The sequence below is a fragment of the Copidosoma floridanum genome, unplaced genomic scaffold, assembly GCF_036245765.1.
Source record: "Copidosoma floridanum isolate Cflo_tuat_1 unplaced genomic scaffold, Cflo_Japanese_pri ptg000012l, whole genome shotgun sequence".
NCBI lineage: Eukaryota > Metazoa > Arthropoda > Insecta > Hymenoptera > Encyrtidae > Copidosoma > Copidosoma floridanum.
In genome coordinates, this window is record NW_028321889.1 from 8,689,767 (window position 1) to 8,761,855 (window position 72,089).

At 45.1% G+C, this 72,089-nt stretch overlaps 1 protein-coding gene across 2 annotated transcripts; it reads right to left on the reverse strand.

Annotated features, from left to right (window-relative positions):
• Window positions 1-13,982: 13,982 nt before the first annotated feature.
• LOC106644441 (Wnt oncogene analog 6) lies at window positions 13,983-44,767 on the reverse strand. Of its 2 annotated transcripts, none has more exons than XM_014359941.2 (5): window positions 43,988-44,767; window positions 30,490-30,710; window positions 15,395-15,514; window positions 14,708-14,907; window positions 13,983-14,502 (listed from the first exon to the last, which is right to left on the reverse strand). In XM_014359941.2, exons 1-5 carry the CDS (start codon window positions 44,053-44,055, stop codon window positions 14,041-14,043), a joined length of 1,071 nt encoding a protein of 356 aa, XP_014215427.2. In that variant the 5' UTR covers window positions 44,056-44,767; the 3' UTR covers window positions 13,983-14,040. The 2 variants fall into 2 exon arrangements, with proteins under 2 accessions (XP_014215427.2, XP_089446456.1); XM_089590330.1 differs by lacking the exon at window positions 43,988-44,767 and adding an exon at window positions 42,993-43,051.
• Window positions 44,768-72,089: the final 27,322 nt, after the last annotated feature.

The window sequence follows — 72,089 nt, forward strand, 5'->3', positions numbered from 1 at the left end:
GGACAAGTCAATTAGCGACGCATGATAATGTTGCCGGGGCTCTTAACTGCGAGACGGAGTGTAGTGGCGGCGGCCGGTCTCGCTACGGTCACCCGATACACCCCATTATGTCCCCCTCGTTAGAGTTACAACGGCACGGTATACGTATACAGATAGCAGTGGCAGCAGCACGAGACACGGAAGACGAATGTCTCGAATCAATAAAACAAAGAGGAGACACGTTTCTCAAGGCCGAGTTGAAGCCGCTACTTTCATTGGATCGCCGAGCGGGAGTCGGTGTTAAACGCCAACATGGGTTTCTATCGCGTGTCGTTCTCTGGATTTGCATCAAAATGGCATCCGACTCTTATTAATCACTCGACGATATATTTATGTTATGTAGTCGTCGAGTTTTTTATGTGGATAGATTTCCATCTCCATCTCTCGTGTGGATTATATCATTATGTGTCCATGGCGCTATTCCTTGAAATTTTTTACATACTCTTTCTCGATACTCGCAACATTTTATCATTCTTTTTTTTTTTTTTTTTTTTTTTCCTTTTTCTAAATTGAAATAAATTTATTTCTCATTGTAAATATCCTGGTGATTATCAATTTTGTGCTCCCGCAGTAAAACCAACTAATTGATACTCAATATTGCAAATGATGAATTCATGCAAATCATCAGGAACATATTGTAATTTATTTTATCCAAATAGCAAAATACTCACCTTTTTTATTATCTTTAGTGTTTACATCAAAGAAAGTTCTTTCCTGCATCCCCAAGCTTCCGTAATAACAGTTCCTCGAATCTGCGACACTGATGCAGCTATAGTTATTTTATTAAGACATCTTAGTGAAACATCAACAACTTAAGGTTTTATCAGTAGGTAAGTATCGATTCAACTACAAAAGTCAAGAAATTAATTGTTTTTTCTTTTTTTTAGCAAACTTATCCATTAGTGGGTTTCATCAGTCAAATTGCGAGTCATAATTATTCACTAGTTCACTAAAGAATAAATATTAGTGTTGCTCGGCGTATACTTGAACAAACAGTGCTTAATGAAATTAAAAAAAAAATACTAGAAATTTTTTTCAGATTCGTATATGTATTCATATTTCAAAGCGTTTCAAGTGAAAAAAAAAAGAAAAAAAAGTTCTGTGTCACAAAAAAATGCTTACTGGCAAACCTCAGTGATTAATAGCATGTCTCCCGACTGAAGACAAAACCATATCGTTTGTCGAGTATGATCTACTAGTGTGAATTTTTCAACCGGAAAAAAAGCGACTACTTATAAAAGTACTCGTGGAGAAAAGGAGAGCGCGAGGTAACCAAGCGAGGTGAAACACTAAATCCCCTTCACCTTTCCGCGAGAGCAATAAGAGAAAACGAGCCCCACCGCGTAAACGCGCACTCATACGTTTACGTATAAATTCATACACACCCGTTCAAATATTACTCATTCTGCTGTCCAGCAGCGGCGAGAGGAAGAGCGATTCCTCACCGAAATTAGCATACGCGATGCTCCTTCTTTGCCCACCGCGTACAACAGGTTATATATATATATATATATACTTATACCCGAACAAAGAGCATAGCCCGAATGGCACACACACGCAAAATTTTGAAATTTTTTTTTTCTTTTTCTTTTTTTTTTTACAAAATTCAACAAGTATGGGTTATAATGGATTATGTGCGAGGTTAATTTTGTTAATGAAAACAGACGCCGAGTCGGTTCACTAATTGCCAATTCATAAATTTGAAAAAGCACATACAGGAGGGGAGCGCGTATCGTATTAATATAATAAATGGCTGTAATTGGCCGCATATGCGCGAGCGATTATCGTGATTTCGATTATAACGCCCCGGTAGAGGAGGAGAAAAAGGAAGAAACGGGAGGTGGAAGAATATACGTACACACAGACGAGAGGAAGAAAAAGAGAGGGTAGGTATACATATATATAAGGTACACTTTCGAGACATTACATCGGCAGACGGGAAACAGCGGCGGAGTGTGTGTGTGGGGGGAGGGGTGAAACGAGATTACGTGGCATGAGTAGCGAGTCTCTCTGCGCGGCTGAGAAAGCCCCTGGAACACCCATATCGCCGAGAGTAGAGAGCGAGCGAGCGAGTGAGTGAGTGAGTCTCTGCTTCCACTCTTTGGAGAGATTACGCGGCTAATTAATGCACGCGGATCGGCCGACGGTGTTCCTCGTGTCCCTTTCCCTGTGCACCTCCTTTTCTCTCAGAATTCCTTCCTTTGGGAAGAAGTAGCTACATCAGCAGGACCAAAAGGAACGGGGAAAGAGATTAGCTTTGCGCGCATTTGAGGGAGAAAGACGGAGAAGGAAGGAAGGATCGGGGACGTGGGAATCGCTCGCCGATTCTCGTAAATCAATCTCTCATTGCGAGTATATCGAGACAAATCGCTCTCCTTCCCTCCCACTCTCTCTGCCTCTTCTTTCTGTCTTTTCTCGATACGCGTACCTTCGGTCCTCGCATCAGCATCGCCCTCTTTTCTCTCTCTCTCTCTCTCTCTCCTCCACTTTTTTTTTTCTTTTCTTCGTTTTTAAAATGCTACCGATCCATGGTCCCGCAGAGATGAGTAATAACACTTTTGAGGCGACTCGAGTGACCAAACTCGTTTCATCATTATTTTGCTCGACGAATGCATACATACGGGTGCACAATGAAAAAGTCCGTCTCGAGCAAAATAAAGTATACACGGCATCCACGTCTTGGTCGACGTGAGGACGGAATTTTGATTTTGATATTTTAGCTTAGCAACGAAAAATTTGGTAATTTGATAGAGTAATAGACATAATCTGAAAATTAATACATCTGTCGACGTCTATAGTCACCACCAAATGGAATTCCTCGAGAGCAAAGTAGGTATTGGCCGGAGCTCATTCACCGACGGTAAGTATACAATAATACCCGCTGGCTCTGTACTTGTACACACGCAGTACGAGCACTTAGCGTAGCAAGTAAATTATCACAGAGCGAGAAACCCGCGAGATGGTGCTTGTATGTACATATAATATACATGTATGTACGCGCGAGCTCCTTTCGTGTGTGTAGTTTCGCGAGAGAAGCAGTACCTAAGTGATGCCTATTATACGTGTACGAGAGAGCGCGAAGACAAAGGGGAAAAAATAAGGAGGAAAGAGAGGACTGTGCATGTGCGAAGTGCGGAACGAGAAAACGCGTGCATGCAGGAGAAATGAAAGGAGGTACGAGCATCGGCGTATATACATTATGCATTTGTACAAGCGCATGCACACGAGCGTATGTACGGTGGTATACGTGTACACGTATATCCCTACTGGCTATATATGGGTGAGAAAGAAGCACGAGTGCCGAAAGAAAGAAAGGAAGAAGAAAAAGGGAAGTTTAAAGCTTGTACGCGAGTGGGACCCACCGCCGTGTTCCCGGTGAGCTTCGTGTATAATTACATATATATATATATAAGCGCGGGCAAGGCCGAGAGCCAACTTCGGCGGGAGAGCGGCGAGAAAGGCGTCAAAAATCGCCCCCAGCGAGCCCCCCCGACCCCGGCCATTATCGGAATTGATATTTTATTGGCCACCACCGCGATCCTCTCATCCGCAATCTCTCCCCTACTCTTGTACGCCGTACTCTTTGGCCTCGGCTATTGAGTTATTTCTCGATAATTACGAATCAATAACGATAATTCAACAGCCGAGCCCCCCCCCCCCTCCACGTGTACCCGTACAACTAACACGCTCGTACGTGTATATATTGTAATGGGAGGGGGGGGGGTGCAGACTCGGCGCGGATCGCAATTATCCAAAGTATTTTTCACACTTCTCGTTAATCCCCCACACACGCGCTCGCGAGGGCCCTCTACTCGGGCTATCTCGGAGGTGGAGCGTCGTATTTGGCCGTCCCTCTCCCCTGTACAATATAATGGTCACTCGAGGGAAAGAGAGTTGGTATTGCCGTAAGCGCGTACTTACATGTGCACGGGTTATTTTAATACTCTCGAGCCTAAACTTCGGTTCGAAAGTTAATTATCAATCGCGTTTTTTTCTCTCTCCAATAACAAAGTTGTCAAACATCAGCGCATTTGCAATATCGATAAACCCTATGCCGACGAAGAGGATCAAACAATGCAGCCGAGCAAATTGGAGGAAGAGCCGCTGTTGTGTATACGGGTGGCGTGAAAAAATGTCACGCAATTATCGAGGTAGGTGTTCCTCGGACTCCCTTAAACTTTTTTTTTTTTTTTTTCTTCGTCCCGCATAGCGAGACAAAAAAACGGAGAGGGACGCCGTAGCCACGAGTCGATGATCGTAAAGCGGCGCCTAGAGAGAGAAAAAGGATGCGGCCGCGCTAATACGTCGTATCCGCGCGAGCCGTAAAAGCCGAAAACCCATACACATGCCCGATGCCGGTCTTCCTACTGGTCTACCTCCGCGGTAGCACGGAAATCGTTTCGCGTCACTCCTCTTTCCCCTTCGGAGCTCGAGATCGACTCATCAGGGGTGCACGGGACGATGCCTGCCAATTTTGTCAACGCGGCGTAAACTGTTGGTTTTGCGGGATCGTAAAAAGCATCGCTTCTAATTACGGGGTGAGCATCGAGTGCAGGGGGGGGGAAGAAGGTAGCCTTGGCGCTGTGCAATTACCGATATGCGGACGCGAGCGCGTGAACCGTGTGTGTATATACGCGTCACATAAAATTCAAATCGACGAGTATCGGTTTATGAGATGCTTGGACGCTAATTCAAGGATCCGCGTTTTCCCATCTGCGAGCACAGATGCTAATTGTCCCTTCCTTTTTTTTTCGCCCGTCGAGGCTTTGCATCAGGCGCGTACATGTGCCTACACGATGTTTCGAAAGTACAACTTTTGACACGAGAAATCTCTTTGGGTATTATGACGTTCCTCGCGGACGGGGACTAAACGTCGAAAACATTTTTAGTGCCTGCATCGAGGATTGAGACTTGATAGAAGGCATCGACCACCGGTGGGATCTGTTGGTATATCCGGCGATGATGCGGCTGCTAACGTGTCGAGTATTAGCAAGTGCACGAGCTGAGACGAGGATAAACAAGACCCCGAGTGCAGCGGTAGCCCAAACGAAAGCTATGCTAATTGACGCCGCTAACTAACGGCTCACTTAGCGCGAGAGTATAATTATATATATGTATATGTATATATATGTATGTATGTATGTATGTATGTATGGAACAAACGAACGACTCTGCCTCCTCGCGCTCATGCCGCTATCGATAATTTTCAAAATATCTCAATGGGTAATAAAACATCACTCGGTGTACATTTTTACCTATAAATTTACGTATGATGTATATGTGTGTGTCCTGTCGTAGGAAATCGTATGGACAATTATAAAAGTCCTGCGAGGCCATGTTATTTCATCTCTGTAATGTTTAAGGCAGCACACAAAGAGAGAGAGAGAGAGTATCTACATGTTATCGGGCTTGATCATCGGCAGGAATCGATAATCGGGTAATTTTCGAGGCATCTCGTTTTAGGAAACATCCGCTTCGCACGTAAATTATAAAAAAAAAAAAAAAAAAAAAAAATACCGGTGCACAATGGCGCGTGACCGTGCACCATCGGTTGATATGCTGCTGGAGGAAGAGGAACGACAAAAGAATGTAACTATATATTTTTGGAGTGCCTCTACTGTAATTTACGTTTGTATGGTAAAACGCAGAAGTATACAACTCTTTCTCTCTCTCTCTCTCTCTAGGTATATATATATATGTATATGCACCTCATCTTATCCGTCGTCGGCCCGTCTTAATTCACAGCCGTGGCTCCTCGGCGGGCCATATATAACTCGCGGCCTCTCTCTATACCTATACTCTTCTCTCCGGCGCTGAGCTGCTCGGTGTTTAATAATCCCTGATATCTTGCGGCGCGAGTCGAGAGAGCCCGCTCGCACACCCCGGGTGTCCCGCTGGGCCTGAATGTGTGGTCGTATTGCATATACCTATACACGCGCACACTCCTCTTCTCTCGCTGTATCTCTTTTTCTTTCCTCCCCCGTCATATCCTTCCTTCCTCTTACTCTCTCTCTCTCTCCTCCTTTTTTACTTTCTCATTCGTTTCCAGAGCCCCCATCTTCGCTCTCTCTCTCTCTCTATTAGCGCAGCTCTGTGTGAATCAGCGCTTTTGTTAGTTGTAACGATCAGTGCCGATGTACACATTGACGGCTGATGTGGCCGATCGAGTGGCCCCCGTTCGATCGATTACACGTGCATTTAGCTGGATACGGCACACAAAGGTACGCGTGATCGAGTCGTACACGTACACACGCTGAATAGGTGGAATACAATGCGGGGACGGGCCGATGGTCATCAAGATATAAATTAAGAAATCGGTCGTGCTCGTTATTGTGAATCGTTGGTCCTATAACAGAGCAAATAATGACATATTCACCATGTTTTCGGATTTTTTTTTTTTTTTTTTTTTTTCCACATCTCGACCTATATACTTAATTACCAAATGATCCCAAAAAATACGTTTAAATGGTCAAACAACTTTCACCTATATAATATACGGTTTGAAGAAAAGTTTCCGTGCCAAGATCCGATGACAGCAGCAGCAGGTAATTCCGTGTCCTCGCTTGTGTACAAGCTGCGAGGAGGAACTCTAAAGGGGGAGGGGGGTCCACCACTTCAAGAAGGAGCAGAACAGAGTCGGGAGGACAGCCACGTATAGTGTGTAATCGAGGCCTCTCGCGGCGCACGAGCCCATGTCCACACATGCAAAGTTACCAACGCATCCACACACACACACACACACACACCCATGTAAACAGAACTTTTAAACTTTTATTAATAAGGATAAATCAGAGGCGCCCCGTGGATGAAGTTGTCGGCGGAGAGGAGAGAACACGGGCCCAGAATCACATCCTCGGGTCCCCCTCCTCTCCACCTTGTCGTTCCTCGCATGCGCATGCACGCGCGGGTATATAATACAACACACGCGACTACTCACGCTGCACCTCATCGCTTTACGACCCCGACTCTCGGTGATGTCGTCCTCCTCCTCCTCCTCCTCCATCTCTTACTTCCCTCGATACGTGCTGATGTGTCTATATATCCATGCACACACGCGTGCAGCACATGAGCACGTTGTACGCGTACACATGATAATATAATACACATAGAGTCGTGCCGCGAGATATTTATCGACTTGCATCTCCGGCGTATAGGTAGGTAGATATATATATATATACGTGTGTCCCAGCCAAACAGCCCATGCAAGAGAGAGAGAGAGAGAGAGCACCTAACGCGCTGTAATATCATTTATGAAAATTTTTCCAGATAGCCGGCAATCGTTGTCTTCGCGTGTCGTGGGGAACGGTAGAGAAAAAAAGGAAAAAGTCGCGTTTAACGACCTTCGCGTTCCATCAATTTAACCCCGCGTCCGTGTCGGTCACGACTTTTTGTTACCGTGCCCTGTCCACTCCGTGCAATCCCGCTCTCTTGGAATCCACCTCGTTTCATAAACAATACTGTCGCGGCCGATTTCAGTGGTACGAGTCAACGTATGTGCTGCTGCCGCTGCCGATGGTCTTTTTTTTTCTCTCTCATCCGTACAACAGAAAAGATCGACAATCACCGTTTGTATACCTATATCTGCCCACCTATTCAGCACGTATGTAAGCAACATTGACAACCCACACAACCTAATTAATGATAATCCGAAAGCAGGGCAGTTTTCACCGTTTGCCATTCGAGTGCTCGCAAACTCCACCCGTTTATTTCATAATAACTCGTTGTACTTAATTGCGGAAAAGGTGCACAGAATCGAGCGTAAAAAAAAACAATCGGTACGTGTGACACGATGCGAGGCTGAAACCTATCCCGAGCACGTGGCTACATTCCCTCGTAATCGATTGTCGCCGATATATATATATTGGAGCCACATGATGGCTCTGTCGGTAGCGTGTCTGCCTACAGATCTTGATGGCCGGGGTTCAAATCCCAGTCTGGACAAAAATTTCATCAATGAATGAGGTTTTTTTCTGGATGGGATTTGTACTTCAATAAACCTGCCGATCTATCTACCGTTTCCCCCTACTGTTATTCAACCCAACGTATGGCTAAATACACTTTATAGTGTCAAAATAGCCATGTCTGAGCCCTTAAGGGGCGATGATGAATATAAAAATATATATATATATATATATTGAGCGCGCGGTGGCTCAGTCGACTAGGTCGTGGATTGGCACACGGGAGACCGTGGTTCGATTCCCGGCCATAGTGCGACTTTTTCGGGCAAAAGTACCTCTGTGATTTTTCACATGTGCTTTTTCACCACGCAATGATCCTCGAGGAGGGTTTAGGCGACCTCCTCGCAGCTTAATTGCCTAATTTCCCCCTACCCCCCCTACCAGTAATGGGAGGCCTCCCACATCCCTCTTCCCTTCCTTCTCCCAAGTGCTAAGTGCCCATATAAGTGCCCTTATCAAAGGAGCAGGACGTAAAGCACTCTAATATAATATATATATATTCGACGCGTGTTCTTCTTGTTCTCCGCTGATGGTATAAAGTACACTTGCACTGAATTGCCGGTTGATGGGTGATCGTTAATTAATGAAGTGAGACAGCGATGTATCGATTTACGAGCACCGATGCCCGTTAACAGCCCCATTTTTTCCAACGCAAACGTTGCCCTTTTTCTCACCGTACGAGTTATTCCGCGCGTGTTTTCTCCTTTGCGAATGCGTTAGCCGAAGGAGCAAACTAACGAGGCCCGCAAGCTGACGCGAGACAAAGGAGCTTTCACGCGAGGCAGTTTCTAATGCGTCAAAGGGGGGAGGGGACGGGGGTGGGAAATGCGGAAGGTCAGCCGTGGCGCGTTAAGTGTCTCTAAATACCTGCCTAACGAAAGATTCAATTGCTGTGTTTGCGCATCCACGGAATAGAGGAGCTGTCGCTGGTGAAATGCTCGTCATTACGACATACCAGGGGAGGAGGAGGAGGAGCTAGTCTCTACGGTAAACCGGCAGTCGGGAATTTCAGAAATGAGCGCCGTTACTTATGAATCGGGAGGGGACAAAAAATGGAAAATACCTACATCTCGACGCGTTTCTCACTTTTTTTTTCTTTTCTTTTCTTTTACGCCGATCTCGCATCAGCACTTTGGGACGCACACAGCAGCTTTCTTGCTCGAGTAGAATGTCACGCTGGAATCCGGCGATTTTTACGACCGAGTGAAAATCGTCGCGATGACGGTTCGAGGGTTTTTTTGTCACGCACAGCCGGCCCGCTATGTTCGCGTAATTTTTATCGCCGCTCTCGGCAAGAACTCGAATTCCGCACTACCGAGTGTCCGATGGAAAATAATTGTCGACGGGGAAACTTACTTGCACCCGCTTTTGAAATGATAAATAAACAAATAGATAGTTACAAGCCCCGTAAAGTTGTAAGCATCGCCAAACTTTTCTCAATGCGCTTAAACAACGTTTAAAAACATTTAAATAAACTTTACATCAATTAGTAATTGTACAACTGTTTTTTTTGCCTCCCACACGAGTGTAGGTTTCTGTGGGAATTGTGTGCATACTTTTTTGAGGAGAAGCTACTCAAACTTTATTATTTTTACATTTTCTAAAGAAAAAAAAAAAAACGCACCTTTTGGTCTGGCAGTTTTTGAGTCTCGTGTAATTTACTTATCGCTAAATTTTATCATCGCTAGCAAGAAAAGATCGACAGTCTCATACTCAAAGTTTTTAATAACTTATTTCTCATACGAGTGCAACTGATGCGTATGCGCGCGCGCGCGCGTGTGTGTGTATAAAACACAAGTTAGTTTATTGATCGAGGGAGCGCTTTTGACAACTCAAATCCGTGAGTTTTCCATTTTTCGACAAAATTTTACAAGTAGATACACACCCCCTCCCTGCCTTTCGATAAAAATTACATTAACACTTCAATGAGATAATTAACAACTATCGCCGAAGTAACTGTTAAAATTGCGAGAAGCTCTAAAGAACCAGCCAAACATACCCCGGATAATTTTCACAGTCTTCGGATGCACTGTAAAATTAAAAGATCGACCGATCCCGTGAACCTCTTCGCGAGTACACTTGCTCTCTAAAAGTAGCTTTGGCAATTTGTTCACAAAAATGAACTATACCCACTAAAATTTTGAACGATTGCTGACATGCTGCTAAAAAGAAAAAAGCCTTTTAACTATTAATAATATAAAAATCCACAGGTTCACCCGTTGAAAGTCGACCAATATTTGTACTTTTCACGCGTAGGTATAGGTATTTTGCTGCCAAAGGAAAGTTCTCGTACAAATTGCCTTGGGGGACTCTCTCTGCCTCGCGACTCTTATAATGAAAGCTCATATTATCCATAAACCGTTGACGCACAGAAAATGTATTCGACATCACCGTGGGTAAACACCTACCTAATTAAGTTTTGAACGTTTCAAAGTCCCATATGACCGAGTGAACGGTAACACCCTAATAAAGTGCCTGAGGTACGAGCCGTCGAGCCCTCAACTTCCTCTACACTTACATACTTCTCGCTCGTCTTGCACACACAAACACGAGCTCGTTTAATTAATATCCACGCGCCTTTTTTCACATGCGTATATATATATAGGTACTATAATATGTGCTAGTGTCTGTGGTATAGCAGGAAAAATATCTCGAGACCACCTCGGGCGTCTTCACCGTATGCTGTCACCGCTGCACGTAGGTATGTGCACGTCGGCTCATTACCTTACAGTCATCAGCTGCTCTTTCGTGTTTAATGTATATATATATATAATACTTAGAGAGGCAATATACGCATTCCAAGCTGTCGGACGCAATAGATGTTACATTATACCTAAGATGTTTTATAGCCATATAGACATGAATCGTAAGTACAGCTGTATTGCTACTGAAGTTTGTCGTCTATAAAGCTAAACGCGTGGCAGTTTTTTTCCCCATAAATGCTCATAATACTCGTGCTGTACAATTTAAACCATCAATCACGCAAAACATTCGCAACTATTTCTATGTATTATCTCAAGATTATTAAGTAACGCGCATCTAAAATCAGCCTGCCAATAAATACATACTGTGTGTTAACAATGGCCCCTCCGTCGAAGAGCGTCGGTTCAACAGTCGCCAGCGTCCCCGAAGCGACAAAGCCAACAGGCCGTCAGGAGCAAATGTAGCCGCGACCGCCCTGATAGTCTCCCACGCCCCCCGAGGTACACTAACATGAACAATCGGGCACAAGGTTCCGAGAACAATTAAACGCGAAATAATGTGCGACTGGGCGGGTATGTGCGGTCACACTGCTTAAGAAAGAGCAGAAGAGAGAGTGCGTCGGCAATAATATGCGCGAAACTGTAAATGCAAGCGTGATTAATTGCTCGGCCGACCCGCGAACGAGAATAATGTGGGCGCAGCGTGTGTTTAGCCTCGTAAGTGCAGGGCACGTTTTTCTCCTCTGCATGTACACCCATACGGAAGGTCCCCCCGAGCGCGTGACGATTTTCCTCGACTCGGGCCTACATACGAGTAGGTATCGGGACTGTTGTACCGTGTAACATTATATTATGCGGCACGACAACGCACGACTCCGCAGCAACAACGGGCTCGTGCGCGGGGAAGGGGGCGTGCCCCGCTCGACTTTTCCGTCTACTACACCACTCCGAGATTGATTCGACTCGACCGACATCGTCATTTCGCTGTCCGAGTCGTACTGCCCCCAATGTCTCGGTACACGCTTTGGCGTAAAAAAGCCCGAGTCACGAGCAAGTATGGCTTTTGTTTCTCGACCACTTGCACGCTATTGAAACGACCGACAAAATAATATACATCTATATATTTTAGGATTCCCATAGGAAACGGGGAGAGAAATGTTGGCGCGCGAACGTAAAATGGCGTCCAGAGAGAGAGAGAGAGCCGATACACGTCAATTTGGGGGCTTGAAAAAAAAAAGGTGGGGGAGGAGGGCCCGCGCCGAAAATTACACCCGGCCGTACGGACCACCCAGTCGACGGGGTCCAGACCAATCTCGGCCCCTTTCCTCCTCCTCCTGCTTCGCGTGCGTGTGTATCCTCGTTCTCTCGCTTCTCGGTGGGGTTAATTGCGCGAACCCGAAGGATGGGATGATCGCTCTGTTATAGGCGTCAAATATCCCGCTGGTGGTCGCACCGTTTTCGCATTTTTTTTTTTTTTTTTTTTCCCCCAGGACTCCCAAGAGGTCCGCCGGCCGGACGAAGAGCACGATACTCCTTGCGACTCGTTTCATTCTAAATATCGCGAAATTGCGCTTTTAAATTAATAAGGGGCCTTCGGGACGATGATCGAATTAGGGTATACGTGCGCGTCTCGACTCGTTTTATCTCCGCTCTCGTAATCGCAGCGAAAAAACCGATGTATGGGCTTTTTTTTTCATTAATCGCATAGCGAGACAAACAATGTTTCGGTCGCCAGATATTTCACTTTCGGAAGGTTAATTGCCTCGGAACGAGATCGTAACTTTTAACGATCCTGTGCGCCTATCACCGAAGAGAGAGGCTCCCCCGGAGTGATCCAAATCAGGAGAGGGCCATTAAAAACGAAACAGTGGGTTCCACCACCGCCGGCTATCGCGTGCCGTGCGCGCGGAATTAGATCTAATTACACGTGTGCGTCCCCTAAATGATACTAAAATAACGATAAAAATATATAACTTCCCGTGCTACGGATGCAGGAAAAGTAATAGGCAATCTCCTAATTTGAAATCTCCTTTCGAAAAAATCCTCTAGCGGCTAAAATTTCTTTGGGCAAAAAATTGTGTGGTAGTGTTTCATTTTTCGCGGCTATTGACAAAAACTAAATACTTGCAAGAAACAAAAAAACAAAAAAACAAAAAAAAGCCTACATCAATTTACGGACACGCGAAATTCCTACAACCCGCTGTAAAACTATTTTATAGGAGAGCATGCATGCCCTCGTCCGGTCCTTTGGTTCTACAGCGCGCGTCCATTTTATTGCGTCCACTCGGGGAGGGGCGCGCATAAACTTGAATTACAGCTAAAAGCTGTGTACTACACGCCCCATAAAGCCCTTCTTGTCCTCTAATTTTCGGCTTTTTATTTATACTTACGATTTTTCATCAGCTCTTCGCTTCCACATGTGAAGGTGACGACGCATGTATATTTTATGTGTACACATGTGAGCTTTGCTCGTTCGTGACACCTTGCCGAGCGCTCGACTTTACTTTTGCCGGCCTCCGGCTTTTACTGCTCAATTGATTGAGATTTTCTCGAGCGGCGTTCATTTTTTTTCGAGGTGATGGGTCGTAAATGACTGATCGGACAACTTTTTTCTTTGCGTTTTTGTTTTTTAACTTTTTTTATTTGGAACGGAACAATCTATAAAAAATATGCACTTGGGTTTTGCTCAGCAAGAATATTAGTATCGCATTGCGGAAAAGCTAGCTTTTATATCGAGTAGTAAAAAATATTTTCTACAAAGCTATTTCAGGAATTATTATTATTATTATTTTTTATACAATTTAATGAATTAGCATTAGACGTTAAAACAAAATTTAAACAGTACACAGCCAGCAGTAAAAAAAAAAAAAAAAAAAAAAAAAAATAGGTCATATAAAACGCTTTACAGACTCAAAGTACTTTCCATAATAATAATAGTATTGTGATGCGCTTAATGGTCTGTTCAACTATAATCATTATCATTACCATTATAAAACTAAAAAAAATGCAAATTATGTTGTATAGTCAAGCAAACATTATTACTATATGCTGTTAATTGAAAGATGAATGAAAAATGGGGAAAAGGTGGATGAATTTTTACACTTTTGCTCCTATCTTCGTAAATAACGAAAAAAAAATATCAAGGGTACAGATTATTAATACGTACCCAATGGCTAAACAAGAAAAAAAAAAAAAAAAAAAAAAATATTCATATTTATATGTATATGTATAATGTAAAATATAATTATATCACTCTATAAAAAGAGAGTCTGTCTAACTCACGCGCACTGAGTAACATATTAATATGTATTGTATAACCGAGGATAATCAGTGGTGATAGATCAACGGCACGTATTGAGTGTTTTTTTGACGAGACACGTGTTGCAGGTGACGTCGCAGCACCACCTGAACCTGCACTCGCAGTTGACCTTCTCCCTGACGATCCTCGTGTCGTATCCCCTCCCGCAGCAGAGCAGCTCGCAGCCGTCGACTCCCTGGGAGGTGGCATTGCACTGCCTACCGTGAGTCCCCAGGGCCCCCGTCTTCCGATTCGCTCGGCAAAAATCGGGCGAGTCCTCGCTATAGATCAAGTCGAAGCGCCCCGGTGGCTTGATCGTCTGGCCCTCCGTGATGAAGCTGTGGCCGTCGTTCCCGGGTATCACTTTGGCCGCGCCGTCGAAAGACTCCTTCAGCCGGTTGCCCACCTCGCGAAACGAAGGCATCTTGCGCCAGCAGGTCCGTACCGTGCACGAGCCCGACAGACCGTGGCACTTGCACTCCGTCCGCATGAAGTTGCGCACCGTCTGTTGGACACACAAAATGCCGATTTTCGAGCTCAAACACTCCATCACCGTGATTTGCGACTCTGGTCGTGTGCTTAGATGAATTTCGTACTTTTGCCGATTCAAATAACACCGACGTGCGTCGTAAATTCACGTAGACGTGGGTCCGCGTGAGTAACATTATCATTGCAACTCGAGAGAAAGTTTAACATGTACTTATACGTACGAAGCGGCCCGCGTCGTTGTTGTGTCGCTTGAGAAGGGTCTTGATGTCGCTGCGCTTCCTGTAGGGCCCGTCCATGAACTCCCTCGACTTTTTAAAGCCAAAGTTGACGTTATCCCCGCAGCCGCCCCACTCCCAGTCCGCGTCCGTGGGCAGGTGTTTGCTCCGGCTGGCGAGTCTGCCGAGCTTCCCGAAGCGACTACCTGAGCGTGCAACGACAATCGGATAAAAAATCGACAAAATATGCGGCAATATAATATCATATAGCTGATTTGTTAAACTCGGTAAAGCGTCGATCCCGTCTTTAATATTTTCTGCTGGACGCGCGTCAGCCAATCTGTTGCGCAAGAGCCCGTAGCTACAAATTACAGGTGACTCGCGGAAAAATGCGCAGAAATCAATTTAGCTGTATAGATCCGAGTGAGCGCTACTGTGATTGTGTTCTGCTTCATTCGACATGATCGTCTCTAAGAGGGACTCTCGATGTAATCGGTAAATGCTACCTGTACGCACGAGACAAGGGTGATTAATGGACAATTGTTATTTCAATTGCCTATTACCCGCCACGCGAGCATTTCGCCAAGATCCTCTGTGTTTGCCTGCTATTTGTTTCTACGCGACATCCTTGCTCGTGCGATTTTCTCAGAGTATTTTATACGAATCAAAAAATACAAGACGATAAATACTCACTCTTTGGAGTCATTTTTTCGCAGGAGCACTCGACGAGGTCGCCCATCGTGCAGGCCCGCGTCACCGCGTAAGTCACCCCGGCAGCCGTGATGGCGTTCACGAAGCCGGTCTCTCTGGTGTCTGAAACAAAAATAACAAATTTTTTTTTTTTTAATGCAAAAACAACTTTGCAAAACAACCATCACGAATTCAATGTTTTTTGTGCATTGAAAATTAGTTTCGCCTTTTGCGTGAGAGTTTGCATCTGTATTTAAATGGTATAGAGTCAAGGATGACAATTTTAAAGCATCAATGTATATTCTAATAGATTTGCTTTTGAACCCATTATCACTTGGTGGATCGATATCTAGAAAAAAAAGTACTACTTCAAATTCATAGCAAAAAAAGAGTTAATTCGTAAAATCCATTATTTTTCAGTTCGATAATTTTATATTATTTTGCCTGTGATAGAACTAAATTCTCTTTCCATCATAAATCGTTATTTTATTTATATTGACAATAAATATGTATAAATTACATTCACATTGAAATATAAAAAGGCTCTTGTGGTCCATTTCGTTTGAAATGTGTAAAAAAAAAAAAAAAAATGAATAATCATGCAGAGAGCCGCACTTCCGCTTCACTTCCGAAGAATTCAGCGTCTTGCGTCCCCTTGTAAAAAAAATATTAATATCGAAAAGAACGCGAAGAATGCACGCGCACTTTGGTGGGTGGTGTCGACGAGCCCCCTCCTTTTTGAAAAAAAAAAAAAAAAAAAAACAACACTCAGGTGCGAGAGCACTCAAGTATATGATACAGAGTCTTGGGAGCAGTCGGCGCTCGGCGGATCCCATGTATAGCCACGACAAGCGACGCACGAGATTCGCCATGAGTAGCCGCTCGGTGAACAGGTATATAATATACTCATATAGGGTGTATTGGATTTCGAGCTGTCACGCATCCATATGCCCACTCCATCTTCGAGGGGCCCGAACAATACTCACGCTCCGAGGGGCATTATAGGCACTGGGCTGTCCACCCCCTTCCTCTTCATCAGCTCGTCTCACCTCGAAAATGGCATATTACACCGGAGCGCCTGCAGATCCCTTGTAATAAATATATTATACATATAGTCGCAGGAGGGCTTTTTGTTGCTGTGCGAATCCTCGAGAGGTTCTTTCACATGTGAAACTCGCGCGCCGGCTAATACGGACCGTCACAATATTATACGCGGCTAATCAGGGAGTGCGACTCGAACGTATACGTATGAAAGTGCCTGAGAGAGAGAGAGAGAGAGAGTCTCATATGTCTGAAGGCTCTCTCTCTCTCTCTCTCTCTCTGTCGAAATGTTGCGTGTGACCTGAATATACGTAAGGATCGGACCTCTTGTCCTTCTCTCCTGCTCCTGTTTTTTTTTTTTTTTTTTTTTTTTTTTTTATTTCTTTCTTGTTTACTCATTGCTTGCACCAGAGAGTAAATACTCCCATTTAGAGAAAAACAAACCATTAGATCATCCACACTATTTAATACAAATATGCATTCCGAGAGTGTGACTTGAAAATGTCCCAAAGCACTGCGATGGAAGTCAATCAGAAAGAGGAAGATGGGGCGTATGAGTTACCAAACATGAGTCCTAATTGAGAGCTGCTGAAGTATGGAAGCTGCTGTTGCATATATCTCACGTGTGATGTACATCAGGGAGGGAGGATATAATTATATAGGGGTATAGCCTCGTATACATTAGATAAGAGGAGGAGAAGGTAAGCGCGGCTGTGCTTGTAATCTCTCAGTACACTGTATGTATATATAGGGAGCGGCGATCTGACAGTAGCGATCTCATTCTTAATAGCGGCGAGCGGGATGATCGGGGGGAGGCCCATTCGCGCGCGCGTGCTAAAGATCTCTCTCATTCGTCTAGCTGACTTCCATGTACGTGGACTTTGGCCTATGAGTGCATGTGTAAGTGTATAAATAATAATAAGTATATTCTAGCGTATACGTGTATAAATGTACATATATATGTTATATAGATAGGTGGTGCTCGTCTTTCGACGAGTGAAGAAAAAGAAAGGGCCGTGCGTTATAAGCCTTTCTCTCTCACTCGTTCCCTTGGCGATCGCTGCCCCGCCGGCTCGTTGCTGCTGGTTCCCATGGATTCCAGCCCGCTGTATCTTCAGCGCGGATCGACGGGCCGGACGGAGCTCCTCTCTTTCTGCGCTGGCCGAGCGACGACGGGTTGCCTGATTTCGAGCTCCTCGCTGCTGCCACCGCGCCCCCGTATCTCCTGATGCATCGCCTCACCTTTCAGTGCGTATTTAAACGATACGATAGTTTTATACGAACGATCTGATAACCAGCTCCGACTTTGGTCGAGGCAGGAGGAGGAGGAGAAGAGAGAGAGAAGTCGCAGAAAGGCCGCGCTCGCTAGTAAGTGTACGCGTATATACACACACACACACGCACGTATACAAGGCAAGGCCAGCGAAGCAGAGAGAAAGATCGGAGCCGCCGACGCCGTGCCAATACTCTTATCCCCCGCTCGGACCTTTAACATGACGGAAGCATCCGATCCGACCATCACTTGCGAAATCTCGCGAGCACGGAGCTCTTCCCTCCCCCTACCCCAACCCCAATCGTATACTCTCTTTATTTCTTCATATTACTCCTTTGTTCGATCGACCCCTTCCCCTTTTTTTGCAACCAATAACGATGATTCTTACCCCTTCCCCTCTCGTACCATAATGTGTGACGACGTACTTTGGAAAATCGACCTTTGCTTATTCTTACTGTGGATTTCAAGGCATAAAAAAAAAAAAAAAAAAAAAAAATCATAAAATGCAATAGATACATGTGATCCATATAAATGTTGATGTGCGTAACTTGTAGCGAAAGGTGGTGGGTGTATCCACGCAGAATCTAATCGATCGAACGGGTCGAGAGGCGAGTGGCTAATGGACACGCGATAGCTGGCTAGAGTATTCCCAAGTGCAAAGTCTCCTTCGATGCTCGGTTGGTCGTGTGTCGCGTATGGGTACCTACAGAGGTATACGCGCTCACGTCCCGGCAATTGTCCCTGTCGCCTCTTCGTTTTCCTCTCCATCTCCTATTTGTCGCTATACCTACGCTCTTCTCACGTGCGCGGCTGTTTGCGTGTATATATATATATATGTACTCACTGGCAGCGACGACGACCAAGATGGATTAAAACGTTTTGCTCGAGCGAGCTGCGGTCCCCGCGTTGTGTATCCACAACTTCCTCATGGAACATTTGTTTCTGCACTCGGCAGCTGTATAGATATGCCTTTTTCGCTACCCGGTGCTGCTGTGTTCGTGGGAGAAATGTAGGTAATTCTCGCGCGCGTATCGCCAACACAAATTTTCATCGGGTGAAATGCCGCTGGAATGCAAATACCTTAAAGGAGGATATAATATATTTTCTCCGCGTACGTGTACGTGCGTACCTGTAATGTGTATACATTATGCCCGTAATACAACAGTGTGGGAAAACAGAGGTTCGAGTTAAAACCGGGGAAAGAAGGGCAGCGCACATACGTATATATTTATACCTATGAGTATAAATACGCGCGAATTTCGATGTATTTGTCATGAATTCCTGAGCCTATGTATAATACATACATAGGTAAGTATGTACACGTAAAAGCGAGAGAAGGAAAAAGGCCCCCAGAAGTGCAGCTGTGCCGTATCTAGCGAGAGTTGAATAGAGCCTTTGAATTGAAATGAGAAATTCAAATTGGACAATAGTAAGTGTAATGACAGAAGAGCTGGTGCCGTGAAAAAGGAGGAAATATATATAAATCGGGGGGCCCCTCCGAGCGTGTCCGTAAATAACAGGCCGCGGAATATTCAATGAGCCCTAGCAACGAGTCTCGGGTAAAAAAAGGAGGAGGGGGTGGAGAGAGAGAGAGAGAGAGAGGAATAACGTGTACAGGGGCTCGCTCCCAATAAATACCGCGTTTCCAATAAATACCGCGCGGACGCATGAATGCGCGCCTCGGTTGCTGCTGCTGCCGGGCAGAATCGCTCGGCAAAAATCTTCGAATGACCAACTGCTGGAGCGGCGAGCCTATATGCCTGCAGATAAACGCGGGCTTTTTATCTCTCTTTCGTGGATTGCCCTACTCTCTCGGGTATGTGTGCCTCACCTCGCGGAAGATTCCCCCTTTTGAATATCTCTCCACCACCGCTACCACACTATACTACCAGCCGAGATTTAATTACGAGCTCGTAAATAAGACGAGATCGCGATTTCGCGGTTTGCTCCGCCGAGCCAACCACCCCGGGAATCCAATAGATGAGTACACAATTAATTTGATAATACCCCGAGCTATTTAATCTCGCGTTTCCGAGGGAAAAATTCGCTGCTTCGCTCCGCGCTGCCAATGCCCAAGGAGACGGAGGAAATAAAAAAAAAAAAAAAACACCTTATACTCACGCATACGTGTACCTAGTTAGCTGCAAGCGATTTGGAATCTACCGAGGCGACGTTTCAGAAAATAATTTTCGCAAAAAAAAAAACAACATTTCCCCCAACCGCAAGAAGATATAATATATATATAAGTTACGATCGTGCACCGGAGCCTCGAATCGATGGAGCATTCAAATGTCAGTAACAGATCTGTAGGTGCGCGTACAAGAACACGTATACATATATGTAGACCTACCTACCCCGAGCGTATCGACTTTTCTATATTTTTACCGCTGTCTGGCTCTACCAGCGCGAAGATTGCCCCGTGCGCAACAGTCGGGTACAATAAACGCGTACAATACGGGACGCTAAACTGTTTGCAGCTACTGTCAATCCGACGGCCGGTTGAAGGTAACGAGGAGGAAAACATTTACGGCGCCAATTTTTCTCGCTACGGCCGCTGCATTCTTTCGACGTGGGTATAGGTATGCAGCACCGAGGGATAGGTACACTCTAACCGATTGTGTCGCTCCCTTTCGATCTAACGCACCCGTGACGCTCATTGCCAGCGATATATTTATGTTCCGCAACCAGTGCGTGTGTGTATATATATATACATAGGGATACGGTGGGAAGAAAGAAAATTTTGGACTTTTTTTTTTTTTTTTCTTTTTCCAACCACCGTGAGACGGGTGAACGTGGACCGGCCGGAAATGCCCCGATGACGCGTCAACCTTCGGGTGTAACAAGTCATCGGCCGGGGAACAAATTATCGGCGATAATCCGTTTCATTGTGCCCGAAATCACCAAGGTCGTCAACAGCATCCGGACGCGGGTGGACCACCGCAGGGGCTCCCCAGTTCCGCAAACACGGGCCTACGACGCGTTATTATGCCAGCGAGAGGAGAAGCGCCATGAGCCGTGCCAAATATTTTGCCGGGCGAGCGCAAGTGAATGAGAATTTGCATGATTTATGTGTACTTTGGACAGTCGTCGCTCCGACGAAGCACATCATCTATTTCCATCCATCTCCCTTCCGAAGGGCCCGTGCAGGAGGGCTCCTTCGTTATGTACACGGCGAGTTGAGAAAAAGTTGGAGGCATATCGTAAACCACCCGCTCGCTGTATTTAAAGTATAGAAGAAAGGACACGCGCGAGAGAGGCACTTTCTTCAGGGAGGAGCTGTTGACTGTACAATGCCTCTCTCTCTCTCTCTCTCTCTCTCTCTCTCTAGTCTCCGTGTATACCCTTCGGAGAGCTTCTTTCTCCGATGTAGGGCTACGAGTTGCGGAGGGATGGACAATGCATTGTATGGACTGGCTGGTGGTGGCGCACGGGGGAGTGAAGGCCCCAAAAATGAGACGCTGGGGACGTAAGGACATCGGTCTTGTGATTATTGAGACTTTTTGTACTTTTATTCGGGAAGGCCCGCTCGGATTGACAGTCGCGAGGAGACATGAGTAATTACCAGCTCGGGTGATTTATCACCGTATACTCCTTATGACTCTCTTTTTTTCCTCCCCCCTCCCCTCCTCACCCTTTGCACACGTTTATCGTCCGACAAATTCGAGGAGACGATCTGTCATCTCGAGCAAGTGCAATTGACGGCTCATGGTATACATAATCATTGAATTAAAAACAAAAGTATATAAACAGCGATAAAATTAACTGGCTCGTTCAATTAGTTGTCACGGTTACGCTCTTCCAGTGGGTAAAAAATAGACGGGTACAACCGTGCGTACAGAGAAACTCCATCAATCAGCGGAGCAGCAAGTGTCACCTTCCTGACAAACCTTTCATAAATTACCGGGGCAAATTAGCGGCAATTAAAGTTTTTCCCGTGGACCCTCGTTTCCACCTCCCATCCCACCTTACCGCGTTGTCATCATCGGCACGAACCATATAGAGGTAAGGGAGAAAGAAAACGTGCTCTTAACGAGAAGCGACGCTCAAGCGTTTGCGGAAAATTACCGAGCCCGGTAATATCCATATACATGTATGTATGTATGTATGTATGCCTACTCGTTTGGTGCATCGGTAGATCGGCCACGGGAGATACATAATACGCGTGTGTGCGTGTCAGAGGAGGCTTTACTTAACGCTACTCTGCTAATTTGCGACAAGAGAAAGAGCCTCCCGTGCGTGCAGTGTATACCTACTCGTTGAGCATTTTTCCCGGTCCTTTGTCCGCTGTAGCGACTGCGCCACACAGAGTGCACACTGCAGCTACTTTTTTATACTTTGTCAGTCGATTGGTGACGCGTTAGTTTTTATTGTATTATTCCATGTTCTGTAATTAATGTGAAGGATAAAAATTACAGTATATGAGCTCTGTGGCGGTTACATTGATAACGGTAATGATGTACATTATACCTATATGTGAGAGAGTATGACCATTTAGTGAAAAATTGTGCAACGTCAAATGGTATCTTTTTTTTTGTGAGGAAACAAAGGGGTCCTGTGTGCAGGTGTAAAAAATCGCACTCGAAAAGATAACTACTGTAACACTTCGTGGAACGGGGAGGCAAGGGTACCTTTACGCAGGTGCCCTTTTTTCCCCAGAAACGATGTTTCCCCGTGTACCCTGTACGCGTAATGACGACGGTAATGCGTGCAATTTTTCGAGCCAGCACCAGTAAGTGCGTCGCAAAGTGCACCTCTATCGAACGCTGCAGGGACAACGCTCCTCGATCCCTTTTATCCTCGACGCGCATGCGTGTGGCGAGAGATAAAGAGGCCCAAGGCCAAAGAAAAGCACAATCGGCGATGGAGAAGCCCCAATTAATCGACGATCAACCGCATAATGATACCTCCCTAGGTATATGTATATAACTGCGCAGGCCATTAGCATTTCCCTAATCTGGACACGAGAGCGAACACCGTCTCTAGGCGCTATCGGACCTTTCATAAATTACCCGCAAATTAACTGTCCGAACCGTCGCGTCGCCCCCCCCCCCCCGCCCCGCAATTCTTGAGGATCCTAGGAGGGAAAAAAAAAAAAAAAAAAAAAAAAAAAAAAAAGTTGATTGCAAAAAGTGGCGTGCCGTCTTCCAATGACAAACAAAACGAGCAGAGAGAAAAAGAAGCCATCCCACAGAGCGAACGTCTTCATCTACAGGTGGTCCCCCACGCCAACAAAATTCGCGAACGGATTTCAGTGCTTGCGCTGAAGCGTCAAGAGACACACGCAAAGAAACCCGTTTAGCCTCCGCGTATACCTATACTTTATATGTGTATACCAAAGGCGTGCACGGCATCACCACCAGTGGGTGGCGGATTCCTGGGCTTCCCTCTACACCTCCCCCCCCCCACATGCTCAGGCAAAACGTCGCACCGGCGACTCGTACGTTATCGATTTTATTGTAGATCTCGCCGGGAGTAGTCGGAGATACGATCGAAGAGCGAGATCTGTTTTGGGGAGTCATTTTACGAGCCGACGAGTTCGCCGCCGTTTACTGCCAAATAATTAGCTCCGATTTAGTAGCGATTTCGTTCGTTCGTTTGGATATACCTACCTATAATATAAGAAGGACTTGTATAGTACGGTCCGCGTCAGCTTATATAAGAGCCCCTCTGTATTACCAGATAACGCGCCGGCGTGCGTCGACGGCGGACCACCTCCGAAGATCCTCATGGTCGTCAGCTCTCTCCTAAACGGCTTACTTGGACATGTATATATGCATATCGTGATGAGCAAACAGGTGCACCACCACGCATGGCCAATCAAGCGCCCCCTCACTGCTGCTGCTGGTTTCTCCTTTTTAGGGATTTTCGTACTCGCGACGTATCCATTAAACCGCAGAGCTTATCTCTTTCTCCCGATGCATGTTTTCTTTTTTTTTCTTTTTTTCTTTTTTAACATTATACTCGCCGGTACTGTTGTCATTTCTAAATGAGTCATGGTTGGGAGAGGCAACCCACGCGAGAGATGAAAAGAGCGAGGACACAAAAAAAAACACCTAGGGGAGAGGTTGGGTGTTAATGAAATTAACATTTATAATCGTGGGTACAGGCTCGCGCTCTCCCGTGAAATAATAAAATTCGTGGAGCACAGCGCATCGGAGAGTCGTAAGACAATGTTGCGCTCTCTTGGAGTGGCTTTTCGATTCGTCGTGGGCCGCGTTGTTAATTAACACGTTTCGTCAATCGTAAACATCTTGGAGTTTTTTCGAGCATCCGGGGAATGTTGCGTTATGGGTAAGGGGAATACGGGAGATAGAGACGGGCAGTCTACGGTAGAGAGTCGTAAATGAGAGATGAATACGATTAGCCGAGTGTGTGTTTATTAATTTACCGGAGGTGAGGAGCGCGACATTCCTGCTGCTGTCGGCCTTTTATTGCCGTGGGTAAATACGGAAGACCCTTTTTACGATTATATTCTCTCGTTTTTTCTTTTCCCTCCCTATAGTCTGTTGCTACGTGATGTTGTTATTGTTATTATTATCATATGATTATCTTGTTTTAAAAATATCCGAGATGCCAATTAATTTGTTGATGCGCCCAATAATTTTGCATGTTAATTATTAGTTGTACTTCTAGTACCGTGAAATACGCGTATAAAATCCAAAAGTTTATTGTTAGTGTTATGGTGATGCGATGCTGATACGACGCGCGTCTGCCGATCGAGGTGAGCTCTCTCGTTTAGAACCTTGTTTTTTTTTTTTTTTTTTTTTTTTTTTCCTACCTCCACGGAAATGTAGTGCATGATCTCAAGTTTATTTTAATCGCAAAAGCGCCATGTCAGGTTTTTTTGTTCCGTTCATTTTTCCGCAATAACACGCATAATTGGAATCCGCGTGGTTTTAGCGCAAATTATTAACCATGCGAATAAATTATGGTAGATGCGTTGTTTTTTTCTTCCAACAAGTATAATTTTTGAAAAACATTCGTTTTTAATTGGCCGTATTTTACGATTGCGAAAAATTCGGCTTATCGACTCTGCTCGCGGTGCGTCTAAATTTAGATTGAGATGACTTAATTGTTGGGGAAGGAAGGAGCGGGCAAAAAATAAGCCTCCGAAATTTATGAATTAAATCCCACGATGATGGAAAAAAAAGGAGTGCCCGATCGGGCGTTTACAGTTATGCTAATTAAATTATCACAGTCGCAAAGTCGTATAACTAGAAAACAGCTTTACGCTCAACATCGTCATGTAAACATACTATATTATTTTACGACATTCAGGCAGTACAGTCGATGCAATAACCCAGTTTTACTGAGAAATTGATTTCAAATGAAATTCGTTTCCGTTTAATTGTATACCAACAGCACGAGAGCAGCCTCGGAAAATCGTCAACAGGAGATATTGCCGTGCGCTTTCTTGTCACCTATACAGTGTCTGGATATATCTCGACACCCTCAATCCGGGGGTGCTCTTTTTTTGGCTTCCTATATTGTGCTTTTGCCTCTTAAGGTAAGCAGACCACACAACAGCACCGGCAGAAGAACTATGCCTGAGAGGAAAAAAAAAAAAAAAGAAAAAAAAGGCCACCTATCGCTGGATCTAGCCCATAAAAATTAAACGTCGGCCGATAAATAAATGTCAATCGGGAATTAAGATAGGCACCACGTGCGTGTTTTTATAAACGCAGTAGCGAGGAAGAGAAGAGATCGTCGTCGTGTAGGTATAGAGTACAGTACACCTATAGGTATAATGGCGCGGCCGAGATTTCTGGAAGAGGAGGAATTTTTCCATCTTTCGGGAGAACGGATGAGATAAAAACGGCGCGCTGTGCCCGTAAAATCGTGCCTTTTTAAAACCCGTTGGAAGGCCCTCCTACGTGGTAAAATATGAATATATTGTATATACTCGTGAAAGCGAAAATATTAAAAAAAACACCGGATGTAATAGTTATTGTTTGTACTCCTTGATGCATCAGTGATCGATTCAATGAAATCCGCATGGGTATTGACAAATAAAGCGATGAAGCGTCAGGCTGGCTGATATACATGGGTGTACCTATTATATAATGTAGGGAAACCATTGTTCAAGATAATAATCTCAAAAGCGATACTTCTCGAAAGTCGTCGCAGGTGAAACAGCGAGAAAAATGGCAGGAGCGACTGGCAGCTATTCACGTAACTCGAGGGACGAAAAAAAAAAAAAAAAAAAAGAAAAAAAAAGAAAAGAAAAGAAAGAAAGACAGAAAATGGGAAGGCGTGTACGAGTGTTCAGGGAAAGACGGGGGTCGAGGTAGAGGGGGTGGGAGGAAAATTTCAGAGAAACAGCGAAAAAACGCAGGAGGGCCACCGTAGCGAGATGTGCCTGGTAGCCGAAAGTGCGAGTATTTTGTACGACTCTGCTGGCCTCCTATACTAAAAACGACTACGACGACAAGTCACCGGGTGGCCCCGAAAGGCCCATAAGGTGGACTTCCCACGGCGAGGTGTCCTCGGGCCCCCGACGGGAGACACGGAGGTGCCCCGGTGGCGCGCGCGCGCGAGCACAGAATAAGAGAGAGGCCCCATCGTCACCTGCGACGATGCAGGCTCGGGAACGGCCGCTTAACATCTCATGCCTCCTGTCATCGATCCTCACTTTAAAGCTCCTGCCGTTGCCGCCACACATCACGCATACACTCCCCTCGGGCGCGCCCGCGCACGGTTATTTATGTACCTGTTGACTCCTACTTTTTATTATTCTCATCATCATTATTATTCGGGCAGACTACTCCCTATTTCATTTCCCATTAGCAGCCATTTACATACGTGTACATTATTTTGCTCTCCTCCTCCTCCTCCTTCTCTTCTTCTTCTCTCTTGTCAACGCGCTCGTTAAATTGTCCTCGATCCTTTCCTTCGTATACCGTTCACTATACAATACCTGCATATTATTATACATATATTAAGATGTACCTGTGCGTGACGATGAGCGCATCGTTTATTATCATATTCCGGAGTAGCCCTATGGCTTATTCGTTACCATACGCGATAAAAAAATATTTTACTCGCCGATTTGTGGAACTGTTTCTCCCTCTGTTATTACCTCCAAGTTACCGTGTTCGCGGTTGATGAAAAAAAAAAAAAAAGAAAAAAAAAGAAAAAAAAATTTTGCACCCGCCGTAGAGGAAACAACAAAATAATAGAAACGAATTTCGCTAAAAGAAGAAGAAGAAGAAGAAGAAGAAAAAGTACTCATCTCCATGTCATCTCGGTCAACACAAAGGCCCCCAAGAGGCGGCGGGGCCCAAAGTGAGCTCATTAGATCTCAATGAATTCCAGCGGGCGCGCTCCTGTATTATACATACGTATACCTGCTGTACTCGAATCGCAATGTATGCCCATCACGAATAAAGGAGAGGCTCTCGCATTCTTCCCCTGACGGCACTGGCTCCCTCGCAGGGAGAGAAATCCTGCAAATCCCCGGAATATGGACTGCAGCTCTCTATTATCGTCGCTATTATGTACCGCACAGCTGAAGATCATTTCGGGGGTCCATGTGGACACACGGTGCAGAGCCAAGTTACCCGCTAAGTCGCGTTGACGCCAAACAAAGCCACGAGGAAAAAGCTCGTGCTGCTCCCGGGCCCGGTCGGTCGCAGTAGTAGATCATCTGGCTCATTACGAGCTCTGGGCTGCGCATAGGGCCGGGAGAGGTGAAAATATCGTCTGGTAGCCCCACGGCGCGCGGCGCATTCCTTTCCTTACAATGAGTGTAAGCACGGGGAGAGGATCTCTATACGGACGTTAATCTGGCGATTGGGGCCGGACGTGCCCTGCACGCGCACACAAGGGGCACAGAGGTAGAGCCCCTGCCGGGTCCGGCACGCGAAGAAGTTAAGTGTCAAAACTGCATTGTCCAGAAGAACACGGGCCACTTCCCATAGCGTCCTCGTATACTCGTCTCTCGTTAATATTTTACTGTACGCGTACAAGTAGGTACATGGTATATAATACCGCGCTCTCTCTCTCTCTCTCTCTTTACGGCCCCGTTATTTTTCGCCTCCTTGGCCTATTATTCGTTCTTTTCTTCTTCGCTGCCCCTCCCTTTGTTTCTTTTTCTGCTCCCGCTTTTCTTTCTCTCGCCCTTTGACAGCTATATATATATGCGTATATACCAGGTACACACAACGCGCTAGTCATTATTATCTCTCTACAGTGTCTTTCTGCCTCGGCTCCCATTATATCCGTGACTTGGTGCTGCCGTGCGATTATAATACTCGGCGCCGGAATCGACAGCCTAAGCTGAAAATCTCACAGCTCTGCATTCGTTTGTTTGTTTGTTTGTTTGTTTGTTTGTCCCTTGGCTCGGCGGCACGTAGCAGGAATGTCGAATATTTTCCATCGGCTCTCCGAACTTGGTCAAGTATAGGCACATTACGCTTATTTTCGAAAACAGCAGGTGAAAGTTACACACACACACGCGCGCGTACTGCACCACCGTATATAACTAAACTGTACACGTGTGTCGATATTGTGCAGGTATAAAAGGGAAGACCGGCATGCATGTATATATTATAAATCCAGAGCCGATCGTTTCGCAGAGAGGAGGTTTGCAATTTGCTCCCCAGGGGCCGATCGATCTCTCTCGGCCGAGGGAAGAACTGCAGCGCGGACCCCCGTATCGTTGGAAGATCGATGGCAATCGGCTTGTGATCTCGAGCAGATAGGTATATACATGGGTGGGGCTAAGCTCCTCGGGGTTCTTTCCTCCATCTCTCCTGCTCCGATGCTCCGAATTAGTCTCGGGCCGAACTGCACGTACACATGCAAAGCGCCCGGGGAGGGATTTCAATTAAGAGAACATATTGCTGCTAATATCAACAGGACAGTGTCAATCTGTCTGGCTACCAAAAGGCCCAGGGATCTCTGATAATCTCTCTCTCTTTCTGTGCATGCTCTCCAGCAGCCAGTTATATGCGTGGATACGTGTGCTCTTGAGGTGTATGTAACATACACAACTTTGAAGTCTGGTTTTTTTTCGAAATAACCCAGCAGCATCCCTTGACACACGAGCTATTGGACATCCTACACGCTGGCTTCGATTTAGTTGTCGCGGTCGATCAGCCCGCTTAAGTGAGCCCCGACTTCTGTGAGAAAGAGGAGGGAGAGGCAGGGAGAAAGAGAGAGGCCTCGGAGGCAGAGGGAGAGAGGGAATTTTCGAGGACTAAATTAAAATTTATTCCCGCTACCTCTTAATCCAACCGAGATAAGGCTTTATACGAGGAGAAGGGGCCGATCGATGAGAGAGACCCGAAAGCGCGCGGTTACCGACCCGAAGATCGGCCGACCCATCGGCTGTTTTTGTGTGCGTGGGCACCTATACGCGTTCCGATTCGCCTTGGCTCTCTTGTATCCTTTCATTTTTTTTCATTCACGAGAGAGTATGAGTGGTTTTTTTTTTTTTTTTTTTTTTTTTTTCGTTTTATATGTACTCGGCACTATCAACGATATCCCACACGCAACAAATGGTTCGAGATTTTTTCTTGGCGAGTTGAAAAAAAAAAAAAAAAAACAATTACTCGGTCAATAAAAAAAAGATGTTAACCCCTTCATTCATTAGGTATATTATAACTAACCACATCTTCATTGTTTCTTTTTAATCCCAATGCCTTAATCAGGATGTACCTCATCTTTACACACACACACGTACGTATCGGACAAAATATTGTACACCATATCTAAAATAAAGCGGTTTCAAAACCTATGTATAAACTGAACCATATTTTGACAAACAAAATTTGTCATTTGTATGACTGAATACATGTAATATGAAGTAAAGTGAAACGACAGCAGGCAGGACTTTGAGGCAAAGGTTCATTGAAATGCTCCCGAGCTCGTTCGTAAAAGTTTTTCTCAAGGATGGCTTAATCAAAAACCCCTCTGAATGGTCCATTTTCGCAAACGTGGCCTGCACCTAATTACAAAAGGGTCACGCAAGCAAACGAGAGTAGAGTACTATAGTACAGCAAACAAGAGTTGAATGAAGCGATCAGCCATGCAGGGCACTGCAGGGTATGTGTATGGTATGGCCAAAGCAGAGGCGTATTATACGTATGTATACATGTCCACAGAAGCGGCGAGTGGACCTGTATACATGGTAAGTAATAACCCCCGCGCGGTCTGGTCTAATGTCGGACGTGCCCTGTAATCTACGCGTCCCCCTGTCGGTGGGCTCACGTATATGTATGTACATGTATAGGTTCGGGTGCACATTATTATGTGAAAGGGAGACCCAAAATGTAACATAGAAAAAGAGAGGCCCGCGGCAGGAGTCCAGCAAAAAAAAAAAAAAAAAAGAGAGAGAAAAAGAGCAAAGTAAGAGGACGCCCGCCTATAGTGACCCCTCCGCCATTCATAGTGTCGATGTCCAAGCATGCAGTAGCAGTATACGTGATGCATTTAGGTATAGGTATAACAACGTCCCGTTCATGGGAATTCTCGGGTTTTCGCTGAAACGAGCGGGCCCCTCTATATCGATATATACATGCCCCATTGGTCAGCTCGAAAAATCAGATATTGTGCAGTTAAGGACTTTTGAATGCGTCTCCTGTTTCTCTCGCCGCCAAGTGCGCTCCTGCAGCTTATACCTTTCAGAAAAGGTTTTGTCATCGATGTATACGTGTATATATATATACATGTAAGGTTATTGTATCTACAATATCACATCCTCTTTGTGCCTGCTAAATGGCTGCTCAAAGAACCCCCCCACCCCCCAAAAAAAAAAAAAAAAAAAAAAAAAGTAGCTCACCGCGCAGGATGATTTTCTTGAGCGACCGCTTGAAAGTCGTGCAGTTCCACCTACGGTTCCGGAACTGGAACTGGCACTCCCTCGTTCCGAATTGCATGCCCTTCGTGATCTGTTTGAGAAGCGCGGGCTCCTTGCGGCAAATGTCGGACAGTTTGCTCCTGAGCCGACGCGTCTTCTTGCACACGAGCATCGGGTCCATCACCAGCTGATTGCCTATGGTCCTGCAACAAAATCAAAAACAAACAAAACTAAAGTAGTCGATTATTTTGAACAACGACTCACTTGTGTGTACACTACGCGCATCCGGTGAATTCAGTTGCGCTAAGCTGGACACTTTTTTACCAACACCCCCCTGGCGTCGTCACAATTAAAATAGACAGATTAGGCGCGTTTCGCTCGTGCCTAACTGCCTGCGTGCAGTATATGCGGGGCTCCCAGAGCCGTAATGTTGTGTCTCTTAGGCTCGGGAGTAAGAGAGAGAGAGAGAGAGAGAGAGATCTTGGAGCCCGATGCGGCGCGTTGTCGCCTCCACGCAATTTATGTCGGCCGATTTGATTCCAAATTTATATCTCACTTGGCAGTATGTCAACGACGCCGAAATCTCCACTGCGCATCTTAACTTAATTGCTTGATTTATTTGCTCGCATTAAGAATAAACGCGCAACGGGTGATGATATATACACCTATATATGGGCGAGTGTGTATAATATTATATATACTGCACGTGCACGCGTTCGGTGGATGGATGTTTTTAGCATGGCCATTGCGGAAAGTGTAATTGTCAACAGGCGGACAAAAACGTTACGTCTTGTAAGATACCACATAATAATATATACCACCAATCAACGTATTGCCAAAAGAAAGTGTAGCTTCAACTGTACAATTTTCATTCAAAATCATTCATACAGTCGATTGTGACAGTCAAACAAAGTTTGAATTAGTATTTGGCTCGATATTTGGTCACACGTCTATAATAACACAATTATGCACTACGAAACGTCTTTTCAGCCTTTTTAATACTGCCGAACCCGAGTCAGTGTATTCCAAAAACTCTGTGAAATTCGTATCAAACACTGTGTCCGACGATAACATCTTGAAAACTTACAGCTAGAGAACGATTATTTATTTATCAAGCTATTACGTAAAAAGTTTTTTTGTTTAGGTGCTAAAATTACAAAACTGGTCAGTACAATTTTTGGACTGAGACGTAGATAATAACATTAATTAGTATTGCTCTCAATAAGACGAGGGCCAATCAATTAGAGTCAAAATTAAAAGAGAAAATAAAACATGTAGAAAAAGGTTAAAAAAAAAAAAAAAAAAAAAAAAAAAAAAAAAAAAGTCGAGACCGCATTCCGGTCAATTAACGCTGTGAAGTACTTATTTCATTGTAATTACCACGAGAATAAATGAGACAGCGAAAGAGAGAGAGGCTGGTACAACGCCGCTGTATAGACGCTGCATCAGCGAGGCACTAACGTGACGGCGATAATTAGCGCTCTCGGAGCCAGGAAAAATTCGAAAAGAGAGGCAGTCATCACTTTGGGCCTCGCTGTATACATCTATAATATATAATAGCTAATGCTGAATCTCGATCTCGACTCTTAATGAGTCCGAGGATTCCGCTCGCGGCCTTGACGTCACGTTCGCGACTTCCGCCCTTTATCCCTCAGCTCCCACAATCGCTGAGAATTTTACTTTCGCTCAAAAAAGAAAAAAAAAAAAAGAAGAAGAAAAAAGAAATCACAGCCCAAGCTGTCCGGCTAATAGCGGCAGTCGTTCATTTTCAGCAGCAGCAGCAGCAGAAGTTTGCAATTAGAGAGCTCGCCTTCTCCTCCGCCGAGATGATAAAATAAGAGTCGGACGAGTGTTCCCTTTGCTGACTTTAGTGGACAGAGATGCTCGACAATGCGGCATCGCCGGGGCAAGAGGGGAGGAAGGGGAAGAAAAGTGCATGCCAGAAGAAGGAAAGAAAAGGGGAGCGATAAAAATACGAGTGACATCGTCATTCGAGCTGAGATTTCGCGCAGAAATCGGCAGAGGACTGAAAAAGCAGCTAAAGCTCACGATGAGGGAGACGGACGGCGACGAATTCCCGAGGAGATCGCCACGCATGACAGGGAGAAGAAGGAGGCAAGGGAGGCGATGGAATCTCGCGAAAACAACAGTGCGCAAAAGTACCATCACCGCACAAATACCGTTCGCGCTGCGTGAGAACGTATTGAGTGCAGCAACGCTTGCATGGCCCAGCCTAAAAAAAAGGGCCAGCGCTTTTGGTCGTCCTTTTTTTTTTTTTTTTTTTTTTTTTTTTCTTCCCCCGACGTTGAAGCTTCTCCCTCCCCTGGACTCCATACGTATGTGCGACTGCACCTTCCCTCGAAAGTCGAGTCTGACGCGTCTCTGAAGTCTGAAGGCTGATGGGCACTTTTTCAATCGGCACCGCGTTCCCCCCGCGATCGTTCTGATATTATTGTGTCAAGCCGTTGTATTTTTTTCCGCCTTCTCGGGCTCTTTTCCCTTCCAAATTGGAGAAAATAAATTCGAGAGCCAGCCTCCCTTTTAAGGCACGTAGGTGCGCTTAATTATAATCCTCGGCAAAATTAGTTCTCGCCGGCCAAAGTTAGCCCAGTGCCAAAATAATACGAAACGAATTAATTAAATTTTCCAATGAAATATCGCCCGATTTAGAGCCTCTCTTTCTACTCCTTCCGTCTCTTTCGCTCGGAAGCGCAGAGTTGCCCCTACGCGGATATAGTTAGGCCCTCGAGGAAGTAGGGGGTCAAAAAAAAAGGGCAATCGTTTCGCGCCTCTTACTCTATAACGGACTCCTAAAATTAGTCAAGCGCGAGGAAGCGCAACGCAAATACAGACTTGGGCAAAGTTGGTGTAATTATTATTTGAAGAAAAAAAAAGTGCTGTTGCATTTTACCAAAAAAAAGCGCCATGTGTTACTATGGCAATAGTTAATTGATTACTACTTTGTTTGTTCATTGTTTCACATTAGAGCTCGAAAGCCCTTAATCATACATTTCTGTGATACAGAATTCGGGGCTTGAACCCCTATTTAGAGTCGCTAGAGTAACAGCCCGTTTTTTACACCTCACTAAAACGGGTGGCTGCACATGTATGCGGAATAAAATGGCGAATGTTTACTGTTTAATGTTTTTTTACTTAATAAACGTATTTGAAACAATGGAGTCAATCGTGAATGTATTTAATGAGGCTAATTGATCAATTCACTACGAATGTATTATTAAGTATTTTTCAAACATTAATTTATTGCAGATGTGAGCTGGAAAAAAAAATGTAAATTAAAATAGCCCAAACACTGCACGCGCACTCAGCCGAATGACGCAACTTTCCCCAGTGCAGGACGAATTTGTCATCCACTATATGCTTGAGCAAATGAAATAGAACGCCACGCGCACCTAACCGCGTTTAATTTCCGAGCCCACGGCTGTACGGGAGTCGAGAATCGGCAATGGATATTAATCGCGCGCTCCAAGTGGAAGCCCATTATTAATAGATCCTCCGCTAACGTGCTTGCGTAATGTGCGTTGCCATTAGACCAGCGATTCGGGCTGCCCCTTGAAGGAAATGGAAAAAAAAAGGATTCGCCCTGCCGTGTGCAATGTAATACATCTCGACACTTAACCTACTTGAGTTAGTTCCCATGCACGTACCCATAGCTCTGGAGAGGAGTTAGTGGTGCATCGCGGGACAGGCGACGGGCGTCAATCAGAGTAGTTTTCGGAGCGCGAGAGATAAAGGACGAGGAGGAAGAAGAATCGGCAACAACCTCGTTGTCCTCTCGCGGTCGTTCGGAATCAGAATCGGAGGAGAGAAAGCAAAGGCAAAGAGGAGGAGGAGGGGGGGGGGCATTATAAAGGAGAAAGGAAGGAAAAAGAGACGAGGATGGACACGTTGTCGCGAGGAGAGGCCGGTTAGGGGCGGCCTCGACTTATTTATTGCCTCATTAGACGCACACTCTTTGGCAGTGCATTCGGGGCAGCGCGCCCTCCCTCCACCTTCCCGAAGACTCCACACACACACACACACACAAGCTCCACGCTGTCTGCACGGATGGACAGTGACGAGCGCTCACTCGTTACCTCCTCCTCCTCCCGAAAACCCTCGGAGGCGACGCGTCGCCGCTGTCGCGAGGAACGCGGCTCGATCGAGAGGGAGGACAAGAAAGAAGGGCACACTCGCCAAATTCCTCGGATATTTCGCGCTTATACTTTTGAGGTACATAAGAAGGCGAGCAAGTCACGTAGTATGGACGACAGCAAGGACACCGCGGAAGGTCGACCGATGCGCTTTCTACATTACTTCATGACGCGTTGTGCCCTCTCGACGGCTCATCCGAGCCTTTTAAAATAAATCTGACTATTGCTCTAGGACGCTTGGCATGTTTTTTTTTTTTTTTTTTTTTTTTTTTTTTTTTTTTTCTGAAAAGCTTACCACGCCGTGCGGAACAGCCGATGATGCGAAGAAAAGGAGAGACAGGTGCAGGGGGTCAAGTGTAGCAATTTCGCCGCTTTCGTCTCGTCTGTCCTTACTCTGTCTGGTGGGCTCGCGCCTGAGAAAGGAAAAAATGTTTATTCTCACTGCTGATTTCGTCCCCCTCTCTCTGGTCGGAAGTATGCACGAGTGCATTAAGATAATTAATAGAAACAGAATTTTTTCGCGATAAGCCGGAGGGAGAGGAAAAAGCGCTCGGCGGAATTTTAATTTCGTTTAAATGCCCATGCGAGTGCCTCAAAATTCGAGATCCGAGGGGACGGAGCGACACACGAGAGCTCGGGGCAAAAAATAAAAGGGCCCCCTCTCGTTATCTCGGGTGTTTTCCAGCGCAGTTAAAGGGCCACCACGGCGAGGGTTCCCATGTACGCGGGTACCGCGTAACAGCGATATTAGCGCCGAGAGAAGAAAAATAAGCGGGATTCCGATTTCACATTTAGCGGCGAGTTATTCGCACGCCGTAAAAATCGATTATGCACCCTCGCCTGGCTCGCAACGCCGAACCCACACACACACACACACATATATATATATATACCCATATACAGGTATATACATAACATTATATAGCGTATATTTATGCGTGTCCAGCATATCACACTGGAGCGCGGCCATTACCGAACGCGAGCGAGAGAGGAGAGGCTGGGCGCACTGCATGCAAGAAGAATTTATGGGGCGTATACGCGCACGCGGCATTCCACGGTCTCTCCTCTCTCGTTTTTTTTTTTTTTTTTTTTTTTTCTCCCCTCACCCAATCGTCCCTTTTGCAGGCGCGTATGCAGCTGCGTCAAAAAGCGCGGAAGTACTCCCGGGGGAAAAATTTTCGTTAACCGGCCGGTATACCTACCATACCTGTGTACGCTGTGCCGCGATCCCCAGCGGAGCTTATACTCGTATACGCACGGCGCGGCAATTATTAAGCCACATTGCGAGTGGAGAAGCAAACAAGGCTCCATTTTTCTCTTTCTCCCGGAGCTGTGGCGGTCACACAGGACGTCGCCGTCGTCGCTCAGTTGTAAATCACACTAGGCGTAGCATGAAAGGATGCAAAGAAACGAACAAGTGTATAATATACATATGTATATATATATACATACCTATAATATATTTACGCCGTGGCTTGCTCGGCCATCGCAACAAACCTTCCCCTCGTATTTGCCAACTCATACGTATACGATGAATACGCGCTGCAAACACTTTTATGTACGATTTAATAGAAAAATTACGCAAGTAAACGGCGAGCCTCAGTCGAATCTCATTCCTTCTTCCTATACGACTATTATTCGTTGCTACGTCTCGAATGATCGAGCCTATACATACAGCTATTATAACAAATATACTACGATCGCAGCAGCTCTGACAAATCGTATAACATCATCATAAAGGACAATAATTATGATCAGGTGTTTAAAGTTGGAAATTATTCAACAAAAGTACGTATGAGCTAGTATTTTCTTGCCTGCTAGCTGCGTTACACGAATTGCAGGATATAGTACTGTAAGAAGTATGTGACCCAAAAAATTCACAGACGTCCCCAAATATGAAGAAAAAACAAATCAGTTGCATTGAATCAATATCCTGGATGATCCACTTGAAAAGTACAGCTTTACATTTAAAACGTATATATACTCAATAGGGAAATTAGAATTAGAATTAGAAAAATAAGTCTCAAGCTCTAAATGTTTCTCCGTTTTATAAATAGCACAGCATCTTGGATGATCGATAAAAGTGAAAAATACATAGCTAACATGCATTTGTGACTTTTTAGAGATGCTTATTTATGATAATTGTTTTGACACATGAAAACGACAAAGAACAATTTCATTGATTGTGTTTCGAAAATTCAATGGTTTTATTACAATCCGTTTAAAAATCAATTACAACTACAATGTGACGTAAAGTATGCACAATTATTTTCTGATAAACTTAAGGATTTAAACAAATATTGAATACGTGTCGTTCATACGGCAAAGTTAAAAAATATGAATAAATTCTGGCCAATGATAGATCTTATTGGTGAAAATCCATATACTAACTTTTTAAGATACATGTTGGAGGCGACAAATTGTTTCATTGTTTTAAAAAAGGAAGAAAATTTTACAATGGTCTTGGAAAAATTATATTTCAATCAGGTGGATATAATTGGTTAAATGGATAAACATACCAAAAAAATTAGATGTCAATATCATTACCTATTTCTTAGAAAATGCTCTATATCTTCAAATGTGCATTAAACACCTAAGCTATTACAAAAAAAAGATTCCTTGGCATTTAATAATTCTTATTTTTGTTGTGTACTTATAAATGCGATTATTCCACCAAAAAAAGTTGATTGAATTAAATTTGATAATACTCTTAAAGGTACATGCATTTTAAATTTTTAAACTTTCAACGTTAGAATGTTAAAAAATTTATAAATATTGTTTCAATGCAGCATATTAATATACTTATGATGTAATAAAATTAATGCCAAACTTAATCATGATTGTCCAACACAATAAATGCAGTACATATAAACTTGATTTGTTGAAAATTTATACGAAATATTAAAAATCGTCAAATTAGATTATGTAGTACCCCTAGATTACGAGATAAATGTAATTTACAGAAAAACAAATTTTAATATTTCCTCAGAATCATAGAATGTATTTCAAATTTTGGACATAATTTAAGCATATTTTGAAGTTTTAGAACTGTTGTTAAAAATTAATGCAAAAGAAAAATGAACGGTATAATTTTAAACTTATCGGATTTCTAATATTTTTCAAATTTCATGTACATGTGGTACGTGATACTACTATCAAGTTATTCTACATTAGACCGTATCTCTCATTCTATATACACTTATGTATTGCCTATACGCACAATAGTAGCTACCTAATTGTATATATAATATGCATTAGGACTGACGATAAAGTTGGTTTGGTGTCAAATAAAGGCCTTTTTTATTTCACATTTGCACCTTTATTGGGTTCGTCTGACTCTAAATTAACAATTCATTTCGTTTAAATTTTCTTTTCATTGTCTGTAATCTTGGTTTGGACGCAACATTTTCTGAATTATAATTTTTTTTTACATTTTTCAATTTATTAAAGAAGAAAGTTTTAAAGGAATTTTTCTTTGGCCAATGATGTTTCGAATGAAAAAGTTGTCGAACTGCAGAAAAGGGTAGGACTGAAATTCCCCCTTTTTAAGGTGATTTAACGTAAGTAGCTTTTTGATTTTTATTTTTCATTCGCTCTTCATGTACCTATTTATAGACAGCCCCCACTCAGGAGTCTGGAATTTTCGCATTTGAATATACTGCCCTCGCATCAACCCATAAATTAATCTAACAGGTGAGTATAATAAATCTCAAGCCGTGCTTAGCTGTAAACATATTAGGGATGTATATCTATACATTCATTGCAAATGGCGTAAATTAATCAAGTCGATCACAACTACAAATTCACGTAAGGCTAGCTGCACTAAAATCGCTTAATCAATAGACATGCGCTGCATCGTCGTCGATGCTGCATCAGTGGTCGTAAGAATCTCGGCGAATTTTCCGCATAACAATAGTATCTACCATTACGAGGAGGAAAAAAGGCCACGTTTATTCACGACTGCACATACATGCTAATTCCTTAAGGAGCTCATACGATGCATGTACACGCGTCCCCACTTGGAATGAAAATAAAACGAGGCCATACAGCGATCGATTAAGTCTTTCAGTGAAACAAATTCCACTTGGATAAAGTATATATGGTATACTTATATATACGGGCATGTAAAAAGGAGCTGGCCTGTATTTTTTCCCTCTAATCGTTCGGCTAATTAATGAAATTCCTTCAATGCGCAAGTGAATGCGTTACTGCAGCTACAGCAAATACCTGTATAGCCCCTCTCTATATATACTTACACTCGTTGTGTCATGTGATGCCGACGTCGACAACGTCGCTATATTTAGTTTCAAGTTGATCGAGCGTAACTAATGACTCCCTACCTATATCATCTCTTTCTCTGCTCCCTCCGGTGTTCTCACGCGTCCATTAAATTTACATTAAATAACGAAATTGATTCGAGAGCTCGCCCGATTTCTCGTCCTACTACTTGATTATGTATCCCCTACTAGGTACTACGGAGAGGAGAAGACGGGAAGGAGAACAAGAGACAAAGAATGAAGTTACAAGAAGTTTATAAGAGGAGCCAGCACAATGGGCCGAGGGATTATTTAATGATGTGTTGCGGTCGGCTCGAGACAAACCACACTGACGTAGGTACACCATTGGGCCATCGATGTGGTAAGTATTTTCTGCGCGCAGTTGTACGTGAAATCGGAAATTACCCGGCATCGTGATTACTCTACGTCGAAAGTTTTGATCCATCGAAACCGTCAACTGAGGGAAAAAAAAAAAAAAAAAAAAAAAAAAAAAAACAAGATTACGAGCGGGTCGACTCTATACGACTCCGTGCGCCGCGAATCAAAGTGATGATAACCAATGATCGTGTGCACGTTGCGTCCCCGCAGAAAGAGAGAAAGTAGGTGGGGGATTGGAGTATCAGAGCTCCAACCAGGCACGAAGAGCTAACCGCGGACTGCCCACCGGCGTCTGAGTCATTGGTCAACATCGCCAATCATGTCAACTAGCTAGCGCCCAACGGCCTGCGTGGGTGTGTACATGGATATTTATAGGCAATCGCCTGGAACTCGCGCTCTCCTGGTATGACGCCGTGACGAAAAAATGATTGAGGAAAAAGGTTGTATCGGAAAAGCGATGGATTTTCCATTTCATGAAAAATAATATGATGAAAAACAATCATATATTTATGTTATCGAGAGATTTGTCATAGGATAAGCAAACAAACAATCGAAAAACAAATCATCGACGATTTACGTGCCACGTAGTAGGTAATGTGCGTGTATATGTATACGTATGTGTACCGATATCGTGGAATCATAAGTGCGAGCTGGGATGATAAATCCTCGAATTGGCCATTGATTTTGCGCGCTCGTGGAGAGCCGGCCTTGGAGTTGTCTCGTTGTCGCGTGCAACACTCTTGGAATGCAAGTGCTCTCCATTCAGTTGAAAAAGAGAATAATAAGTGGTGTAGGATCGGCGAGGGGAGATATTCGAGGGAGGCTATACTCTCTGTCTTGCCGGCGACCGTGTATAGGTATATCTCTCGCCGAGGCGCGCGGGAATCGACGACATCGTAGAGAAGAGGGGAAGCCAGAGAGAGAGAGAGAGGAGGGTACCTACCTGTCGACTTACAAATTATACGCGCTCAACGAGATTTACGGTGACGCAAGCGAGACCATTGTCCGTCCTCGCTTCTCTTACTCCTCTCGGAGCGTTGCTTCGTTTGCAGCAGCAACAGTAGTAGGTATCTGTACAAATGTCTACCCATATATACCTACGTGCATCCATGCACATAGTACTCGTACATGCGTGTAACTATATACCCTGCACGTACTCCGTCTGTCTTTACTATATATATTATACATTATTATGTCCCTCTACTTACTGACCGCCGTACTAACACGACGACTTTCATTCTTATTCCCCTCTACCTCTCTAATCTGTTTTTCTATCTCTTTATCTGTATCTATCCGTCTGCTCGACCGAGCTTCGTCCTCCTGTCCTCCTCGTGTCTGCCGTATTTACCTTTCCTCTCGACTCGTTACGGACACATTGCATCGTTTTACGGAACATCGGCACAACTACCCATGTCGTTAGTCTTATTTGTGCCATTCTCCTCTGTATATATATATATTACATGTTTACCATCACGAAGATACTTTAATCGATTGCGCTATATATTTCGATTGGCTCTCCCATTGTATTTTCATTATTGACCCTTACTCGGCTACATTTTCCCCTTGGCCGACGACAATGGTATATATATATATATATATATATATACAATCAATCTATAGGCACACAAAACACGCGTATCTACACGTATACTTTTCAATCCATATCCACGAATCCACTTATGCGAGCAAAAGCACCGAGAGAGATCGCGCAAAAAAAACTCCCCCCCCCCCGGAATGCTGGCCCGATGAAAGAGAATCCGGTCCCGCGGGAGACCTATTGCCTATACATATACACGGGAGAAGAGGGGAGTCGCTCGATTTCACATGTAAGATATATATATATGTACCTGTTGACTGCCGATGCTTTGACACGTCGTAGCTGCACGCCCAATATATAATGCGAGTGGGTGGGATACAATACCTATCCGTATAATAATTATGTTGTACCTGACTCTCCACTTTTTTTTCTCTCTCGGTCGACTGCTCTGCTGTTTCTTAAATGCAACGCGAGAGACCTGCACTGCTTATTCACGGAATTTTGCGGCAAATCGATAATAAGTGCCTTCGCACTGATGCTGGTTGCGGGTTGGATAGGGGGGGGGGGGGCAGGAAGCATATCCTTAAACGGCTGCTCGTTACCGGACAAACACGGAGCGAGAGAAAGACTCGGCCTCTCTAATATGTTTATCAAACATCAACACACAAGCCTGATGACGTGCAGCTGTCAATGGGCCCATACACGTGTGCGCGCTCCGCTGCAGCTGGACGCCTCTTTTTTTTTTTTTTTTTTTTTTTTTTTTTTTTTTTTAAATCGTCTATCAATATTTGCGGCGCTGCTCAAGATCTGCGCCTTTGAGCCAAGTGCGCATGTATTATACAAGTATACGCGCGCGTGTGCGTGTGTAAAGCTACTCGAGAGAAAGTCAAGCACGCGCTGAAGCTTTGGAAATTAAGCGCGTTATGCTTCGGCACTTTTCTTCTCTTCTTCGTAGGTGTATACCTGATCTCCTCTTCGTCTGACCCTTTTTCTTTTTTTTTGTGTTTTCAAGAGGACGTCAAACACACAGGGAGCGCCCCCTCGATCGGTGCCTCGGCTCCGTGTGAATTTCCTGCTTTTGTCCTAATATTCTGGAATCTCACTTACACACGGTAAGCTGATCGGGCTCTTCTTTTTTTCTCCCCCACCCCCTCCCCCCGTTTTTCCTAAGCAAATGTTTTCGTTTCGGGACCCAAAAAGTATAAGCTCAAATTACTTCTTGCGGATTAATTAATCAAAGCACGTAGATGTACAAAAACCTGTAGACAGTGCTCGAGCAGCTCAAATATTCCACACCTGCGGAACTGCGGCATAAGTAACGAGCGAATCGAGAGTGCGTGCGTATAATCTAAAGTTAAAAACAACAAATAGGAGACTGCAGTGGCGTGTGCGAGTCGAGCGACACTAAGTATTCTCGCGAAAAAGAAAAAAAAAAAAAAAAAACAAGGTCACGTCACAAACTGGGTGGACTGACGTATAATGGCATATATAGGTATAGTGGTACGTGCGTTTTATTTTGATCATTTGGACAAGAAGAGCGTGTGTATCGTCTCGTCTCGGTTACTAAATATAATATATATATATATACGAGAGGAACTACGTGAGCCACTATGTAGGTATATTATAGGTATGCATACAGCCATCAGCGGAGTTGTGCGTCCCCCGTGCACTGATAACACCTCTATATCTCCGCTCGCAAACATTTACATACTAAACAGGCCGCGCACACGCTACCGGCTAATTTACGCCGCTGGAAACTGACGTGCGAGACAGGCACACACACACACACACACACATATATATATACCAACGTCCTCCTATGACTATATAATAATGTATATACACAGAGAGGGGCACATGCCTGCGCGTGCAGCGACTTGGATTTCCTTATCAGGAATCCCGCAATTAAATTACCACAGCAAATGTATCGGGTAGATAGTCAATATCTCCTGAGCCTCGAAAAATCACCGGGAGCCCAAGTGAAATGTCTCGTTCTTCGATGTATATATACATGTAAACCAAGAATTTCGCGCGCGCGTGTGTGTGTTCGCGTGCCAACCTGCCAGCAAAATACACACGAGACGAGACAACGTCGCGACGACTTGTCCATTTTAATTTATGCCTAGTTAGGGGTGTATTTACATTCATATCATTAAAAGGTGAGACCATACACACACATACGCAGTGGAATGAGAGGGAGGGGGGTCCCAAAGAGAGAGAAACAAAAGCGCGGACTCGTCGTCGCATATTAAACTATTAATTAAATTCGAGGGAGGGGAAAAAAAGCACAATTTATGTGCGGTTAGCATAACGAGATTAACTGGTCTGCGGGTGCACTGTGTATACATTATATAAATGTATAATAAACATGAAGCTGCGCCGACGCGACAAAACTCACAATAATTCCAGCTGCAATTCGTGGATAAATTGCATCAAGTAGGTACACCATTGTAAGTATACATTTGTAAAAACCGAGTCGATCCCCGAATTTTCGGTCCACGCGCAAAACACCCATAAGTAAGTATAGGTATTTTTCCGCGCAAAAATAAAATCATCGCACATGTAGCTCCAGTGAGCTGTTGTTGTCTGTCTCTGCATCGGAGCTCTGGCCGATTGTTTAGCCCCACGCCGGGTCTTTCGAGCACGGCCATCCGAGTGTTTGCCTTAGCCGCTACGGCATTTATGACTCTCACGTGTCGAAAACGAGTCCGGCTCCCCTGCCCGTAGTCCGCATATATACCTATAAGGTGGGTACATATATATACATTGTGTGCGGGCTCTCTTTTTATCTCTCCCTGATTCACTGTCACGCACGCGCGCGCGCGCTCATATGCTCGCTATTGTATATAAATCATCTCGAATGCCTGACGTCGTCGCCGCTGCGGAGTGACGTACAGAGTTGTCACTCAAAGCGTCCCGCGGCGGCGCGGATCTCTTCACTCTTTCTCAAATATTTATCTTTTCGAGCGATACACGAGCACGTAATATATCATCCATACTTGTATATACTCCGCGGCTCGTTCCCATGAAAAGTATAAACTTTTCGAATTGAGTGGAAAGGAAAAAAAACAAAAAAAACAAAAAAAACAAAAAAAACGATTGGTTAACCAATAAGCCAATAAAGTTGAAGTACTCACCAGAAAGAGTTGGTGACGGGGGCGAGGAAGAGGAGGCAGATCGCCACGAGAACGGGGCGCATCTCCATCCTCCCTCCCCAACCCGGTTAACTGTCGCTCGAGTCGGCTCTAGCCCTTCGGTTTCGGCGACGACGTACGCTGCAGGACGCGTCCACTGCCGATGTCCCCGCAGGCATCGGCGCTCGAACTCATCACTTGCCCGCTTATTTACGTATCGTACGAAAAATGTATGTTTACGTAGACCTACTAGTTCCAAGAATCACCGGCGTCTAGTCCAGGCATGCTCGATGCCTAATTATGATACCGACAACTCGCGAAGCAACAACGACCCCTTCCCCGCTCTGCAGGGGAGCGACCCTCGCTGGGACGAAAACTGTTTATCCCGCCGTGGGCTTGGTCCTCTCGTGCGCCATCGGTGCTCCAAAAAACTGCACGCTGCACTCTATATGAAACACCACACACAATTCGCCCAAGATTCAGTAGAAAAAGCCCGAGCACGGAAGGGCATCGGCGAAAGGTCAAGCGGCGGCGCGTGTTTCTAGGTCGGATCCCCACTTGACCTATTATTGCCCGTAGGCTCCTCGTTGAATGTTGTACATGTCCTCCTCCTTTTGTTGTGCACTCCCCACCCTTATAACTTGCGTATAAATCGGGTTGATATAGGTGTATAATGTATATATATACATATATGTATACACTGCACGACGGAGAGACACACGAGTTAGCGGCCGTTTCTATAACGTTTCGGTCGGCTTCCGGCGGCGGGGCAAAAACACGAGCCGCGCCGTAGCGTTCCTGCCACAACTACGTCACTGGGATCTTTGAGTGCTCGCTTACCCCCACTCCTCGGGCCAGAGCTGCTCTCCTCGTTCCGTCTCCGTTGCTCCGATGCTCCGTGGGATACGCAAGTATTGTAGCCGGCTAGCCGCCGCTCCGCTTGGCTCTCACTCTCTCTCTCTCTCTCTCCCCGATGATGCTGGCTGGACGTGGTGCGGCGAAAACCACGGGCATCACACGCATTCACTCGTGCACCTATACTTATGGGAGTGAGCTTGCCGCGGAGAAGGAGAGAGATCGAGCTTGGCTCCTCTAAAGTCCACCGCGAGATTGCCCCCTCCACACGCCTGACTTTAACCTGCATCCTCCTCCCTCGCCTACATACATACACACATGTATACTATGCGTCTCCTTCTTTTTCTTCTTCTTCTCTGATGTGAATGTACATCATATTATATATAATTAATATGTACATGATGGCAGAGAAATAGAAAATACGCCATCACCGTGTATACAATGTAATAAGTATGTGCTACTTGTTGACATACATTGTGATTATAAGTATGGGTGGGTATACCAGCACCACTATTGCCTGCCCTTTTTCGTGCAGCGCAATGCTTCGATTACTTAGCGCATCGCAATCAATAGCGAACGGACCGAACCAAATTCATACGTTTTTACATTTTTCGTACATTTAGCCCTCAAGTGCGGTAATCTGAAAGAGAAATTGAAAGCGATTCGGGCTTCCCCGTAAAAAGTGTATTTCTCGTTTATACAGCAGTCTGCACAATGTCGAGCAATGGGAATTGGATGGAAAAAAAAAAAGGGAAAAAGATGAACTCGGAGGCTAAATATTCAGGAGGTGAGCAAGTTATTCCATGCATTAGGTATGCGCTAGTTTTTTATAAAAATGGCATTGCATCGGGATTTTTGTTCGAACACGGGATTCTGCAGCCAAAACAATCCCAATAATGCGATGAATCGGACGAGATTGAGCAAAAAAGGGAGATACATTTTTTGTAAGGACGAAGAATGTGTATACACAAAGGGGTTCGGGTGGAATGGATGAATGAGGGAGAAGGAAAAAAAGAGAAGGGGGGAGGGAAAGAGGAAGCAGGAGAGTAGTGTATAGACGAAAAACCAAAGTTCGGTCGCTGCCTTTTTGCACAGGACTAATCAGAGAAGCGCCAGTCACCACCGAAATCGGGACATTCCTTAACTTCTGAAATCCTAACAAGCCCTTCCCACCCTCCCGTTCTCCATCCGATCTCTTTTATCCGCTCTCGATTATTTCTCGATGTATGAGCGCATAATGATGAAAAATCGTAAATAAGGTAAAAGCCGGCCTGTCCGCGTGTTTTCTGTCCCCCCCGAATTTTTTACGCGACTGATTGATGTGTGAATTCCGAATAGGTGATTGTTTATTTGGGATCGCAATCGCCGAGAGGGAGAGGAAGGGTTGGAAGGATACAATTTATCGAACAATCGAATTGTCAAAGGTACGCAATAAATACGAGAGGCGTAAAAAACCGTGGGTCGCGTACTTTCCGCGCTATCATACGGATCCTTTGTAAATGTCACGATTTTAAGCTTTTATGCTGCTGTGCTTGCCTGAGTTTGGTGATTCATGGATGACGCAGTGTATCCTTTTGTTCCTAATTTCTTAGCCTCCCATCGAACGCGGGTCCATCATCTCATATCTCTATACCGCGTCACGAGTTCTTTTGTCTTGCTTTATAATTTGTTTTGTGTATAGCACTAATCACACTCATTTTTTATTTTCTTTCCTTACATTTTCTCAAGAACTAAGCAAAATTAATCAAAAAATATTTTATAGCGGAGAAAAAAAAACATGAAAATGTTACTATCCAGTGTAGATGTAAAATGTAAAAATATCAAAGGAAAAAACTATGAAGAAATGATTCGTGATGATTATTCACGTGTTATTGCTACCAGTTTCTATAATTAATAGGTTGAGTGCTATCAACGATGCCAATACTTACACATTTGGGAGTATTTGAAGAAAGAGATGGACTCGAAGTACGTAACTACATTATTGCAACGAAACATAGTATTTCCATGGCAAATAGGTTGCGCGTGTGTCCAAGCCGTTTTTCTCGCAATAAAGACTGATTTGAAATGAAAATGACATTGCCAATTATGAAATTCGTGAAACACCAGGCGCACTATTATTAATATTAGGTGAATCAAAGGGGCATTGAGCTCGAGGCGACAACACCAGTTCAGTCAAGAGGAATCCGGAGATGAAGCCATCGGAATCAATCCATTAGAGCAAGCTACCTTTGCGATTCATGCGCGTGTAATCGTGAAAGGAGGAACAGACTGTTGGCTGAGTACCTACTGCACAAAAGTCTCTCGATCAACCGAGTCGCCAATCGAAAGAGCACTTTATCCAAACTCGTGTGTGTTGGTATTATTATACATGTGTGCATGCACAGAGGGCGAGTCTCGCGAATGGGGCTCGGACTGCCACGAGCTATATATACTTACCTATACCTACAACACAAATGAAAAGAGAAAACAAGGAAGGAAAAAAGGAAGAGCACGAGGAGATAGGTGTGCATGTGCAGAACGGCGACCAGCGGGGTTCCATATTACAGCTCATTTAGCAGCGGGGTCCTATATGTATATATATATATATATATATGTATATATATGCACCCTTTCCCTTTTTGTATATTTTCTCTCTCGAGCTGTACCCTCTGACGGCCAGCGGCTATCGAAAACAGGTCGAGAGCACACGCGGACCCTGCAGCGATCCCTCCCGCAACGGGATCCCACCCGATGTATACGTAAACTACTGCGATATGTATGTATATTATCTCCTCGCTCCACCAAACATCATCTCTCGATCAACTTACCCCGACCCCCTTCGTACCGCCGCGCGTTCCCAGAGAGTTCCCAGATTACCGTTCGGGTCTACTTTTTTTTTCCCCCCTTTCGTTTGATTGCGTCATTTCGATCGCTCTTCGTTAAATCGATCGTACGACTCGAACACCGATCGATCGACCAACTAAACACGCCACACGCCAAAAGTTTCATGCTTCATGTTCAACTCGATGATTAAGTTGAAATTGTCTTTAGCTCAATGGTATGTTTTTATATAAATACGCGCAAAAGAGGGAGAGCCAACGGAGAGGAGCTCCAGCTTCTCACGGTATAATCCCGGTTGGTAATAATGAGGGTGGATGGCCGCGCGTGACAAAAACAAAAAAAGTTTGTCCACTTGACACAAAGGGTTACGTGCGCCTCCATGGTGGCCCCTCTCTCGTGCTAATTTCGGCCGGTAGTGTGGGTGCACAGACACAGGTGCCGCAACCTGCACCACCTTCTTCCCCTTATTCCTCCTTCTCGTTCCTCGCACACCTTCGGTTTTGCCTTTTTCTCCTTCTCCTCTCTCTCTCTCTCTTATTATTTCTACTTCTTTTTTTCAGGCCAACTTGATCAATGCTAAAACTGGAAGTAAAACAGTCTCTCGGAAGAGGGCCCAAGCAGGAGGAGAGCGAGCCAACGCACACACGTGTGAAATCCCCGGTAATTTATGGCTGAAACTAATTACCAAGGAATTCAGATTCTTGTCCATAATCTCGGACCTTTCTTCTCCTCTTGTACCAACCTCTCCCAGCACCGTCGGCTCGCCTCGACTTCTCTTCTCCCTTTGCTTTTTCGTTCCTCTTTTTCCCTCCCTTTCCCTTTTCTTTAAAAATCGCCTCACCTCGCCTCACATTACTTACTCCGGAGCTGCGGTGTGTCCGGCATTCAGATGGAAATCCAGAGAGAAAGCCCAATCGATCGAAAGCGCGACGCAAGCTCGTGCCGAACACAAATCCAAAGTGGTACATCGGGAATGGTTGCTTTTCTAAAATCGAAAAGTCGGCGATGTCCCCCGAAAATTCCTGCGAGTGTTTCCACCTTGGAAGAAGGCGCGTGTGGGCAGGTACGTATGCATCCACGTTGGGGGAGAACAGAGAGGGAAACAAAAGAAAGAAAAAAAAAAAAAAAAAAAACAAACACGTGTATATATTCGGGGAAAGGGCAGGGATTTTTCGGAAACCATTATTAGGCTCATAAAAATTTCACGTTTCTCCAAAAGTAGTCACGACGCCTCTTCCAAAACAGATAACATCGCATTAACGCGCCCGAGAGAGATGTGCATCGGATAATTATTATGATTATTGCATGGGCACGGGACATAGGTGTATACACACATATACATTATATAATAAGGTATAGGAAATGCGAATTTCCCCGCCCACAATTAAGTGTACCTTTCACACCGCCGGGAAATAGCACCTGTACCTACACCTGAATTAACCACGCGCGCTCGTACCTGTATTCGTGTATCTGTGGTGGTCAGGAGAAATTATGAGCGAGTGACCACGGAGTCGGCGTCAACAACGTGCGATGGTCATCGTCAGGTTAAAACGGGCTCGGGAAATCATAGGGTAACAGGTGCAAACTAATTTCCACGGGTAATAATTCACGGAGAAACGACAGGTGATTCGGTAAAGGCGCCCGAGGTAGGAAGGCACTATATACTTAGTACCGTTGAGGTGCGCCATCACTCAAAAAGGTCAAATCGAGACTTTGGGGATGCACCGGGGCGTGTTCCCACGCGAGGCGTTAGAACAATACCGTGGCACGCCATGCACCACCCCATTTCGCCTGCACACATGTATAGTCCTTTACTTCGTCAACGGTCATTTCGACATTAGCCCGCAACCTTCAATTTCGAGGGCGACGCGGAGACCCGGACTCGCGAGCCATTACAAACAATCCCTATACAGTCTACGGGCCTTCCTTTTCAGTCGCGCGCGTGAGTCGTGCATTCCTTCGAGGGTATACTACCTGCTTCTGTGGGTTTTATATATGCTCACTTACATGATTCTTCCTTTCCATTACGACACGCCGGAGCGCCAAGAGGAGAGCCTCTGACGGATGAAAGAGAGAGGAAAAAAACAAGGATATAATTAAAGAATACGAATACAGTTTTCATGGGCCACTTTGCTCGCACTCGAGCGTTACATATAATATGTGACGTGAAGTGGGCACTTGTCCGTGCCAAACATCAACGCTGCTGCTCCCATGTGTGTATATTATGTATAGGTACACGCACTATGGGAGCAAATTTAATTTTTTTTTTTTTTTTTTTTTTTTTTTTTTTTTTCTTACTCGAGGCTCATTTCTCGAGTCGACGGCTTTTTCGGTGAATTTGAATTTCACAGCAGCTTGTTATTGTTATTGGGAGGGAGATGGATGCGACGGAAATTTTTTCTCGATTATGAATCACGGGACAGCAAGCGAGCCGTAAAATCCGATTGCATCTCCCTCGATTCCGGGCGGCAGCGCGGTATAACTATATCACCTATAGTACAAAGAAAAAAACGTCAGAGGCGAGCACGAGTTGAAAAGCGAGAGAGAGAACGCTAGTGGGGCCTAAAAATCGTACGCGCCCGGGTTGTTTAATAAGAGCAGCTCGTCATGCGTTTTTGCTACTAACGAAACCTGGTATTTTTCGGGAATATAGGGGAGAAAGGCGCTCGTTATGCGACCGAGGCATTATAAATGCAACGCGTTCCAGAGCCGCAAAAACAATGGATGGATCTCTTCTTCTTCTTCTTCTTTCGCTCCTCCTTCTTATATAGGCCATACACTACTCTCCTGTCGCTCCTCTCTTTTGTTTCCCCAAAAAAGGGGGGATCTGTCTGTACTCATACATCTAGTTTTTCGTATATTAGTACACCCTTCCGTATAACACTTGGCTCCTGCGCGTATTCGAGGTGATACTCGTAGGACAGGTTTTAGTATGCGTTATTGCCGCATGATGCTTTTTCCCATTATATGATGGCGCTAAATTGGCGCTCTTTTTTTTTGAACAAGTCAAATAGGACAGGTTTTAGTTTCAACTTGGCCACTTTACTTATTTTTGTACTCGAATATTACATCCTACGTCCATTTGCGTATCGTGACGATGGTTGATTTGCCCCCCCCCCCCGTCCTTTAGCTGGACAAAGGTCAAGGCCACCCCTGCCAAATAAAGAAAACAGAACTTGACCATCAGTTGCCGAGGCGTTTGATCGAGCGCATCACATCCAAGTTGCAAAAGACAAATGACTCAAGATGTCGGCGTGGCTGCGAATTATTCAAGCTCGGCGACGCTCTCAATCCGCAGAGTCAACGAAACAGACGTGCGCTCGCTCATATATTATAGGTACATACCCCGTAATTATATAAGTAGGCAGGCATATAATATATACTATACGGGTGCCTCTGCGGACACGAGAAATAATTCAGTCTCCCCCCCCCTCCTCCAACACTGCCCGCGTGTTCAAGCAGCAATACATATAAATATGTATGTACGTAGTGCATACACGGACGGAAAAGAATGGGAGTTGAAACGGCATTATCCGCGGGGTAAATCAGGCGCGTCGATTTAATGGCACATATCGGCTCCGAGTGCCCATAATATACCTATATACCTATATGTACAGAGCTAGGACGGAATCTCGGATCTGCGCAGCTTAAATGGCGCTTGTGTCCGCGCTTCTTGCGGCCAAAGTAGGTAAATTGATGCCGTAACGCAGCTGCAATTACGAGCCACTTATGCCCCATACTGCCGGTCCATCGGGGGAACTCTGCTCTCCATGCGCGTGCACTACACATAATGGTAATTACGATTGCCGCTCAGTCATAAATTTTTCGATCGAGCGTCCACGACACGTACACGAGCAAAGTGTGTATACGAGTTCACGGCTACTCAAGACCCATATATATATATATATATATATATATACACGTTGCACCTTTTATTTCCCCATAGCCTGCAATGATGGTGTGGACAGCAGCAGGAGACCTCTCCTCTTGATCGATGGCCCGGCTTGATCCCACACGGCGACACAAGCGCCCAGAGAAAACATCGGATCACAATTAGAGCTACGCGCATTGTTCGAGTCGTGTGCGGCTGTACAGTCGCAATAAATACGCAATTATCTCGGGGAGGACGGTCGCAGGAATGTCGCGCTGCCGCAACTATAAAACTAAAATAGAGATAATAGCGAGAGAAAGCGGCGAGTCCCTGCACAGTGTATTGTCGCGACGCTCGCACTCGCGTATACTTATATACTTACTTGGCCTCCTCCCGTGACGCTTCTGACGCTGCTGGCCGCAATTTATGCTTGTACGCGCGCCAGTTCCACTCATACACATATACACAGGTATGGATGGAGTTTCGCTCGTATAATGCTTACAGGCCGCGCATTGCAACTTTTTTTCTTTTTTTTTTCTTTAAATTCCACGCTCGAAACTTACACGGCTAGCAGATCACGAGCGACGCGGTCAGCCCGACAGGTATACGTATACATCCATAATATACCCTCCGACAACTCTCGCGTATATATATATATACACATATAGCTGTACCACCGAGTTGCTCTCTCTCTCTCACGTTCTCCTCCACGACCACCGGAAAGCTCACTTGCGCGTTCAGTCGCGGTATGTTAGCCGACCCTCCCCCTAACACAACGCGGACCAAGTGTTTTTTCGATGCAAGTGCCTGATGTACCTATACTATATCGACTCTCGAGCGAGATAGACCGAGGAAAAACACGTACACCCGGCGATGAGAGAAATAGGGCTGTCAAAAATGTCTACTTTTTTTTCCCCCCCCCCCCCCCCCCGAATCGTCAGATTCCGTTTGAGTGAGTTATTAAAAACGGGGGAAGCTCGCTCGTGTAATCGCTTGATTTGGATGGAAAAGGGCCAGAGAGGGATAATTGATTAATTTAAAATAATCTGCTCGCACTTTGGAGGGAGCGCGATCGCGAGCGAGCGGGGCCTCTCTCCCTAATAACGATTCGAGGGGCTGCGAGCCCTCGGGTCCTGGTTTCAGGGAGGTCCTACCTGGGGCTTGCATCGCACCAGTGAAGACGAGGAACAAGGAGAGATGATGATAACACGAGCGGGCTGGCGCGCGAGTTCAATGAAGTCATCAGCTAAGCCGCGTGTGTATGGCAAGCGCCCGTGGACTCTCTCTCTCTCTCTCTCTCTCTCTTAGGCCTGTTATTATGTGGTACCGCGCGATCCTGCTACTAATATACCTGCACACCTTGCCTATATATATATATACCCACCTATCCTGTGGGTATTGACGGCTTTCGTGCCGAATCGAGTCTCTGATGTGGTTTTGGAGGGGGCGAAAGAGGAGCCAGCATGTGTGTATATATAGGTAAGTATACATACATGCGGGCAGCCGTGCAGCGTGCCACAAAAGGGACGGCACAGGTATATTCGCACATTAGTGATGCTCCCTTCTTCTTCTTCTTCTTCTTGACTCCGTATATATGATATACTTACATGCATACGTTTTCTTCATTTCCAACTACTGTACATTTTTTTGTGAGTTCGCATGTACATACATCCTCGCATGGGTACATGTACATATATTATATTATAGCTTTCTATGATTGCGCAATCGACGAAAAATACTTATCCATTGGACGTCGTCGTCGTAGTTTTTTATTTTATTTTTTTTTTAACCTCCAATTCGCAGGTAATTAACTGTTTAACGAAATATCTTTCGGAGAGGTGCTAATTACCTGGGGCCAGGTGATATTTATTTCCGGTCGAAAAAGCGCCAAGTCGACGAGGATTCCTTGCTCGTGGAAGCGTGTTTTTTTTTTTTCTCTCAATTTTACAGCCTCCTCCAACCTGTTGTGTGTCGATGCAGGTTGGCGCACCTTACACCACCTTACACCTCGAGAAATCTTGAAAAACGATTAGACATTTACGAGGACCTCGTAAAACTTTTCAACCTGCCCATGCGTATGTGTTTTTCCATGAGATTTGAGTCGAGGGTTTGTGAGGTGGCCGGTAAAAACGGTCTATTAATAGTGTTTGCTCTTGTGACTGTATAATATTGTATCGCTGGTGGAAAACAGAAAGCCCAAGCAGGTTTCCTTGTGGATACAAGATAAAAGCGCTTATCAGTAACACATTTTTTTTTTTTTTTTTTTTTTTTTTTTTTTTTAACCAAAGAAAAAAAAAGTATCATACACTATATACATATACGTGTCATGTATATCAAGGTAACGCATTTTTTATTTATAAAATATCTGCACTCGAAGAAAGCGACTATATATCATATATGTACATACACTTGGGGGTTCAATAATAGCGGTAATATAATATGTATACATACGCAAACGAAGAAATTACGTAAAACAAGACCATAAATTCCTACTTTTAAAAAACTGATGACATATCATAGGATGGACATTGATAATTATAGTAGTAAAAATTTTTCGATACCTGACCACAAAAGGAAAGAATGTTTATATCGAAATTACATATCTTAAAGCTCGGAAACCTGGAAGCAGAGAAGCCTCGTAACCCAAAGTAAATTTTGACTTTTTTTTATTTTTTTTATTTTTTAAGAAAGGAAACAACATTCTTATACTTCAAAAAAGTAGTTGTTTATGGTTTTATACTTTTGTCTCATGTAATTTCTACGTTTTAGCGTTTATTTTCCTACTTCTGGATAATGGTGTGAACACCGAAACACACAGGAGCGGTACAGCGAGAGCCCCTGTAGACAAGAAGTACACTCAATACAACGTAACGTAAATATAATGAGCCATCTCCATTGTTTCTATGTGTATATAATATACATACACACGGGTATGAGAATATCCCCCGAATTGTTTGCCTCATTCAAAGGCTCCTTTCCCCTCGCGCTCATATTTACACACGGGTATGGATTAGCCCTACGGATAAATGTATCGCTTGGCTATAATATATCATGATGTACAAGGGATGTGCACAGTATATATACATATATGTATATAAATGTGTTGTACGTGCCTTTTTTTGCTCCGCGGGACTGACAATCGCTGCAAACGTCAAGAATGAATAAGAAAAGTGTATTTGTTTCACGGGCGTGTGCAAAAGAAAAGTACAGCAGGAGTGGCCCTGCTATAGCGAAGCCCAAGCTCGACTTGGCGCAAAAACCTGTATGAACCGATGATCGTAGGCAGCGGTGCGCGTGCATGAAATGCTAATAGCTCCCTCCTCGCCGAGTGAGGCGCGCAACGAGGGCCGCTGGTGGAAATACGCGAGGCTACAAATAAATGGGGGAGCTCGACGAAATCGGCGCCGCTGCATGCAATCGGGCCCGTATCACGTCCAGTAAAAATCTCTCTTTAAAGCCCGAGCCTCGCAAAATTCCGTAATGGACCCACACACGAGAGCGCGTACGGGTCGAAGGGGGGTATACATACACACGTTTACTAATAGGCAGAGACGAGGGGAGGAGAGAGAGAGAGAGAGAGGGATAGCTCCGAGGAGGTCTGTATCATCTCTCTCTCTCTCTCTGGGGAACGCGGCATCGTGTGAAGTCCAGCGCTGTTGCTCCATTATGTTCCTCTCCCCCTTGGCCGGACGGCGGCTGCCTCCGAGGTATATACCTACCACCAGCATCCTCGGAGAAGTTACTCTCTCTCACCTCTTCTTCTTCATCATCTCGTGCTTGCGATATTCTCCGCAGGTTCGCTCGTTGAGAGAGACGGGCAGAAAGAAGTGCGTGTTGGAGATCGCGCGAGAGGTGTCGGGGCCCATATTAAGGGGGCGGGCTCGCTTCGAAGGAGCCCCGAATTATGACGTCACGGACCGCACACGTTGTTGATATGCCCTCTCTCTCTCTGCGTGTATGCGTGTACGTAATATGCATGGACACACGAGCATACGCATGCGTGCGTGTATATGGGGAAGGTGGGGAAAAAAAAAAAAAAAAAAAAAGAGATATCAGGTGAGCCGAGTATACAAAATGGATTGTTAATTACCGCGGTTGCCGTCGCCACCCCGGTGGGCCCTGCGCGTGCGATTCTCTTCTCGCCTCATTCACGAAAATAACCACCGAGCCGACAGACGGACACATCCAATTTTTCTTCTTTGTCTATAACTCTGCAGTGCTTTCGTTGTAGGCCACTGTTCTCTTCCTCCCCAGTCGGACCCACCGCGTTATTCATGAAGACACAGTCGGAAATTTTATACTTTTAACTAACGATCGCCCATGATTTGACAAGTTTTTTTCTTCTTCTCCTCCTTTCCTCGCACTAATTTCCAAGGGAGGGTTTCTACGAAACGAGTCAACGAAAGGTAAAATTAACCGGTGTGTGCGTTCAAATATCTTTGGACTCTCGATCATCGCCCTGTACCTTTTGCCGATGGACACCATCATCCACCTCACAGCTCGTGACCATCATGAAAAATCGAAAAAAAACAACGAGTTCTCCTAATCTCACAATGTTTCGCAGGAGGAAGATGTACAATCCCCGTCGACAGGAAACATTTTCCACCTCCGAGATTCCTCGGGCTCTTTTTCGCGAAGCACGAAAACTCTCACGGTAAATAAAAAAAAAAATGGGGGAGAAAAAGCACAACGATACCACCTACAGTTTACGGGGCATTGCGGTGCCTCGTTTAATCCCTGGACAAATACAAAGCGCGTTTTCTCCCGCACATAATCTGCGAACTCTCTGTCCGTGCTCTTATCTCTCTGCTCTCTGTGTTTTCTCACGAATCACCTGCGCGTTTCCGAAGGCATGCGTCACCCCAGACCCCCCCCCCCTATCCTGCGCTCTGCAACCCTCGGGCAACCATAAAGATAACGCTCGGAGGAAGCACGCCTAACCGGCCTTATGCGATCGTAAAACGATCGATGTGTACACGGGGCGGCAGCAGCACGACACTGGGCACCCAAGTGTTTGTTCGACTCGTGTACGAGCGTGGGTGTATTGATTCAAGGAGGAAAAAAAAAAAAAAAAAAAAAAACATAAAAGTAAAATCCGAGGTGCCTATGTGATGAGCATGAAGGTGCGTAGGCACTCGGAGGAGTCGCAAAAATCATATACTTCCGGCTATGGTATTGCTAATTGCTACTGCAGAGAAACAACAATAACTCTTCCGAAACGAGCAACGAACGAATGAACGTTTACGTATCTGATTATTGAAAGTCGTTGTTGTCTCTGGCACTGGAATGAGCTTTTGTCCGGGTATACGTTGGAAACACGTTGTTTTCGAAAAAGTCCGTCATCATGAAAAGAGAGACTTTGGAGAGTATATACCTAGAGTCCCTTTGGAGTGCGAATAACACGCCCGCGGACGCGGAGAGAGAAGGAGCGGAAGGGGGCGTTCGTGGACGAGGCAGGCGAAGCAAAGAAGAAGACGACGAGGCGGACGCAAGCTTGGCTCTTGTACTCGTGTGTAAAGAATCCGATCGGCACGGCGAGACGGGGAAGGGGGTTGGGGGCCACACGAAGAATGAGAATAACTTTCATTCATGAAATCCTTTATACGCCGAGCCGAATTTGAGCGGAAATTGGTTCCCACAGCCTATACCCTATACCTTATACATACACGGTAAGGCGAGAAACAAAGGCTAATGTGTGCGTGTACAGGTATAATAAGCGTATCACCTACCCACATACTATGTATATGAAACTATGAAGCTTTTTTTACCACGCGCATATACTATATTTACATTATATGAGTCTGGTTCATCCAAGAGAAAGGACAAAGAGATATAACACCGCTGCAGGACAGAACTGGATCCATTTTCATGCTATTCTGATTTTGTCGAACCCTGCAGAATGCGGATTATACTTTATACACCTGTAAGTTTTAGGTACGTATATTATACCGTAGGTTTTTTTTTTTTTCATCAAACATCGCTAGAGTCTACAAATATCGATCCCTTGATGGCAAATAAACAGAGGGAGAGACGGTTATTTTTGAGCTAGCCTTAATTCTTTGGGTGATTCTTCTGATTAAAAAAACTTTTAGCTTCAACTTGATTACTTGAGTAAAATAAGCGAAAAGAGTGATTTGAATGCAAGTAGAAATTGAGTAAAAATTGGGCCGAAACGAATCATCGAAACAGTTGTTGACAAAAGTGATAAATTGTAATTCGTAAAGTGTGTAAGCCAACGCAAAAAAAAGTTCTTGTAATCATCCCAACGACCAAATAACAATTGAGAATGAAAGTTTGATTAAAGCGCAACGAGAGACGAGAGAGCAATGGTAGTTCCGGTGATGGAGGAAATCTCGGGGTATGTTGTACGCATACGCGATGAATCGATGATGCCTCCTCTCGAGAGAGTCGAGGCGAGAAAGCCCCTACTCACGCTCGTTACGGAAGAGAATGCCCCCGAGGCCCATTGAAGCGAGGGATAATGACCGAGTGAAAACGCGGCGCCGAGACCGATCGGAGCGTCGACAGCTCAATCCTGATGATGATGATGATGATGATGATGATGCGCGAGAGGAGCCCGAGTTTTCTTTACAATAAATACAATCGTATAAATATTATACCCGCGCTTTTGCTGCTGCGCTTGATTTCCGCGAATTATCACGCGCTTCCGCTGTAATCACGAAACTGAGCTACTTCAATACCAACCCCTTCGAGCACTCTTGGCAAATATGTACCTATACCGTATAGTGGAGGGGGGGGGTCCCTATTCTGCTTCTCTAATTATCATTAATTTCAGCCTAGAATCCAGCGATGTACCCGTTTGTGAGTGCAGCTGAGCATTCCTCTCGAGTCCCCCACCGATCCCTCGTAATATTAAAGAGCAGCGCGCTCGCGCTTACAAATGACTCCCTTATTTTATACGTCTCATTTTGAAGCCGCGCCGGAGCTTCGATTAGAGTTAATCTCTCGTCGGGGCGAGTAGATATATATATCCTTGAGTGCATGCAGGTGGTCTTCTGTTGCTCGGAGGGGACCCCCTCCGATTTTTTTTTTTTTTTTTTTGCCTTTGTCACACGAGGGAGTAACACACGCGAGGAATCTCGGCCTGGGCCCGATTTAGTTAGCCTGAATGGCTTTTAAGTGGTGCCTCATTAGCCTCAAATTAGCACTCGGACACAAAATACCTATCGCTCTCCTCCATCTCCTTCTCGTTTGGAATAACATTGAATCTTTGTAGAGAATAAATTCCTTTTTCTGCCGTGCCTCTCCCGCGTGTATACTTTTTGTTGTTATTCAAAAAGGTCGCCAATCAGGTACGGGCAAAGAGCAAAAATGCATCATCGTCGCACACTGCGCTCGTATAAGATTACATATGCCGCGGCTTAAAAGCTCATCGGCGCGTGATCTTTTCTCACGGTTCGCGTCCCCTCCTCCCCCAACCCTTTTTTTTTTTTTTTTTTCTTCGATTGGCCAATTTTATCCCCTTATAATGGACTTCGAGGAAGCGCTAATGGATCTGTTGATGCACACCTGATAAGCCACTGCGCCCGCGAATCCCGTACATCAGCTTTTTCTTCCTTCCCAGTGGTGAGTATACTTATCATTGGTATGCGCAGACTCGACTTTTCAACCCCCTGTAATCGTCCGTCCCTCGTATCCGTAACGCGCTAACCATACTGCAGTACTCGACTGAACTCGCGGACAAGTGTTCCTTGCCTTACTGCACAATACTCATAAACTAAATGTATACATCTACATGCACGATCGGCAGATGACGATACCAGTACGAAACGTCCAGTCGTTCCATCACTAAACGCGATAATGCTGCTTTTGCTTTATTTGGGGATGATAACACCACGAGGAGAGTATATAATATATTATTATGTCAACGCGATCGACAATAACGACACTTTAGGAATCTCTCTTTGGCAGGGCGATGATGCACCCCTACCCAATGTTTAAACGGGCAACACGTAATATCTTAGTAATAATGTTGTTCTTTTTGAGAAAAAAAACGTAGACGCGCAATTATTTGACACCATCTCGATAATCTTAACGAAACACGTTCAAGGGGCTTTTTTCAAAGTACACACGCTTGGCAGAACTGATTGGCCTTTAGAGTCACGAAATAACAATTTAAATATATAAGTATATCCACACGGGCTCAATCGAGGGAGTTGAATAGTTGGCTGGGCTGTTTATACCCGAGACGCGCTCGCACAAGACCCGCAATTTGCAAACGCAAGGTATCGGCTTCGGCTGTACATGTATACGATACGTCCAACTACTTAAGTAGACACGCTCGAGAGAGAGAGAGAGAGAGAGGCCGCGTGAAAAATAGTAATTGGAAGAGAGCCCGTATTAATACATCACGGGCGCGGGTTTTGTGGGTATCCTTCGTAGCGGAATGCCCGTAATAATGGCAAAGGGAAAGTAAAGCACATCGCGCTGATGGATGCGCCGTTTAATGCGATTAAGTACGTAGCTCGTAGCTCGCTCGAGATTGAAAAGGAAAGGAAAGGAAAGAAAAGAAAAAAAGTTATATCAGCCGGTCGGTCGGGGTATAGGCGAAAAGAGTAGGGATGAGGGAGGGAAAAGAGAAGAAAGGCCGATGGAAAAGGGCCACCATGCTCGGGTCATTATATAGGTATGGGTGTACGGTGTGCGGCTGATGCTAGGGGGAGCAGAAAGAGAGGCGCTGGCCAACGGCGATCGTCCGGGATAAAAAGGATGTGGGTATAGGCACCAGTCGGGCATACATGTGCGTGTGTGTGTATAGGCGTGGGTGTGGGCGGGACCCCGGCATGCCGGCTCATTGCCACCTCCGAAGCTGTCGGATCTCACACTCTCTCTCTCTCTCTTTCTTCTGCACCCCCCGCTGTGGTGCTCCTTCTCCGTCCGTTCGTCGATTTGGAATATATGCCTGACCATACGCGCGCGCGAGTGTGGCCCGCGAGGGATGTGTGCATGGCTGTCCCGACGATTATGCCTCCACCTACTTTTTGCGGGCTATCCCTCCAAGGCGCTCCTACATGCGCCACTTTGTGCCTATACATTCGTCTCTCTGTCCGCTTGTTCGGATGTGCACATTGTGTATAACACTTAATACTTGTAAGCCCTACCCGGGTGTGGGTATGTAGTATAGGCCAAGGATCGGGCTGCTCGGAAACCTCGATGGCGGCGATGTGAGGCGACGTCAAGTAAGAAAAAGTTGCGTGAGCTTATTAAATATAGCAATCACCGGCTGCATATAGTTTGATTGATATATGTATGTATGTAGGTACGCGATGATGACACCCCATCCGAAAATCAAACACTCGATTCTACTGAGCGGGATATCGATTGCTTTTTTTTATACAGCCACAATGACTGTAAAAGTATGTCTAATACTCAGTGGTGCGGGGATATTTTAACAAAGAGAAAAAAATCAAAATCTAACACATCTATGAAGCTTGGAGACAAATTGTTGGTGGCAAGGCTACGATTATAGTTATATACGCACTGGTAGGTATATTGCAATCAATACCAATTGGTAAGTATCAAAATTGTAATCACATGATATGTGTGATTACTAGAAAAAGAGAGAAAACATCTGTATTTTAATTCATGAATTGTAGATACGCAGTTGAAAAGTAAAAATGATGTATTATTATGGGGGAAAAAAAAAAAAAAAAAAAAGTCATACGAACAAAAGTCCAAGTAACGATTTATAAACATGACATGCAAGGGCATAAGCTGTAGCTCGTTATTCGCGTGGTCTTTCGCACTCCGCACCCACGCCGTGCCGCTGAGAGGATTAGCTCAAGAGCCCGCGCGGGTTTTCATGCGGAATCAAAAAGAGTTGCAGAGGGTAAGAGTATAAGTAGACAAGGAACGAAGAAAAAAAAGGTCTCTCGACTGGTCGAATCACGCGTATAATACACGTACCTGCGTGCTATGGTACACATATAGGTAGTGCAGGGGACGCAAAAAGGCGCTTAATTGGGAAAATCCGCTTCGGGGAATGGATACCCACTCGATGGATACGTAGGCTAGGGAATTAAGGGGCTTTGTGTCGTATACAGGTATACTAAAACTTTCCCAAAATAAAAGGAGAGCACCGGTATTAATGTAGGGAAAAGGGGGGGGGGGGTTTAACGCATGAGCGCGCCCACCGTGCAACGCAATGTAACAAACGGTATAGGTTGAAGGTAATAGCGGGGCGTCGTCGCCGCGCGCCAGGAAAAAGGTACGAGGAGGAAGATCCTCTTAAATCGGTAGCACATCCCCCTATACGTATACGTACACGTCGCTCCCTTTCATTCTCTTTTTTTTTTTTTTTTTTTTTTTTTTTTTCTGCATGGTGCCATTCAGCGAGCCGTTTACGCGGCTAGATGTAGAGGTACACGCACAATAACAACGTCAAGCATCACGTCGCATCACGGATGCGCACCTTCATGATCTTCCTCCCTTATTTTTTTGTTCCTTTTTTTTTCTAACACTACGTGTGCCTGTGCGTGTGCGTACACCCATATACACAGCAGCCCTTTTGCGGAGGCGCTCCCGTGCGAACAATGAAGGATCATGCGTATTGTACATAACAACAACGGTATAAAGCCCGTGATCCCAGATTAGGTGTGTGCTCTTGGGCTCAAATCGATTGCACGCTCGGACGCATCTTAACAAGTGGCCCGTTGTTTGTTTGCGCCCGCACGAGAGGAGAAACGGATACGCAAGTATAATGTTGTACGGGTAAGTACTACACGATGTGTCATCATCGTGTACCTTGTATTTCATGCTGATGGTGATGGCGCGTATACATACGTATATATGTTAAATTAGGTAGGTAGGTAGGTTATTCCCTATATTCCTGTGCCCAGCACAATGGGACGCGACAACGGCATGAAAAAGCTACGCATGTCCGAGCCCCCGTGAGCTAACTTCGATCGACAGCCGTTTAACGATTGCGTGAGCTTCTTCGATCTTCCTTTCCTCCTTGCTTGTGATTTTTTTTTTTTTTTTCCCCAATGGGAGATGCTCCATTGTCATGATCAAGAACGTTCTCTTGCTCTGGAGAAGCAAAACAAACTACTCTCTCTGTTTTTCTTGCTAGTACCTGCATATAATATATATACCTGTTGTTTTTTTTTTTTGCTTCACGTTAATTGATGCCACCCCATACCCTCGTTTTGTGCATTTTGATGCTCGAGTGCGCGTCGGTCGATTATTTTTGATTGATGTTACGCTGTTTCCCCTCGATCGTGGAAAATCGTGACTGCAGCCTGCAGCAGTTGAGCGATACCTACCTTCCTGTACGTAACTCATATCAAAAACAAAATTGACGCTTCTGTGTAGGTATTGCCAACTACTTGTATCACTGGTTAATAGCTACATTTTGATGTGACGATCTGAACGAATCTAATTAAGATGTACGTACCTGTTTCTCCAGCGTCGCTGTAAAAATACTTGAGAAATTTTTTCAAAATCAATGGTACCGAGCCACGTTATTGGGTGCGTGGGCCTAATCATGACATTAAAATTAACAGCATTGTATTATTTTATCTAATGTAAGAAAAATAGAAAAAAAAAATGTACTTTTTTTCATGAATGCAATCAAATAGAGAGACAAAAAAAAAGAAAAAAGAAGAGTCACCGGTGCTATGTCCTGGATGTCGGAAAGGGCGAAGAAAACGGGGGGAATGGGGGCTCTCGATTATTCGACTAATTCTATAAACTTCCTTCCTGCGGTTTTCTCTTTCCTCTTGAAAGGCTTCGTCTTTTTTTTTTTTTTTTTTTTTTTTTTTTTTTTTTTTTTTTTTTTCTCATGCACATCATCCATGTTCCGTACCACATGCAGCATTGAAACAAAAAAAATTGTATGAAAAGGAGGGAGGCGTTCCCGGGCATGCACGTGTTTTTAGTTCGCTCCCCAAAAAAAGCCGTCGACAAGGAGTAGGAGGAGGTACGGAAGGTGGAGACGAGCAGTGCAACGCATAATGGCTAATGATAGGGTAACGACGCGAGCGGATTAAATGTCGATGCCAGACGTCGTGTATCAAAGAGACAGGGGAGAGAGAGAGAGAGATAGAGAGAGAGAGTTTTGTTACTACATCTAATACTACCTAAAAATATATACGTATAGGTATATATACCTAGCGAGTGATTAGGCATCCTTTATATGTCACGCTCATTACTCGCCTACGTGTACATAATATATACCCATATACCTCGGCTCTGCTGTGGCTCTCGTTTCTTGCTGTACTGACCGTTACAGAAAAATATACCGACTCCCAGGGGAGCTCTTTCTTGATTAAACCCCTTTAGCCGTAGCACATACTTATACTCGTCGCCCGAAATTTTTTGCGCCAAAACACGAAAGACCGCCTTGGATCGACAATTTTTCAGACTCGCTCAGCGAGTAGGTAATTAAAGGCCTCCCGTGTTTGCCATCTCTCTCTCTCAATGCGCTCTGGATTTCTTTTTCCTTTTTTTCTTCCCTTTATGTGCAGGCAGGCGTTTACTTGTTCTTGGAGTAAATTGAAAGGGAAAAGAGAGAGAGAGAAAAAAAAAAAGCCATTTCGGATGTTTGCAACGAGGAATAAAGCCAATCCTTGAGTATAGAATGCAATCGACACTTGTTGAGAAAATCGCGTGGCTCGGACAATTGGTTGTGGAAAGGGCCTCAAACTTTTCATCAAATTTGCATGAGACTAATGGTAACGAGCATACACTAATACATATATGATGCTTGTATGGAAGGGGGGGGGGGCTGCCACACGCGCTCGTCCGTGTATCGGTTGGTCATGAGCGATTGGCCAAAAGTGAGCATAGTAACGCGCTGCGGATCTGCTCTCCTCCCTTTCCCCGTCCCATTCCTTCATAAATATCAGGCCATCATCTGTTTTCTCGCTCGCTTGCTCTTCGTGCGCCTACAGGTATACCGAACCACGCATAACACATACACACATTCGGCTATGCAAATCGCAAAGGCCCACCGTTTGGACGCCCGCGGTGTGACCGCTCACTCTCTCATTCTATCGGCTTCTTTTTTGATTTTTTTGGTTTTTTTTTTCTTTTTTTTTTCTTATACAGGTATAGATGCTTGTATTTATATTCCCGTATCTACTTAACGAGGAGGACGCACTTGTATTTTTGTGTACCAACTCGATTCCGCCACACACGCGGACAGATAGTGACGGCACATACATATAATATATAATTATACGGGTAGGCATTTTTTGTAATTCCTGTTTTCGCCTTTTTCTTGTAATCGACTTAGTTTTTAGCTAAAACTGTTTGCAGATAATCGGTCATTTATACCGATAACCCTCTTTTTTTTTTCCTTTCATGGGACCCGAGGGATGTGTCCGTCGCATTTATCATGGAGGACAGGTTTTCCTCTGTTCGTGGGTGGCTCGACGGCTTTTTCTTCATCTTTTTTTACTTTGAAAGTATGAGAATTCAGACAAACTCTAAGGAACAAAAATTACCATACCCACCGAGTTGTTATTTTTTACGGTATGATTAACACACTCATCGAGTCGGTATCATCACGCAAAATCACATTTAAAGCAGGTATTTGAAATTAATACTGTTTTTCAACCTTGTCGTTTTTTTCTTTTTATTTTTTTTCCACGTAACCCGTGAAATTTTCGTGAACCTTTCTCATACGCGGGTCGCACACACACACATATATCTCAATTAATCAGCCGATGCGCAAAACAAAAATCCAGAGTCCACCGTCATGACCATCACCAAGGCTGATGAGTCAAAAATGAGTGCTTCGCTCTCGTGCACTCCCGACGTTATCTCTCCATCGCCGTGGCATGAATATGCGAAAAATAATCCATCGAGCGGGCATGTTCAAGATAACGGAATCAAGGGAGAAGGGAGGGGTGATCGCTTGTTTTATTTTTTGCCCCCTCCCCCCCCCCCGCGAAACAATTTTCCGTTGATCGTAGGTAATATGCGCCTACAGGTCGAGTTCAAACAAACGCATACTTTGACGAGTTATGCAAAAAAAAGGCGAGCCGGAGGGCCAGAAGAGAGGAGAATCGTCCGAATTTAATTAAAATGCAAAACCCCGGCAAACCGAGTGGAAGCTGCAAGCTCGCGAAAATACCTGGAATACCTCGGGGGCTTTGCCGCAGCTCGAGGTTACGTAAGAAAAGCCACGGCTCGCAGAGCTATACATGTAGTTGATTGGTGGGATGGGAGGGAAAGCTCGAGAAAAGCGAAACGGGGGAGGCACGGCGTTTTGGTATGAGAATCCTGGCGATTCGTTGTTCGGCAGGAGAAGGTGCAGGGTACATGTACATTTGGAGAGATGGTTTGGTTTGGTAATGGTGTAGGTAAAGAAAGAGGAGCGCGGGTTCAGGGCCCCACGGGGAGTGCGGACTGCGCGGAATGTTTTAATAAATGCATTCCTGATGAATGAACGACATTCACCGTTACTCCACTCTCGGCAGCCAATCATGTATATATATATATATTTATGTTTATATTTGTATGCTCATGTGCGTGCGTGTCTGTATAATATACGTGATGGCTCGTTGATTAAAATTTCGTTTTCGTCACAGGCCGATATTTATAATGATGTGTACCTACTACTCCGCGCCATTATAATGATGATGCCCACTTCTATAAATAGCCACGCATTACGATACAAAAATCAAACGGAGCTAATGGTATATATATACATATGTATACGTATGGGTATAGCCCTCGGGGAGCCTCTGCCGTGACTTCTCAATCTTTACGACGTTACGAGGCACATATTATTGGGAATTAAAAGGCCTACCGTTGTTGGAACAAACAATCCCCAACCAGAGTGTCAATCTCTCCCACACAATACACCTTCGTTCATTTTTCCCTTTTGGGCGGTGAACAATCGCTGGTTATTACACGGTTAATATTATTATTATTATTATTATTATTATTATTATTATGATTGTGATTATCATACGCGGATAGATCGTACAGGCATGAGCGTGTAATTTGTGATACAAAGTATAGCAAGAGCAAACCTAAAATAACGAGTCGAGTGACGCAACGTAGGTATATATGTGCAAGTAGTAAAAAGTTTCAATCATGTACTTGGTATATACAAGTACCGAGGTATACTAGCAAAAAAGCGCACCAAGTGAAATGGACATAAAAAAAAAAGGAAGGAGAAGAAAATAAGCCACCGGCGTGCACACATGTTGCCAGACACGCTTCCCCATCTGGGCAGCGTAATATATGTTTGTATAGAGCGCGCGGTGGCTCAGTCGGCTAGGTCGTGGATTGGGACGCGGGAGAGACCGTGGTTCGATTCCCGGCCAGTGCGACTTTTTCGGGCAAGTACCTCTGTGTATTTTCACGTGTTCTTTTTCACCACGCAATGATCCTCGAGGAGGGTTTAGGCGACCTTCTCGCAGCAATAATTGCCTAATTTCCCCCTACTCCCCCTTCCAGTAATGGGAGGCGTCTCCCATCCCTTTCCTTGTCCCTTTCCAAAGTGCTAAGTGCCCATTGTAGTGCCCTTATTAAAGGAGCCGGACTTAGAGCACTAAGTTGAATATAAAAAAAAAAAAAAATTATATATGTATATGTATTTATATAATAATTTCACTTGGAAATCCAGCGGGACGCGTGCGAGTGCTCGCGTTAATCGATTTGCACACTCCGACAGGGGTATGACCAAACAAACCCGTATCGGGGACCGTGGATCTCTCGTTGTCGAGCGAATTTTCATCCAACTCGCGGGTCAATTAGAGCGAGAACTTTTCTTTGAAACTGCGGGATACAAATACAAATACAAATATATATACATGCACACGAGATCGTAGCAGATTACCGCTCCCGTGGTGTGGAGCCTTTACGTACGCGGAACTGTCAGGCTCGCGTCTAAACACACACGTAGATCGGCGTCTGAGAAAGCGCAGGTTTTCCGGATCAGCTGCGGGGGCCCACGAGCTCGATGTAAGAGAGCAGCCTCCTCACTCGTGTATAATGTGTACATGTACCTATATATGCACTGCACAGAGAGAGCGTGTATCACGATCCTCCTCCACGTACTTACTCGCCTCCCACGATCTCTCTCTCCTTCTTTCTGACCTCCGTCCATATTATCACGCTCGCGTGTGTACAGGGGATAAGTACTATTGTCAAGTATACCTATACTCGTTACAGTGCCCGAGCCTTACTACTACTCATGTCCCGCGCGGGCGCGTGCGCCGATATTATTAGGTACATGTCCTCTCGCGTGCCCCTTATATTAGGCCATCCCCCGATAAACATTCCTCAAGTTACGTCCCAAACAATTTTTCATTAATTTTATATATACCTATGCACGTAGGTGTACGTTGATGCATGTCTCGAGAACTTTCTGAGGTTGTAGAAAATCTTTGGCGAATCGTGTGCAAAAATCAGCCGTCTTAAGAGCACCGCGGTAGGTACCTAATGACCCTGCGTCGACTGGTAAAAGAAATTTTTTTTTTTTTTTTAATCCAGGTACCTATATACACATAAATCCCTTAGCATTGCTCGGTGATGGGGTATGATCGAGTGGGCGCGATCGTATCGCAGCAGTCGATCCGACATACCTCGCCAATGATGATAAGTAATGCACTCTGATAGCGCGTGACGGAGAAAGAAAAATAAAAACGCGGTGCTGCAGCTCAGTATAGCTGCTGAGAGAAATCCGGTTGGTTATACCGCATAATATATATAATATGCGTTGTACCACACACCTATATATATATATATATATATACATCTCCCTCGGTTCGGTTTTAAATTAAAAGTGCATAGTTATTGGACGAGCGTACGATATTGTATCAATTGGGGCGATCGATGGGTATAATATACGGCAAAAAGGATAATTGCTCCAGTATAGCCTCGCGCGCGCGTGGTTAAATTATATTGCGTGCCCATCAGCATAGTAGTGGGTTCCCGGTAGGGTGGGAGCCAGATGTTTGATCTCGCTTCCACGAAACCTCGGCCCGCGGTGTATACCTACACATGTACAGCTGCGATACGCGTAAAATTAGAATACGTAGGTATACCTACCATTAGGGACGAGAGTATACAACGATCGCGAGCAGAGCCCCCCCCCCCCCCAATCTTCGCGATTCCGGTATGGATGTATATACATAATATGTGATAACGGTGCGGGCTCCGTTGCACCAACTGCAACCTTTGCATATATATATATATACCTACTTTTACCTATCATGTACATACTGCAGAGAACCAGCACCCAAACAAAAGCATTCATTTACCTATCGCATTGTGCGCGTTGCACGCAAAGATCCTTATCTCGAGAAAGGGGCAACGATATTTATATAAACGGTATATAAACGCGTTCAACCGTACCGTCCGTCATTTGTTAAATTGACGCTGTCCGTGGATCCGCGAGATAATCCGGTGAGAGACAAGCCGGGGGCGCCTCCGTCGGAAGATTTTTCCAGTAAGGTGATTCGGCTCACACGATATGCAGGGTTACCGAAAATGCCCGTGTACCTACGATCCCTCCTCGAATCGCTGAATGAAAAAACACTGGCTCCGTCACCACGTACAGTGCATGTGTGTATGCGGGGTACGTATACCTAAACTGCTCTATAGTGTTCCGCGCGAGCCGGGCGTTTGATGTCTCGCGTACACGCGCGCCCAGGGGCTAATTGCACCTCTCGTCGGCCACGTCGACTGGAAACAGACGAATTCTTCCTCACCCCCGTATATATACCAACCCCATGATACATATATATACACATTCCGCCCTTTCCTGGTACAATGTTCTGCATACCACCGGCTCGCCGATTCGTGTTCCCCTGCCTGTATGCCTACGGAAGATCTCTTTCTCCCTCTGATTTCTCTGCTCTATACCACCAGGGGGTGAAAGAGAAAAAAAACATACACATAGTTGCCCCACACTATGTACAACTACTACTTCTCTCCCGAAGAATATCTACTACTCGGTTGTAGAAAGTGTTGCTTTATCATTCCTTGGTACGTGTATGTACTGTGAACTCTCTCTCTCTCTCTCTCTCTCTCTCTCTCTCTTTAAGTATACATATCAAGGCATTTGGATCAAGTTGGTTTGTTTTTCCGCGGTGTCCGTGTATATATTATGTATGAATCGGGGAGGCCATCGAGTCGAGGGCTCGAGAGTCATCATCACGAGCTAACTGTAAGTAGATGTACGCGGCTTGCACGCTAACAGAGCGAAAGGTGGAAAAGTGTACCGGGCACTTTGACGCCCACGCAGGTAATACATCTCATAATCGTGATCGGCGATCTAGAAATCGATCTGGCGCTAGCCCCCCCCCCTTTCCCGTGTGGCTCTCTGTACGTATATATATATTACAATCGAGGGTAGCAAGAAACGAAAGGGGGGAGGGCAGGGTCAAGATAGAGATAATAGGAGGAGCATAGAGCTCAATTACTGCATGAGACGAGCATGAGAGTACAATGCGTGTATACTTATTATTTACCAGTGCAAAAGTTAGGGGGTTAATGAGCATACATATACATATATACATATATATATATATATATATATATATATATATATATATATATATATATATATGTGAACGCACGGCGTACCTTGGGTGCAGCATCGAGTATTAGTGAGTATGTATACCAATGTAGTGTACTTGTCTGATGCTGGGGTCCGTTTGCGTGCAGTTCTCTCTTTGTTTCTTCGGGCGGACGGACGAGATAGCACAAGAGCAGAAACCGAGAGAAGCTGGTAGTGGTGGTGGTGGTGGTGGGGGGGTGAACGCTCGCTCCTCCCACTGGATCTCGTCACGTGATACGCCGACCGGGCGATGCTGAGAGCGAGACGGGACGAGAGGAGGCCGGATACGGTAACGTCTTTCTAGTTCTTTTCCCTCCCTAGCGCGGAGGGTTGCGCCGATTCCATCCCCTAAAAGCGCACTGCGACGGCGCGCGCGACCGTCTAGGACTGGGCACATGTTCCTTCTCCCACGTAGTTCTCCGGTTGTAGTTTTTCAAGGTTTTTTGTTCGATGATTGCGATGACGGAGGTGATGGCTCTTTCGTAAACGCGCTTCGCTCGCTTACTCACGTCGCCAAACAATGGAAATTTCACTTCCTCTCCCAAGACGCGCAAGCACGAGCTCCTCATCTCTCTCTCTTTCGGTACTTACCGTAGTCCGGACTCTGTCGAACGTCTTTCGCTATCTTATCTGCTCTACCCTCAAACAATAACGTCATACCGGGCGTACGTGGATATGCATGTATATGTATACGGGAACACGAGCAAAGGAGTATATCCGTGGGATAGCTCGGCCGGTTTTTTGCGCAATTTCTCCCCGTCCGTCCGGAATCCGGTTATCTCGGCCTGGAAAATTACACAAAGATAATCTCACTCGAGAAAGTACATTATATATTATGTATTTACTTGCCCAGAATTGTATTATTGTATTTATATGGGGAGAGGCAGGTTAACGAATAACGTGCAATTTTCGCGAAAATCATTTTGTACCGCTTGCCCCTCCGCCGCCATCGCTGATCGGACGATTGCTCGTGAAATTTATATTACTCGAATATGAAAAATACTTTGCGCTTAGTCGGTAGATTCGAGCGTCGAGAGGATAAATTTATCGTGCCCCTGGATACCGTTTTGTTCGATTAAATTTATCGTACGTGCGCGATACGCGTGTATAACTGCGTACAACATACAAGCGCCCGCTGCAGAGCCTCTCTCTCACGCTTCTCAGGTGCATTAGAGACTGGGCCGAGGGTAAGAAATCGTCTTGGAGAGAAAGAGAGAAAAAAAAAAAAAAAAAGAGTAGTTAAGAATGTGGTGCAAGTAAGTACAGGCGAGGTGAAAGGGTATACATGTATCTGGCGCAACGACAAGTTATTCGTGTGCCCGGGGTGGTGGAGTAAAAAAACGTATATGTAAGCTCACACATACCTATGATATACCCATCGTCGTGGAGAGCGCGTTAATACGTTAGTTGTCCATGCAGCCGGCGACGCTCGTTTATAATTCGAAGCCGATGGTGGGGGAGTAGGTCTCGGTTTCCTTCCTTCTGGCTGACGGAGCAGCGGCCAGCTCTCGTGCAGGGTACTTTTGCGCGCGCGCGCACCCCGGCGGGTTGTCCATCACATCGGAGAGAAGAGCCACCGGCCGGGCGAGTACCAGTGCCCCGGCACCCCTGCACTCGCGCACGCAAAGAGTCGGAAAAAAAAGAAAAAAAAAAAAAAAAAAAAAAAAAAAGAAAAAACTCGAGGAAACCGCGAGCGCACGTACACAATACAGCTTACCGATCACTGTACCGGCTAGCTCCTAGGGAGCGGAGGGGAGGGGGGGGGGAAGGCAGCATAGCGGAGCCGAAGAAGGAGAGCGAAAGAAAGAAGAGAGAGGAGGCGGGGTGAAGGTGGAAGGAGGAGGAGAGACGAGCGGGGGAGCAAAGGAGTAGGAGGAAGAGGAGAAGAGGAGGAGGACCCGGAGGGCGACTTTTTATTTGAGCCTGACACTTGGACGGGCGTGCGCTCACAGGAAGTGTATTACACGGAAAAGCGGCGTCCCGGCGCCGGCCAGCAGTCGTCGCGAGGCCCGCTT

Coding starts and splice junctions, on each gene's coding strand:
- LOC106644441 (XM_014359941.2), bottom strand. CDS start 44,055: ATGGAGATGCGCCCCGTTCTCGTGGCGATCTGCCTCCTCTTCCTCGCC. Junction 15,515..30,489: donor CAAGAAAATCATCCTGCGCG/GTGAGCTACTTT, acceptor TTTTTGTTTCAG/ACACCAGAGAGACCGGCTTC. Junction 14,908..15,394: donor CGAAAAAATGACTCCAAAGA/GTGAGTATTTAT, acceptor TTGCACGCTCAG/GTAGTCGCTTCGGGAAGCTC.